General features: G+C 41.5%; 1 protein-coding gene across 8 annotated transcripts; it reads left to right on the plus strand.

Annotated features, from left to right (window-relative positions):
- The first annotated feature begins 6835 nt into the window (after positions 1–6835).
- Positions 6836–52300, plus strand: rxylt1 (ribitol xylosyltransferase 1). Of its 8 annotated transcripts, none has more exons than XM_060839227.1 (7): positions 6960–7032; positions 18668–18791; positions 21087–21290; positions 30636–30721; positions 31935–32249; positions 37718–37888; positions 50983–52300. In XM_060839227.1, exons 2-7 carry the CDS (start codon positions 18786–18788, stop codon positions 51383–51385), a joined length of 1185 nt encoding a protein of 394 aa, XP_060695210.1. In that variant the 5' UTR covers positions 6960–7032; positions 18668–18785; the 3' UTR covers positions 51386–52300. The 8 variants fall into 8 exon arrangements, with proteins under 8 accessions (XP_060695209.1, XP_060695216.1, XP_060695212.1 ...); XM_060839228.1 differs by having other exon boundaries at positions 21107–21290; positions 30619–30721; XM_060839231.1 differs by having other exon boundaries at positions 21107–21290.
- The last annotated feature ends 19789 nt before the right edge of the window (positions 52301–72089 follow it).

Here is a 72089-nt window from a genome sequence, read left to right on the forward strand (position 1 = left end):
GCCAATACAATAACAACCAGATGGTCTGCTTTTGTGTTGTTGGTCGAGGGAGAAACTACAGCCAGACATAACTCTCTTGCTCTACTCCAAAATAATGTCATAGTGTCCTTTATCATCTGAGAAGTTAGTCCCTAGTACCCATCCTCCAAAGCTGTGTCTTAGGAGCTGGGAAAATACAATCACCCACAGTGCCAGGGCTCAGAGTTCAGGTCCAGCCTTGGGTGACTGTCTGTGTGCAGTTTTCACATTCTTCTTGGGTCTACACGGGTTTGCATTGGATGCTCTGGTTTGCTCTCAGAGCCCTCAGCTTAGGTGGATCAGCCATGGGAATTGCAGGGTTACAGGGACAGGATGGGAGTGCCGAGTCTGGGAGGGACGCTCTTTGGAGGGTCAATGCAGGTTTGGTGGGCCGAATGGTCTCTTTCTGCCCTGCAGGGATTCTATAATTGAGCCTCGAACCTACAATTTTCTGACACAAAGAAGATACTGCTCCCCACTGAAGTATTGGTGCCACCTGATATAGCCATCATTTACCCACCACAAAGGAAATCCACAGGTGATAACAGACACTTGATGCACCGCTTGATGAATTTTTGTAAATTCCCCAACCTATTAGCAATTTGTTTTTCCTCTTTTTGTGCACAAAGTAAATGACTTCTTTCACATCTGTCAATAGTTTTGTTTTCTAATTAATTTGTTTCAGCTACTTTCTCCATCTAGTAAGCATGTAACTGTACATTGCCTTTTCTTTATAATAGGCTTCTTCGAAGCAATTCCATTTTGAACTGATATTAGACCACACTTCTTGGGAGATTGCCTCATCACTTTCAATCAAATATTATGGTCCATATGTACCATGACACCCTCAGTTTTCTCGGCTCTCTGTTTATACAAACTAATTTCTCCATTCTGCCACAATCTCTTAGTCTTAAGTGTTATAATTCCTCTCAGACTCTATTTCAAGATATTTGCAATGGTTTGCTATAATAAACACCTTCTCTTCAAATGGTATGATAATCATTTTTTCATCTTCATTTAGTCACCAAACCTACATTGCCAATTTCGGTACAAGGGGAATTACGTTATGAAATAGTAAACAATTTGACGTTCTACAACTTCTTAAGTAGAATGCTGGCACTTAATATGACTTTTATAAAGTATGGCATTCTTAGCTAACTGGGATGATAGGCACAGAGGAGCAGGAGTAGGCCGTTCAGCCCTTTGAGCCTACAGATCTGTGTCAGGTCTCGCGGTGGGAGAACACTTTGGTGACAGTGATCATTACTGCCTCACATTTAGCATAGCCTTGGAGAGTGAAAGGAGCAGTTACTGAGGGAAGATATTTAATTGGGGAAAAGGAAATTATGAAACTATCAGACAGAAGTTGGGAAGTACAGACTGGGTGCAATTGTTCCAGAGAAAGGACACAGCAGACATGTGGAGACTATTTAAGGAGCAGTTGTTGCAAGTGATGCATGAATTTGTTCCCTCTGAGACAGTTAAGAAGGGGTCAGATTAAGGAACCTTGGATGACAAGGTTCTCGTCAAAAGGAAGAGGACAGCTTATATAAGGTGAAGGAAGCAAGGATCTAGCACAGCTTTAGAGGATTACAGGCTTGCTAGAAAGGAGCTCAGAAATGGACTGAGGAGAGCCAGGAGGGGGCACGAAAAAGGCTTGGCAAGAAGGAATAGGGAGAACCCAAAGGTGTTTTACTCATACGTGAGGAATAAGGGAATGATCAGGGAGAAGGTAGGGCCAAACAGTGAAAGTGGAGGGAACTTGTGTGTGGAGTCTGAGCAGATAGGGGAAGCCCTGACTGAGTTTTTTGCTTTGGTTTTCATCAAGGAAAGGGACCTGGTTACAAATGAAAACTTAGAGGAGCTGGAATACAGTCTTGACCAGATCAAGATTGATGAAGTTGATGTGCTAGAAATTTTGGAAAACATTAAGATTGATAAGTCCCCAGGAACAGACCAGATTTATCCCAGACTGCTCCGGGAAGCGAGAAAGGAGGTTGCTAAGCCGATGGCGAGGATATTCGCCTCCTCACTCTCCACAGGAGTCGTACCGGAGAATTGGAAGGAGGCAAATGCTGTTTCTCTTTCCAAAAAGGATAATAGAGAAATCCCTGGCAATTACAGACTAGTCAGTCTTATGTCTGTGGTCAGCAAAGTTTTGGAAAGAATTCTGAAGGATGGGATTTATTACTATTTGGCAAAGCATAGTATGTTTAAAGGCAGTCAGCATGGCTTTGTGAGGGGAGGTCATGCCTCACAAATCTTATTGAGTTCTTTGAGGAGGTGACAAGACAGGTTGATGAAGGTTGAGCAGTGGATGTGGTGAATATGGACTTCAGCAAGGCATTTCATAGGGTTCCCCATGGTAGGCTCATTCATAAAGTCAGGAAGTATGGGATACAGGGAGATTTGGCTCTCCGGATTCAGCATTAGTTGACTGACAGAAGGCTGACAGAGAGTGGTTGTAGATGGAAAGTATTCTGCCTGGAGGTCAGTGTTGAGTGGTGTCCCACAGGGCTCTGTACTTGGGCTTCCTTATCTGCATTTTTTTTCAATGTAATATCTCCTCAACTTCCTTGGTTAGCCACTGATGATTTATCCCTCTATTAGAATCTTTCCTCCTTACTGGGATGTATTTTTGCTGAGGGTCATGAATGACCTCATTAAATGTTTACCACTGTTTTCATACTGTCATTCCTGCTAATCCATCCACCTGTTACATTTTAGCTAATTCTATTCTCATTTTATTGTGATTCTCTTCATTTAAGTTAAACACAGGTGTTTCTGACCCAAGTTTCTCAGTCTCAAACGGTGTGTTAAATTCTATTATGTTACAATCACTAAGTTCTATGGTATCTTTTACACTGAGGTCATTAATTAAACTTGCCTCATTACCTCATAAAAGATTCAAGATAGCCTGCTCCCTGGTTGGGTTCATGACACATTGCTCAAGGAAACTATCTCTGAAGCTCTATGAGTTTGATGTCATAGTTATCCTTCCCAACTTGATTAATCCAGTCAACATGAAGATTAACATCACACAAAATTATTGCCCTATTCTTTATGCATGACCTTATTTTTTGCTGATGTATAGCCTTTTCACAGAGTGGCATACAGAGAAGAACACAAGGACCATGATGATACATATGAGTGTTTGTTCATGAGTAAGTCTTCGTTGAGGTATCCTCCCACATGAGTTTCTCCTCAACTTATGTCATTTATTTTATTCATTCATGGGATGTGGGCACCACTGGCTAGACCAGCCTTTTATTGTCCATCCTTAATTGCCCAGAAGTCAGTTAAGAGTCAACTGCATTGCAGTGGGTCTGGAATCACAAGTAGGTCAGACCAGGTAAGGACAACAGTTTCCTTCCCTAAAGGACATTAATGAACCAGATGGGTTTTTCTGACAAAGTTTTATGGCTATCATTAGACTGCTGGGGTAGCATGGTGGCTCAGTTGTTAACGCTGCTGTCTCATAGCACTGGGGAACCGGGTTCAATTCCACCCACTGTCTGTGTGGAGTTTGCAAGTTCTCCTGTGTTTGCATGAGTTTCTTCCAGTTTCCTCCCAAAGAAGTGGAGATTAGGTGGATTGCCCATTGTAAATTGCCCTTCGTGTCCAGGGATGAGCAGCTAGGTGGGTTAACCATGGGAAAAATGCGATGGCGAAGGATAGGGCAGGATGCCCTTCAGAGGGTCAGTGCAGACTCAGTGGGCTGAATGTCCTCTTTCTGCACTGTAGGACTCCTATGAATTCAAAATTATGAGAACTGTGAAGATTGTTGAAAATCTCTGCTTATATTTGATGAGGCAAGATGGGTTCATCTTGGATTGCACCTGGAGGAACTGCTGTAAAAGGAACAAGAGGACTGGAATAGTTGAACATGTTTTTGCAGTTGTGTACATATTGGCAAATTATATTGCGAGAGAAAATAAAAGGCTTGGTTTGTCACAAAATAAGAAGTCTCTTGGCTTGATAGAACTCTGGTAAGTTTGACCTATTCCTTACAACCAGATGAAGCCACTCTGAAAGCAGTGGATTGGGAAGCATTCATATTTTTCTGAAGTGATATATGATGAACTCATTCAGTTAAGGGTGAACAAGTAAGATGATGTATTTTGGATGATCTGAGAAAAGCATGATACTTCAGCTCCTCCACTGACTCTACATCAGATCTTTTACATGTTGATCAACAAACTGTTACTGTAAAATAACGTCTCACCCAATAATGGTTTTTCCATTGAACTCTTTCTAATTTTTCTTGAATAAAGAAAGCATAGTGGTGAAAGTACGACTGACATAGCTCTCGATTATCTAGGCAATGACAGTAAAGTTGACTTCAGTAAGTGAAGAGGAGAATCAACTAACATGACGAGAAGATACAATGGATTCTGATTCCACAATACCAAAACATCTCTTTGACACCATGTGGGAAGCATGTGCATAGGTCACTTCAAGCATTGCTGAGAGTTATGATTATTGAGAGTTATTGATGCTCTTATTCATCTCTGTCCTGATGGTAGCAACAAAGGGGATACAGGGAGAGAAACTAGGATTGTGCAGGAGCAAATGCAGGAATGTGGAGTATCTGTTCACATTAGAACTTTGAAATTGTTTGTTAGATCTGCTCCACAAATCCAGCAAGATCCCATAGGATTTACTGGTAGCACTTAGTACACATGCTAAGCTTTACCAGAGCCACCCCTACTACTAGATAAGAAACCTAAGAACATTTTGATGTAATTGAACTCAAAGCAAGAGTAAATCTAATCGATTTAGAATACAATTGTGTGAATGAAAGGAAAAGAATGAAAAAGAAGTCAGTAAGGGTGATGCTCTATATGATGATGAAACACTTTCATCAAGAAAAAGTTTCAAGTGAAATATGTCATTCACATAATGGATGCACTTGAAATCTTCTTCAAAATAGAACAACCTTATATGAAAGTGTTACGAAATTTTGTTTGTGATGCTTTAAGTACCTCAGTTATTAAAATGCAGAGCCAAAAGTGATATTATTGCTAGACAGAGACTCAGCTAATGTTCTGGCAGCCTGGGTTCATTGTTCCTCCATGGCAGATGGTAGAGTTTGAATTCAACAAAAATGTGGAATTGGGACTCCAGTGATGACCATGAAACTACTGTCAATTGTCGAGAAAAACCCATCTGGTTCACTAATGTCTTTTAGGGAAAGAAATTACCATCCTTACCTCAGTTTAACCTACTGAGATGCCACACCCTCAGCAATGTGGCTGACTGTTAACTGCTTTCTGGGGCAATTAGGCATGGGCAATAAATGCTGTCCTAGCCAGTGACACCCATACCCCATGAATGGTTCAAAGAAAAATATTGCAACCTTCCATGTCAGGAGTCAGGAGGTAAGTTACTCGCTGAAGGATTCCTAGCTTCTGACCTGCTCTTGTAGCCTTTGTATTTACATGGCTAGTCCAGTTCAGTTTCTGATTAGTGGTAATCCCCAGGATGTTGATAGTGGTGGAGTCAATGATGGTAACACTTGTGAATGTCTAGGGACAATGGCTAGATTTTCTCTAGTTGGAGGTGGTCATTGCCTAGCACTTGTGTGGCAGGAATGATACTTCCCATTTTACAGCCCTTGCCCATGCATTTGGTGTGTGCGTGTGTGCGCACGTGCGCTTGATGTTGCCTTTTATTATTTTTCTCTACGTTAGTAAATAATCAGCCATAAAATGAAGGAGCAGATGGAGGCCATTTAGCCCATCAAGCCCCACGTTATTCAATGAGAAATCCCTGTTTCTTTCACGTAAATTAAACCTTGCGACTGGCTCCTTAATTTTGAACTCACGAACTACATTTTAATTAAAGTATGATATAGCTGAATGCTAAAATGAATTAAAATCTTTGTTTTGGTCAACTGATGGGCGAAAAAGAGGGGAGTCAGTTCATCTTTCCTCGCCCAGTCACGAGTAATAATCACGCAGTTTGCTTATGAGTTGGTCTTGTGTTTTAATAAAGAGGGCAGAGATGAAGATACTTTTGGAGATTTAAGGATCTAGGAGATGGGGCTTTGCTGGTGTGAGTTGCACTTGGAAAACTGAGCTCAATGCACCAACTTCTAAAGGTTCCTGGAAAGTTTAGGTGTGATATGATTGGGGTGAGAGTGCCTTAGGAGCACTGGGAGTAACTTTGGACATGTTCTTCTGATGTACAAAACATATTGTAAGATGTAATTTCATTGCATTTGTCAATGTATCTCTTCCTCAGTGACTTGCCGACTACCTGTTACGTTGATTCTAATTTGCACAATGCAGCAAAAATCTTAAAAGCTGAATATTGCCCACTGGTTTATTTCCGTCAGGCAGTAATTTCAGGCGATGCCGGCAGGAGGCGGTGCTGGTGGAGGACCAGTCTGTAGGGGAAGTAGCGAACTGGTGCCAGCAGGAGGCGGTGATGGTGGAGGAACAGTCCGGCGAGACGGCAGGCAGTGGGCAGTACCGAGTTGATGTCGGTAGGTGGCGGTGCTGGTGGAAGACCTGTCGGTGGGACTGCGGGTGGGGGACAGTAGCGAAATGGTGCCGGTAAGAGGCGGTGCTGGTGGAGGACCAGTCGGAAGGACTGCAGGTGCGGGTAGTAGCGAGCTAATACCGGTAGGAGGCGGTGCTGGCGGAGGTCCGGTCGGCTGGACTGCGGGCGATGGGGGGGTGCAGTAGATAGAAAGTGCCGGCAGGAGGCAGTGCTGGCGGAGGACCGGTCGGCGGGACTGCGGGTGACAGGGCGATGCAGTAGATAGTAGGTGCCGGCAGGAGGCAGTGCTGGCGGAGTACTGTCTGGCCGGGATAAGCAGGGCTGAAGGCTCCCGGCGGTGATGGCCGTCAGAGGCCGGCGCTATGAGGTTTCAGTGGAAGCGGCTGCTGTGCTTGCTGATGTTTATTTACTGTCTCTTTTCTATTTACGCAGCTTACATCGTCTTTTACCAAGGGCGGCGGGGATCCGGTGCCCACCGGGTGACCGCCCCCAGAGAGCGGAGTAAAGGTAGGCGCAGGCCCCGTCCGCAACACAACCCCCTCCCCCCCAGATCACCATCACCCCCTCCCCCCCAGATCACCCCCTCCCCCCAGATCACCATCACCCCCTCCCCCCCAGATCACCCCCTCCCCCCAGATCACCATCACCCCCTCCCCCCAGATCACCATCACCCCCTCCCCCCCAGATCACCCCCTCCCCCCAGATCATCAACCCCCCCAGATCACCATCACCCCCTCCCCCCCAGATCACCCCCTCCCCCCAGATCACCATCACCCCCTCCCCCCCAGATCACCATCACCCCTCCCCCCGATCACCATCACCCCCTCCCCCCAGATCATCACCCCCTCCCCCCAGATCACCATCACCCCCTCCCCCCAGATCACCATCACCCCCTCCCCCCAGATCATCACCCCCTCACCCCCAGATCACCATCACCCCCTCCCCCCCAGATCACCATCACCCCCTCCCCCAGATCATCACCCCCTCCCCCCAGATCACCATCACCCCCTCCCCCCAGATCATCACCCCCCTCCCCCCAGATCACCATCACCCCATCCCCCCAGATCATCACCCCCTCCCCCCAGATCACCATCACCCCCTCCCCCCAGATCATCACCCCCTCCCCACAAATCACCATCACCCCCTCCCCCCCCAGATCAACCCCCTCCCCCCAGATCACCCCCTCCCCCCAGATCACCATCACCCCTTCCCACCCAGATCAACCCCCTTCCCCCAGATCATCACCCCCTCCCCCCCAGATCAACCCCCTCCCCCCAGATCACCCCCTCCCCCCAGATCACCATCACCCCTCCCCCCGATCACCATCACCCCCTCCCCCCAGATCATCACCCCCTCCCCACAGATCACCATCACCCCCTCCCCCCCAGATCATATCACCCTGCAGATCACCATCACCCCCTCCCCCCAGATCACCATCACTCCCTCCCCCCCAGATCACCATCACCCCCTCCCCCAAGATCACCATCACCCCCTCCCCCCAGATCATCACCCCCTCCCCCCAGATCACTATCACCCCCTCCCCCCAGATCATCATCACCCCCTCCCCTCCAGATCACCAACACCCCCTCCCCCCAGAACATCACCCCCTCCCCCCCAGATCACCATCACCCCCTCCCCCCAGATCCACATCACCCCCCAGATCACCATCACCCCTCCCCCCAGATCACCATCACCCCCTCCCCCCCAGATCACCATCACCCCTCCCCCCAGATCACCATCACCCCCTTGCCCCCCCAGATCACCATCACCCCCTCCCCCCCAGATCATCATCACCCCCTCCCCCCCAGATCATCTCCTCCACCCCCAGATCATCACCCCCTCCCGCCCAGATCACCCCCTCCTCCAGATCACCACCCCCCTCCCCCCCAGATCACCACCCCCCTTGCCCCAGATCACCACCCCCCAGGTAACCATCACTCCCTCCCCCCAGATCACCCCCCCCCCAGATCACCCCTTCCCCTGATCATCACCCTCTCCACACCCAGATCATCACCCCCTCCCCCCCCAGATCACCCCCTCCCCCCAGATCACCACCCCCCTCCCCACAGATCACCATCACCCCCTCCCCCCAGATCATCCTCTCCCCCCAGATCACCACCCAAACCCCCAGATCACCTCCTTCCTCCCCAGATAACCATCACTCCCTCCCCCTAGATAACCATCATTCCCTCCCGCCAGATCACCATCATCCCCTCCCCCCCTAGATCACCCCCTCCCCCCCAATCACCATCACCCTTCCCCCCAGATCACCATCACCCTTCCCCCCAGATCACCATCACCCTCTCCCCAGATCACCATCATCAACATCACCCCAAATGACCATCACCCCTCCCCCAGATCACCATCACCACTCCCCCAGATCACCATCACCCCTCTCCCAGATCACCATCACCCCTCCCCCAGATCACCATCACCCCTCCCCCCAGATCATCACCCCCTCCCCCCAGATCACCATCACTCCCCCAGGTCACCAACATCACCAAACCCCACCTGATTACAACGCCTCCCCCAGATCTCCAACATACTCCTCAGATCACCAGCCTCCCCCTCAGATCACCAGCATCTTTCCCTCAGAGCACCAACACCAGCCTATATTACCATCTAACCCCTCCCATCCCCAACATCCCCCAAATCACTAACGCTCCCTCGATCACCAAGACCACTAGATCACCAAAACTGGCCTATATTACCAATATCCCCCCTCCAGATCACCAAAATCCCCTAGTTGACCAGCACCTCACTCTCAAATCACTAATGCGACCCCCGATCACCAACACACACCCCAAATCCCCAAACACTCCCCAGATCTGCAACACTACCAGATCACCAATCCCGCCCAATCACCAACACACTCCCCAATCCCCATCACACACCCTGATCCCCAACCCACCCCCCGATCACCAAAACTCCCCTCAGATCCCAACCATCCCCAGATCTCCAACACCCCCTTGATCCGCAACCCCCAGCTTCCCCACGGATCCCCAGTACCCACCCCCAGATCCCTAACATCCCCCTCCCCAATTCAACCCACCCGATTCTCTTCTCCCCTCCCCCCAAGGTCTGTAATACCTATTTCCCAGTCCGATCCCCAACATCCCCTTTCTAATCAACCCCCAGAGCCCATTGACAAATTGTCCCCAATACCCCAGCGATCCTCCATCACACCCCTCCGGTCAACGTCCCTTCTCAACTCCCCGCATTCCCCCATCTCATTTTCCCCACGACCCCAAATTGCTAGATGTCTAGACCTAGATCCTGTACCAAAATTGCTGTGGAATAGACTTATACTCTCTGGTGTTTGGAAGAATTAGAAATTATCTTGTTGAGGTGTGTAAATGTCTTGTAGAATATGTTATGACAGATGTGGAGATACTTTTATTCCTTGTTTGTAACTCTTGAACTGGATCCTGGTTTTTGAATAAGGGGATCAACCATAAGTAACAAGAGCAAGAGTAGGCTGCTTGGCATTTTGAGCCACCCCTCTTATTCAGTGTGACAATGATTGGCCTATTTGTGTTTCAAATTTACAGTCACATCTGCTCCAAATAATCTTTGATTCTCACTCCAGTACGAATCTAGCTGTCTGTGTCTTTAAAATACTCTGTGATCTCACCTCCAGCTTTTCTGAAGCAGCGTTCCAAACTTGCACAACAGTCTGAGGAGAAAATAAATTCCCAACACTGTCATAAAAGGGGGAATCCTCTGTTCTGGACTCCCCTTAAATAGAAAGCATTATTTCCACACCCACCTTGTCAAGATGATTTCCGAACTTGTGTGCTAACATGTGTTCACTTTTACAGAGTCCAGTGGAAATAAGCCCAGTCATAAGACAACTACTCACTCATCATGGTCTCTCCATGCCAACTAATGTCATCCTGATACCCTAAAAATTCCTGTTCCAACTCACCGCCATGTCATTCTTATAAAGTTTGACAGGGTAGGTGCAGGAAGGCTGTTTCCCAGACTGGGGTGTCTAGAACCAAGGGATACAGTCTCAGAATAAGAGTTGGGTTGTTCAAAACAGAGGTGATCTTTTTTATGCAAAATGTGATGAATTTTTGGGATTCTCTATTCCATAGAGCTGTGAATGTTCAGTCGTTGAGTATATTCAAGACAGAAATCAATAGATTTCTTGATGTTAAAGATACCAAAGGATATTGAGATAGTACGGCAAAACAGCTTTTTGGCAGAAATTCAGCCATAATTGGTAGTGCAGGTGTGACGGCCTACTACTTCTAATTCCTATGTTCAATTAATCTTCACACAAATCCTGCTTGTTTGGTGAATAGTCTTACAGTCAAGGGACAGGGCATACTACAGTATTCCTAATTGTTAAGGGTGTGTGGTGACGCAAGAGGAAGATAGAATCTCACCTTTAACAGCTAAAAGTAAATCTCAAAAGTATTTTCATTGCATATTTTAATAAGTGGAAGAGAGAGAGAGAGTGAGAGAACATTTTAACATAACGTGTGCATTAACATAATGCTGCAAGTTTGTTTTGGTAGGTGAGAATTATTAAATTGTGGAGGGTTCAGAAACTATTTACCAGGAGGTTGCTGGAACAGGAGAATTTGGTCAGCATGAATAGTAGGCCTGAAGGATCTGTTTCTGTGCTGGATGTCTATGACTCTGCAGCTCTGACGATAGCCCATTAATTCCAGTCTCGTATTTCCATTCTGAACCACCTCCAGCACATTTGCATTCTTCCTTAAATAAAGAGACGGAACTGCACACAACATTCAAGAATTGCTCTCGCCAATGCCCTTTTCTGTTCAATGCCTTTCTAAAATTAGGAATAACATTCTATTACCCGTCTCAATCCCTTGCTGCAACTGCTAACATTTTGTGATTTGTACATGCAAACACATTGATCCCTTTGCACCTCGGAATTCTTCACTTGGGTTCCACTTAAGTAATACTTTGCTCCTGGTGATAATTTAGCTCAGTTTGTTAGGCACAGTGATGCCAACAGCATGGGTTCAGTTCTTGCACTGTTTGAGGTTCCTGTGAAGGTCCTGACTTCTCAACCTCCTCAACTAAGTCATGGCAACCCTCAGATTAAACTGAGAGTCATGTTACCATCACTTATGTCTCGTTAATGAGCGAGCAGCCCTATGGTCCTCTGAGACTATAATGACATTACTTTGCTTAATTATTCCTGCCAAAATGAACAACTTTACATTTCCCCACATTATACTCCATCTGCCCAGTCACTCAACCTATCTGTAATCAATCTGCCAACTCCTAATGTCCTCTTCACAACATATTTTCCAACTTATCTTTGTGTTGTCTGTAAATACCATGCCTTCACATCCCCTATATAAATCATTAATATAAATTATCAAACCTCTGTGCAGTCCCGTTAATCACGTCATGTCAGAAAGAGACCCATTTATACATGCTGTTTTCTGACAGGAACATAATCTTCTATCTGCACTCGTGTGTTATCCCCACACCAGGAGCATGTGGGGCTACCAAGCTACATACATGAATTAAGTCAGAAGGCAAAGGTTACAAATAGAGCATAATGTGGGAAAAGACATTATTATCCATTATGATCCATTTCGGCAAGAAGTATAAACAGAAGCATTTTACCTAAATAGTGAGAGAATGCAATTCTTTGAGATGCAGAAATAAGTCCATAAGAAATAGGAGCAGGAGGGGGCCATTTGGCCCCTCAAGTGTGCTCCACCATTCAATAGGATCATAGCTGATCCAGAATTCCTCACATCCAATTTCCTGGCCTTTCCCCAAAAACATTGATTCTCCTACTGAACAAGGATATATTTTATCTCAACCTTAAAATATACACAAGGACTCTGCCCCCACAGCTGTCTTTAGGAAGGAGTTCCAAAGGCACTCAACCCTTTGAGAGAAGAAATTCCTTCTCACCTCAGATTTAAATTCTAGGACTATGCCCTCAGGTCCTAGACTCTCCCATGATGAAAAACATCTTCTCAGCGTTTACCCTGTCAAACCCCTTAAGGTTCACTATGTCTCAATGAGATCATCTGAAACTCTTCTAAATTCCAGTGAGTAGAGACCTGATGTGTTTAACCTTTGCTCATCAGATAATCCCTTCATACCAGGATCATCCCAATGAACCTTCCTTGATCTGCCTCCATTGAAATGATATCTTGCCTAAATAAGGGGATTAAAATTGTTCATAGTAGTACAGATATGAGCTCACCCACGCCTTGTATAGTTGGAGTAAGATTTCCCTCCTATGAAACTTCAATTCCCTTGAAATAAGGGCAAACATTTCATTTCTAGTAGCACTCAAACTTCTCATATTTTCTAATCAAGCTGTTCAAAGATGTTTTTTGCACATCTCTGGAACAGGTGGGACTTGAACCTAGACCTACAAGCCCAACAGTATGGACAGTACTATTGCACTACAAGTGATCCTGGCCAACGTTCCATTAGTCTTCCCAAGCACCTGCTGCATCTGTCTGCTAGCTGTTGTTGTGCATTGTTTTGTATAGCAAAGCTGGGCTTGCATCCAGTGAAGATTGAGTTAAGTTATTGATACAGATAAGACCCTGAGCAGATGTAAAACAAAGAATTGTGGATACTGAAAGTCGAAACAAAGACAGAAATTGCTGCAGAAACTCAGCAGGTCTGGCAACAATACGGAGACAAAGCAGGGTTAACATTTGGAGTCCAGTGACAGATCCTGAGAAGTCTTGACAAGATGGATATGTAAAGTTTGTTTCCTCTTGTAGGGGAACAAGGGGATATTATTTAAAAATAAGAAGTTACCCATTCAAGACATAGATGTGAAGAAATGGTTTCTCAGAAGGTTAGGAGACATTGGAGCGAGTGAGTTTTGAGAAGGTTTGTAGCTCAGGTTGAGGCTCTGGATGTAAGTTCACTCGCTGAGTTGGAAGGTTTGTTTTCAGACCTTTCATCACCATACCAACTAACATCATCAATGAACCTCCAGTGAAGCACTGGTCGTAAGGCCAACCTTTCATTTATGTGTTTAGGTTTCTTTGGGTTGGTGATATCATTTCCTGTTCTTCTCAGGGGGTGGTAAATGGGATCCAAGTCAATGTGTTTGTTGATAGAATTCCAGTTGGAATGCCATGTTTCTAGGAATTCTCATGTGTGTCTCTGTTTGGCTTGTCCTAGGATGGATGTGTTGTCCCAGTCAAATTGGTGTCCTTCCTCATCTGTTGTAAAGATACTAGTGAGAGTGGGTCATGTCTTTTTGTGGCTAACTGATGTTCATGTATCCTGGTGGCTAGTTTTCTGCCTGTTTGACCAATGTAGTGTTACTGTTCTTAGAAGGTATTTTGAAAATGACATTAGTTTTGATTGTTGTCTGTATAGGGTCTTTCAAGTTCATTAGCTGCCGATTTAGTGTGTTGGTGGGTTTGTGGGCTACCATGATGCCAAGCGTTCTGAGTAGTCTGGCAGTCATTTATGAGATGTCTTTGATGTAGGGGAGAGTGGCTCGAGTTTCTGAATGTGTTTTGTCTGCTTGTTTGGGTTTGTTGCTGAGAAATCGACAGCGGACTGTGTTCATTGGGTGCCCTTTTTTTTAAGTACACTGTATTCTGATTTTTCTCAGCTGCTCAGAGTTCCTCTGTGCTGCAGTGTGTGTTGGCTCATTGAAATAATGTTCTGATACAGCTTCGTTTGTGGGTGTTGGGATGATTGCTTCTGTAGTTCAATATTTGGTCTGTATGTGTTGTTTTCCTGTAGATGCTGGTTTGAAGTTCCCCATTGGCCGTTCGCTCTACTGCAACATATGGAATAGCAGTTTGATGTTGTTGTCCTCCTCTTTAGTGTATTTTATGCCAGTAAGGGTATTGTTGATGGTCTTGATGGTTTCCTCTAATTTCTTTCATTTAGTGATGACAAAGGTGTCATCCACATAATGAAACCAAAATTTGGGTTGGATGGTTGGCAGAGCTATTTGTTCGAGTCTCTGCATTACTGCCTCTGTTAAGAACCCTGATGTCGGAGATGCCATGGGTGTTCTGTTGGTTTGTCTCTAGGTTTTGTTATTGAAGGTAAAGTGGGTGGTAAGGCATAGGTCCACTAGCTTGATGATACTGTCCTTGCTGATGAAGTTGGTGGTGTTTGGTGTATGTGTCTTTGGTTCTTATACTGGTGTAGTCAGTGTTTCATTGGCCAGGTTGATGTGAATAGGGCTGTTACATCAAATGACACCATTATTTTATCTTTTCCTATCTTAGTGTCTTTGGTATTCAGGACTTGTTGGGTGGTGTGGATGGAGTGGCGTGAGTCTTCTACTCAATGTTTTAGTCTTTGGTGTAGCTCCTTGGCCACTGTGTAAGTTGGTGTTCCAGGTAGAAAGACTATGGGTCTGAGGGGGGCTCCTGGTTTGTGAATTTTGGGTAATCCATAGAAGTGTGGTGTGTAGGATCTGTCTGGTTTCATTTTTTGGAAGTCAGTCTTATTTATTTCTCCAGATTTCTGAAGTTTGTTGCGTAGGGCTGTGATTCAGTTCTCTAATTGTGGGGTCGGGTCTATCGCCACTTGTTGGTGAGTGTTGGTGTCTGCAAGCAGTGTGCTCTCTTTCTCAATGTAGTCTCTTCGATTTAGAATGACTGTCAAGCATTCTTTGTCCACAAATAGGATGACAATTTTTTTTAGTCCTTCTAGGGCTTTACTTTCTTGTGTATTGAGTGTGTTTTCTTCCTTTTTCCTGCTTAATGTTGGTGCAACTGTCTGTCTGATGGTTTGCTGGGTTTCTTCTGTGAGTTTGTCTTTCAGTATTGGTTCTAATGCTGCTAAGACACCTTTCTTGTCCACATCCTGGAAGTTGTAATTTAATCCTCTTACTAAGACTGCTTTTTCAGTTTCTGTTAAGGGTAGGTCAGACAAGTTCTTTTTTAATCCATGCTTCTGTGTTGTCTGCATTGTTAGTTTGTGTAAGTTTGTCTTTTTTTTCTGCAGGCCTAGCTTTTTCATTTTCTGTGTTTGTCGCTATCTAATGTCAATAGCTTGTTGTCCTGTGTCTGTCCATTCATGGTCTGTTCCAATCAGAACTCTATCAATACACGTGGATCCCATTTACCACCCCCTTGGAAAAAAACAGGAAATGATATCACCACTGGAAATGCCATCACCAACTCAAGGAAACCTAAACACACAATACAAAGCAGGCCAAACCACCAGTGCTTCACTGGAGGCTCACTGATGATGTTATCTAGTTTGGTGACGAAACATCTGAAAATAAACCTTCCACTCAGCAAGCAAACCTACATCCAGACATTGGAGCACTTTCTCAAAAGGGGTGAAAGCAGATCATTTGAATACTTTAAAGATTAAGCCAGATAGAATCTTGATAAAGGGCTGAAAAATTATAGGGACAGCATAAGGACATAATGAACTGATCAGCCATAATCTGAGTAGTAAAGTGGGTGTAGAGATTGAGTGGTCTACTTCTGTTTCTGTCTTGTATGTAAACTCACATCTTTGTATTCTCCTCACAACTTGCTCTCCGACCTATTTTGTGTCACCAATATATATTTGGCTGTAGGACACTTGGTCCTTTATCCAAGTCATTACCATTACTAAACAAACAAGAGAATACTGAATAAATTCAGCAGGTCTGGCAGAGTGCGTGAAGAGAGAAACAGTTAATGTTTCAAATCTGTTGTGGTTCTGTTCGCCGAGCTGGGAATTTGTGTTGCAGACGTTTCGTCCCCTGTCCAGGTGACATCCTCAGTGCTTGGGAGCCTCCTGTGAAGCGCTTCTGTGATGTTTCCTCTGCCATTTGTAGTGGTTTGAATCTGCCGCTTCCGGTTGTCAGTTCCAGCTGTCCACTGCAGTGGCCGGTATATTGGGTCCAGGTCGGTGTGCTTATTGATTGAATCTGTGGGTGAGTGCCATGCCTCTAGGAATTCCCTGGCTGTTCTCTGTTTGGCCTGTCCTATAATAGTAGTGTTGTCCCAGTCGAACTCATGTTGCTTGTCATCTGCATGTGTGGCTACTAAGGATAGCTGGTCGTGTCGTTTTGTGGCTAGTTGGTGTTCATGGATGCGGATCGTTAGCTGTTTTCCTGTTTGTCCTATGTAGTGTTTTGTGCAGTTTCAAATCTGTTGTGACTCTTCTTCAGTTTGGTCTGGTTCTCTCTTCATAGAAGCTACCAGACCTGATCTGTTTTGCAGCATTCTCTGTGATCGTTTCAGATTTCCTGCATCCACAGTTTTCTGAGTAGTTGAGGCCCCACCACTGAATCCTGTGGGCTTCACTAGTTTTTATTTAACAATCTATAAGTAACTATTGATGTTGCTCTGCTGTTATTTAGCCAGTCCGGTATCCATGCTAATACATCGACCCTTCTACCAATCACGAGTTCTTATTCTGTGGTAGCTTATGAAATGCAAAGATAATGTATGCATTGGTGCCTCTTTATTCGCCCTGTTTATGGCAGTCTGAAAGTACTCTGATCATTTTTTCAGACATTTCAGGCTGAGATGAGAGATTTCTTCACTCAGAGAGTTGTGGATCTTTTCAGTTCTCAGCGCCAGAGGACTGTGGGTGCTAAGTAATTGACTATATTCAATGCTGTGATTGATATTTTTTTCCCACTAAGGGTATCAAGAGATTTAGAGTCATAGAGCTATTGACTCATACAACACGGAAGCAGACCTTTCAGTCCAACTTGTCCATGCTGATCAAATTTCTTAAACTAAATTAGTCCCACTTGCCTGCATTTGACCCGTATGCCTCAAAACCTTTCCTATTCATGCACTTGTTCAAATGTCTTTTAAATGACGTAATTGTAATTGCAATTGCATCTACCACTTCCTCTGGCAGTTCATTCCACATAAGAACTATCCTCTGTGTGAAAAAGTTGCCCCTCGTGTCCCTTTTGCATCTTTTCCCTCTCACTTTAAAAATATGCCTACTAGTTTTGAACTGATTTGGAGATGCCGGTGTTGGACTGGAGTGTACAAAGTTAAAAATCACACAACACCAGGTTATAGTCCAACAGGTTTAATTGGAAGCACTAGCTTTTGGAGCGCTGCTCCATTACAGCCACCTGATAAAGGAGTAGCGCTCCGAAAGTTAGTGCTTCCAGTTAAATCTGTTGGACTATAACCTGGTGTTGTGTGATTTTTAACCTAGTTTTGAACTCGCCTACCCAAGGGGAAAGACCTTTACTATTCACCTTATCTCTACCCCTCATGATTCTATAAACCTCTATAAGGTCAGCCCTCAATCACTTACGCTCCAGTGAAAAATGTCCCAGCCTGTCCAGCCTCTTATTATAACTCAAGCCCTCCAGTCCCAAATATTTTCTGAACCCCCTCCAATGTAGTAGTACCCTTCCTGGGATGAAAAAATAGTAGGGACTGTATGTCTTTAAGCAGTTTCTATTTCTTCTGCCAACTAACTAAATCACTGGAACTGTGGTCACAACGTCCTCAACTTTAGTTTGAATAATCTTTTTCCTTTATTGATTGTTGCTACATATTGAATGAATGTGCTTATTTGAAGGACTCTGTTATAAAATCAACACAAACCTATTCTGAGAAACTAATGCTTACCTTCCATGAATATTAGTCGAAACAAATCAACAATGAACATAAATTTGTTGATTGTAAAATCTGCTAAGAATATTTCAGTTTCATTGTTAGCTCTTAATCAATGTTCATGAAATGCGTGCCATGTTTTGCACTTGAGATTAAATTTTGAGTACAGTTATTCAATTCACTTAGATGTTTTGCTCTAGTTATTTTGAGACTTCAAGGTTATCTTTAATCACAGTGTTCTACCTACCTGCACCTCACCAAGTTTAATATAACAAAGAAATTAAAATAATTTGAGTTTCAGAAGCCAAGTCTTTGATTAGTGGTTCTCACATTATTTCATCAGGAAACCACTTGGGGGTGACCAAAATCTGATCCCACTCACTTTTGCTTTTACAAAGGAAATCTATTGTGTTAATGGAAACTATGAATATTTTGCTGCTTTTATGTGCCTTAATGTAATAAAATATCATAAATGAATTATTAATTCATGCCAAAAACAGAAGTACAGTATAGATTCTAAACATCAGTACAAGAAAATATTACAGGAGGATGAAGATATGCTGGTCAGATGAACTAATAAGTGCGAAATTGAATTCAATCAGGATAAGTACAAGCTGATACATTTGGACAGACCAAACCAAGGGAATTCATGATGGACAGCAGAACATTGGGGATCAGAGGGACCTTGGTGTGTATGTCCACCAGTCCCTTAAAGTGGTAATGCAGGTAAATAAAATGATGAGGCATATGAGATTCTTGCCATTATTAGCAGAAGTATAGAATTCAAGAGCAGGGAGGTTATGCTGGAACTGTATAAAGTATTAGTTAAGTCACAGCTAAAGTATTGTGTGCAGTTCTTAAATTATGGAATACGTTATAGGTGGAATGTAATTGCACTGGAAAGGATGCAGAGGAGATTTACCAAAATGTTGCCTGGACTGGAGAGTTTTGGTTATGAAGAGAGATTAGATAGACTGGGTTCTTTTCCTTAGAAACAGGTGGTTGAGAGAGGACATGATTGAGATATATAACCTTGTGAGGGACATTGCTGGGTAGACAGGAAGGAACTTTTCCTAATGATGGAGGATCAATGACTGAGGGCATAGGTTTAAGGTAAGGGAGGTTTAGAGGGAGGAAACAGGGTAGTAGGAATATGAAAGTCACTGTCTGTAAGGATGGTAGAGGCAGAAACCCCCATAACATTTAAATGTGTGATTGTGATACTAAGGCATACAAGTTTTTTGGCAAAGTACTGAGAAATGGAATTAGAAGAGTTAGGTGGTTGTTTTTGACTGGTGCAGACTCAATGGACTGAAGGGCCTTTTTCTGTGTTGTGGACCCTTAAGAATTTATAACAAAAAAACAGAAATTGCTGGAGATACCAAGCAGGTCTGACAACGTCTGTAGAGAGAGACAGAGAGAGAGAAACAGTTAATGTTGCAAAACTAACATGACTCTTCTTCCAAAGACCACTGTTTCTAGCACTTTCTGTTTTTATTTTGGATCTCTGGCATCCACAGCAGTTTTTACAAGAGAACATATTGATTTGAAAATGTTACAAAATCAACACAATAAACTCCATCTGAGAAGCTAGTGCTCATTTTACATCTATATTAATCAAATCAGCAGTTATAAGTTCATAAAAGTCTATACATATGCTTGTAAAAGTACATTCTTGTCTGTGCTATGCTATCTTATTCCTGACACTTTGGAGTCAGTCTGATTGGATAATGCCATGAAAATGGTAGGAATGAGGGTCAAGCCTTTTTTAATTGAATGACTTCTCTATTTCATCTGTACTTTCTGCTTTGATTTAATATTTCAAAGCTATTTAGTCTTTACATTGTAATATCACTTTCTTCCACTGACCTACCAAATTTTTGAGAGCAGACCTTTTCTTATTGGGTCAAGCTGGTCCGTCAAAAACTTGGTTCAGTGTCTCTTTTTTTAGCTAAAGGATTTAATCTTTCAATTTGTGTTCAGAGTGGAAGAATATTTGAGTCATTTCTGATTTAGATATATCGGCAAAAGGAGCAATTTGACTTAATGCATCTGGAATTCGGATCCACAAAATAATCCTGAGCCACATTTTTCTCCGCTTGTGCCTTTTGCAAATTTACCCTTAGACTTATCAATTTATTGAAAATCTGTCAACTTCTGATTTGCCGCCCCACCACTTTTTTTCTGATTTCATGTCAAATTCTGTTCTCCTGTCTCTTCCAAAATTCCTTCAGCATACTTGCCTCCTTCTCCAATCTTAATGAACTGTCCTCAATATTGGGAAGGGCTTTTCTTTGCCACCCCCACCCCAACGCGCACATACACACAGATTTTGTCAGACATTTGCTGAAGACTTTTATACTTCCGGAAATACCCCAGGCTTTGACTGATGAGAGATTAGTTAAATTACCTCTAATCTTGCATTAGACATCTGTCACCTGTCTTCTATGAAGACAATGTTTGCTTTTGCAGCATATGGTTGCATATTGATACTGAGTGAATTCTGAAAACCCACTCTTTGCTCAGTTGGTGGCAGCAGCTGGAGACCACACTTGTCCTCAGCATTTCTGAACTGTGGAGTAGTTATAATTAGCTCATTGAGCCAGAGCTGTTTTCTTTGGAAAAGAGAATGTTGAGGGGGGATTTGATAGAGGCACTCAAAATCATGAGTAGAGAGTGAGAAACTGTCTCTATTGGCGTCGTCAAAATGCCCACTAAAATAGCCAATGTGTGAATAACAGCCAGTTGGCCAACACACTGGAAGGCAGCCTGCAACAGTGGAGGCTAGTCCCAGCTAGGCAAGCAGAGAAGAAAAAATTGCAAGAAAAGCCTTAAACAGGGAAAGCGTATTGATAATAAATGATGTTTTTTTTCTGTAAAAGTTTCTATTGTTTTGGGAGCGAATATTGTGTTATTAGTACTCTGTAAACACATCTGAGTTTTTCTGCAAGAATCCTTTTGCTCCTAAGATGTTGAGATGGAGACTTTTTTTCATATACTCTGTTAAATATGGATTTGCAGACAGTACCCGTCCATTGCAGATTGTTGAAGAGCAAGATGATTTTCAACACCCAGAACAGGATAATGAGTGGAATCCATGGGAAGAGGATGAAAAGATGGAGAATGCTTTCCAGCATAAAGTTCAGCTACAGGGATTTCAGAAACAAATTTTACAACACCGACCCAGACAGAAGAAGGTGCAGATCTGGGGCAAAGCTGCAATCGGTAAATCCATTTTGGAAATATTTGTTTGTACGCATCATTACATCAATGCTGCATTTTTTTTAACAGAGTGTACAAAAAATATTCCAACTAATTTCAAATATTGTGAGAATATATTTTGCAGCAATAGTTGTTCAATTTAGATGAATGCGTTTGGGTGCTGTGCTGAGACCTCCTTTCTGAATAAATTGTCTGAACATCTCTCATAACTTTCAGGAAGGATGTTGATGTTGTCTTCCATGATAATGGGATTTCAAATCTATGAACTATGTAATTTTGCAGTTCTGGGCCGAGACTGTTCTTTATTTTTGCTTAATTTTCTTTGATTGAGCATGTAAACAGGTAGCCCTGCTTTCATGACTCTATAGATGTGGTTAAATCTTACCCAATGTTCTCCATCCACATCTTCCTGACTCCACTCACATTTCTCTCTCTGCTGTTTCTTGTTTTCTTTCCCCATTAGTGAGCATGCTATAAAAGATGCATCAAAGAGGCCTGAGATGAGTCATGTAACTTCTTTATGTCACTTCTTTATTGCTGGAGATAAGTGTTGAACTTAATTGCAGCCTCCAGCTGCTGCTGAGCAAAGAGCAGGTCTCCAGAATTAACTTTGCATCAATAAGTAACCCTATGCTACAAAGCAAACATTGTCTTTGCAAAATACAGGTGACAGATGGTTCCTGCACAAAGGCAATGCTTGAGGCAGGTTAAATAATCTCATTCAAGATGTTCACAGTCTCAATCTGTACACGTCAGAACATGGAGTATTTTGAAATGTACGTGCAATACTGCACTCTTCTGTTCATCCTGTGACATATTCTGAGTTATGAGCCATTTCTGATCCTATTGCCTATCATTCTAAATTTAGTGATGTCAACAATTTAGGCACATTTGCATGTATTTCTGAGCCCAAGCCTTTATGTGGCCACTTGTCCATAAGTAAGTACCAGAATAATCTGGTTTAGCTTGGTGTTGACTTTCTACCTGCTGCTTACAGTTTTAATCTGTCCCATGTTACGACACGGGGTAAACCCTTCTGCTAATTTGAACCAGACCCACAGAAAAGCTCACCTCGCCTTATAATCTGTTAAAGTATGAGTGACAAAGAACTACAAAAATCCCTCTATGCAAAGAAATAAATTTAACAATTTATTCTTTAACTCCAGGAATACAAGAACATTAAACAACGACTGTCTACATGGTAATCGTCCTTTGTCTGATCAATTTATCTACCTTCCACTCGACAACAATATATTGATCCAATAAAACACCCCGATAAACTTTACAAAAAAAAACATCAAATTTCAAAACCAGCCAATTGTTGCTGTTCCCTTGGTATCTTTGTCTGTACTTCCCAGGGTCTTTTCTTTGGTTTTCTGCTTCATAAATTTTATATGAAAAGATACCTTTCAGAGACAAGCTCTGCAGGCCTTATCTTTGTTGATGCTCTTTGCTGCTTTAGCTAACTGTTCAACATACCCAATTTTATATACCACAAAGCATTGGACAGTCTCAGTGGTTTGATGTCATCAAAACATTGAAATTCAAGTTCAGTTTGATTTTAGTATCTTGGGGCATAATTTAAATTGATTGGCCAAATTCAAATTTGTTATATACCATAGCAACACAGCTCCAGGTATTTGTTTCGTAACAAAATGTTACATGTTTTTACATTTTTCAGCACACTCTGTGTCTCTCTAGGTCCGTGTCAGCTTCCACTCTCTCTTAAAGGTACAGTACACACCTACACCTTCATAACATCTTCCCCTTCCCCCCCCTTAAGGAAAGAAATGAACTATCATAATGAAAATATGGCTTTTTTTTCCTCTATTCCTTAAGCACATTACCATGACATACATATGACTTTACTCTTAAGTTCATATTAACTTCCTCCCATGTATATGTATATAAAACTTTGAAAAGTTGCTAATCTCATCTATACTTGATCAGTTAAATCCACAATAACGCATCTGCTAATACATTCTTACAATCCACAACATGTATGATTTGTAACTTAAAAGTGTGTAACATAAGACTCCAAGGAAATAGTCTCATATTCTTGTCTTTAAAACATTCCAAGAATGTAAAAGGATTGTGATATGGGTACACAACCATCTCCAACACATTGTTTGTGACATAACCATGAAAATGTTGTAAGGCCAGTACCAAACGCAATTATCTTTTTTTTCCTCTGGTGGGTGTTGAATTTCTTTGAAAAATAACCAACTGGCAGTTCAATTCCATCATCATTTTCCTGTGGCAGTACAGCTCCAACTCCTATGTCACTAGCATCAATGGCAATTTTGAAAGGTTTCGGAACATTTGATTAAGCTAAAACTGGTGCAGTGGTTAATATTGTTTTTCAATTGTCACATGCCTTCTGGCATTGTTCTGTCCGTTGAAATTTTGTGTTCTTCTTCAGCAGATCTGTTAATGGTGCCATTACGCTGCTGATATTTGGAACAAACTACAAACTTCTGACAGAATCCATTTAGTCCCAAAACTCGAAGTACTTCTTCCTTCGAGGTTGGTTGTGCAAATTCCTCAATGCCCTTCATCTTTGCATTCCTTGGGGTTAACCTTCCATGACCCATGTTATGTCCCAAGAATGTCACCTCTATTTTTGCGAATTCAATTTTATTTAGCTTCATTAGCAGTTTTGCTTCTCTTAATCAGTCAAAAGAGCTCTACTAACTGTACCATGTGATCTTCACAGGACTCACTAAAGCTCACTACATCGTCCAAATAGACTGCACAGTTTGCTAATCCCACCACAAGTCTGTTCATGAGCTGTTGGAAAGTGGTGGGTGCATTCTTCATTCCAAAGAGCATCACTTTGAATTGATGCAGCCTATTTGGGGTCACAAATGCAGAAGTTTCTTTTGCCTTCTCCGATAAAGGTACCTACCAATAACCACACAGTAAGTCCAACTTTGTGATGTAACAGGCTTGTCCAACTTTATCAATACAGTCCTCCAATCTCGGTATTGGGTATGAGTCTGATTTCGTTACAAAGTTGACCTTCCGATAATCCACGCAAAATTGTTGAGTCCCAATAAGTTTGGGAACTAAGACAATCAGCGAACTCCACTCACTCGGACTCGGTTCAATGATATGTTCATTGAGCATGGCCTCCACTTCATTCTGGACCTGTCTGGTTTTGAAAGGATTAAGTCAATAGGGGTGTTGTTTTATCAGAACAGTATTCCCTATGTCTACCTCATGCATAATAACAGTCCTCCCTATCTTATTCCTACATATGCCTCCATACTGCTGTAAAACCTTTCCACTGTGTTCTTTGCTCCTGAGACAGATAGTTTACTAACCTGTTCTACCCCTCAAGGACGTCCTCATTGTTTAACATATTTTGAGGCATATCAAATTCCACAACATCTGAATTTGATTTCTCACTCCATGGGGCAGTAACGAACATCTGTTTCTCCAGTGCTTTCAGATAATAATCCTCAGGAATATCCTCTGCCTCTTTTTTCGGAATAAGCAACAACGCGTATATCTTTTATTGTCTCTGCTTTCTATTGCAAGTCCATTAACCTTTCAGGACTGAATACTTCTGCCTGACCCTCTGCCTGTTCAGGTTTTTCCTGCATCATTACGTCAAACAGGGTGTTCGCTAACTGAACCTCAACTGCTTCATCTTTCTCTTTAGTTTTTGCTTCATGCTGTGACTTATCATAGTGGGATCTTGTTGCTACACAGTCTGGGGAAATACCAGGATACTTTTCTTTTTAACTTCTCAGTTTTGGGGTCTTCCTTGGGCCTTTCCACAACACAAGGTGTCACTCCCACCTTGGACCCTGCTAAATTATTCCCAAGAACAAACAGGATTCCTGGAACTGATACTCTGTCAATCACTCCCACTGTTACTTCCCAGTCCTGAGTTGGCACTCCAACCTGATCTTACATCGGGGAATGCTAAATTTCTGTCAATTTATCCCACAAATTAACAATCTCTCAGGTAACAGGTTAGAAAGAGTGAAAATTTGTTCATCTTTTACTATTAGAGACTGGTTGGATACTTTATCTCTCAAAATTATAACTTTTTGTCCTTCTCTCCCTGTTCTTTCTGAGTAAATTTTACCCACTGAGGTGAATTCTTTTTAGAGATCAGGCACTAACTCCATACCCAGCCCCTGCCGAAGCTGTGCACTCTTCTGCAACTCCTTGACATTTCTTGGGGTTTCCTTTCACTAATGCCACTGGCTTAGCTTCTTTTACCATCTCTTTTCCACAGTGCCTTTCTTTAACGACCAGCACTGTGACTTTATGTGTGACTTTACCAAATTGGAAACCCGTGAGGGCTTTCACCTCCTTTCCACCCAATCGGGCTTCTTTTTTAACCTGTGATAAACACTCATCAGTTTTCTCGACTCTTTGTTTCATAGTGTAGGATCTCCCCTTGTCCCATCTTCTATCCCTCACAGGATGAAATTTTTGCCAGAAGCTTGTCTTATGCACCAACGTGTATTCATCTGCTAACTCTGCTGCTCTTCTCACTTCCTGAACTTTCTGTTGATCCACATGAATTCTTAATCATCTCTGGAAGTAAGTTTTTAAACTCCTCTAGCAGATTAATCTCTTTTAGAGTCTCATAGGTCTTATCTATTTTTAAGGCCCTCACCCATCTATCAAAATTACTATGTTTAATTCTTTCAAACTCAACACAGGTCTGACCTGGTCCCTTCTTTATGTTTTTTAACTGCTATCTGTATGCTTCTGGTACCCATTCATAAGCACTTAAAATAGTCTGTTTGACCTCTTCATAATCTCCTGAACCCCCATCTGACAGCTCTGCAAATACCTCACTAGCTCTGCCTACTAGTTTAGTCTGAACTAGCATTACCCACAAGTCCTCTGACCACTCCACCTGCCGAGTCAATCTTTCAAATGAAATAAAGAAGGTTTTGACATCTCTCTTCAAAATGTGGCAGAGTTTTGATATATTTGTAAAGATCACTACCTTCTCTTTTAATCTCCATCCTGTTAACTTGACTTTGTTGATTAAGTCGCAACTTCTCAAGTTCAAATTCGCTCTCTTTTTCTCTCTACCTTTCTTCTCTCTCTTTGCTCAGTTGAGAACGGTCTTGTTCTTTTTCCTCTCTCTTTTCTGTGTCTTTGCTTAGCTAAGAACCTTTTCTCTTTTTCTTTTTCCTCTCTCTCTCCTCTCTCTCTTTCCCTTTGTCTATCCCTCTGTCTTTCCTCTCTCTCTCTCTTTATTTATCTTCTAACTCCATTTTCCTCAATTGTAATGTAAATTTTTCTAACTCTACTGAACTTGTCTAGTTCTCTGACACACCTAAGTGTTTGAGTAATTCCCTTACAATTTAAGCTTTACTTTTGTCCTTGGTTAAACCCAATTCTAACCTCTTTGCTAATTCTAAGAGTATGGTCTTTTCTTTCTAAACTTTCTTGGCAATTTTGGGAATCATCTTCAAACCCCAGAACCTCTTTAGTAATTTTAAGAGCCATTTCTCTGACTTTTAATTTAACCAACCACAAGTAACCAAAATTAAAGATCTAGGACACTAACCGGCAAGTGTTTAAATCTGCTGGACGTTATTTTCACACCCCAAATCTATCCAAATCTCAGACTGGATCCGTCTAAACCTGTTCAAATCACAGACGTGAGCCCCTAAACTGTTACAACACTGGGTAAACCCTTCTGCTAATTTGAACCAGACCCACAGAAAAGCTCACTTCGCCTTATAATCTGGTAAAATATGAGTGACAAAGAACTACAAAAATCCCTCTATGCAAAGAAAATAATTTAACAACTTATTCTTTAACTCCGAGAAACACAATAACATTAAACAGCAACTATCTACACGGTAATCCTCCTTCGTATGATCAATTTATCTACCTCCCACTCCACAACAATATATTGATCTGATAAACCCCCCCTCCCCCGAGAAACTTTATAAATAGCAATCAAATTTCAAAACCAGCCAGTTGTCGCTGTTCCCTTGATATCTTCGTCTGTACTTCCCTGGGATCTTCATCTGTAATTCCCTGGTCTTTTCTTCGGTGTTCTGCTTCACAAATTTTATATGAAAAGAGATCTTTCAGAGAGAGGCTCTGCAGGCCATATCTTTGTTGGTGCTCTTTGCCACTTTAGCTAACTGTTCACAATACCTAATTTTATATAGCCCAAAACATTGGACAGTCTCATTGGTTTGATATCATCAAAACATTGAAATTCAAATTCGATTGGGTTTTGGTATCTTGGGGCATCATTTAAATTGATTGGCCAAATTTGAATTTGTTATGTATCATAGCAACACAGCTCCAGCTATTTGTTTCACAACCAAATTTACCATTTAAAATTTTTCAGCACACTCTGTGCCTCTCTAGGTTCGTGCCAGCTTCCACTCTCTCTTAAAGGTACAGTACACGCCTACATCTGCAAATATATTGCAAGAATGGCAATGGAAAGCCCTTTTTTATTCTAAATGTTCTATATTTCATCTTAAATCCTGCCTTTATTTATATGTCAACATACCATTGATCGGAAACTTAACTGGACTAAAAAAAAGAACTGCGGATGCTGGAAGTCAGAAACAAAGCCAGAAATTGCTGGAAAAACTGAGCAGGTTAGGGCGGCACGGTGGCACAGTGGTTAGCACTGCTGCCTCACAGCGCCAGGGACCTGGGTTCAATTCCCGCCTCAGGCGACTGACTGTGTGGAGTTTGCACGTTCTCCCCGTGTCTGCATGGGTTTCCTCCGGGTGCTCCGGTTTCCTCCCACAGTCCAAAGATGTGCGGGTCAGGTGAATTGGCCATGCTAAAAATTGCCCGTAGTGTTAGGTAAGGGGTATATGTAGGGGTATGGGTTGGTTGTGCTTCGGCGGGTCGGTGTGGACTTGTTGGGCCGAAGGGCCTGTTTCCACACTGTAAGTAATCTAATCTAAAAACGTCTGTGGAGAGAAAGCAGAGCACTGGGGTCCAGTGATCTTTCAGAACTGGACAAGCCATCTAAGTGCTGTGGCTGTCAGAGGCTGTGAATTATGCAATAGATTATTCACCCACAGCCACCACAGCCTGTCTATCATCTACAAGCTAAAAGTCAGGAACGTGATGAAACACTCTCCACTTGGTTAGATGGGCATGGCTCATAGAAACTTAATACCATTTAGGGAAAACAGCCTGTTTGTATCCCATCCATCACCTTCAACATTCACTTCCTCCATTACAGTGGCAGTACTGTGTACTACCTTTGAAATGAACTGCATCAACTCACCAAGACTTTCAAACTCTTCAACCCTTTTAATCCATACCCTTTTGCCACCTACTACCTGGAAGTACAAGGGCAGTAGATGTATAGAAGCACTGCTAAAGTTCCTCTCAAGCCGATGCTGTTCTGACTTGGAACTATATCTCCATCTCTTCACTGTTGCTGAATCAGAATCCTGGAATTCCTTTCCTAACAGTGTACGAGGGACAGGATGTTTGGTGGGGAAATTGAATTTGCACTCCAGGTTGTCTCACCTCTCCTTCCTCTGATTCAAGCCTTTGCTGATTATGTGACACAAAGCAGAGATATGGGAAGCCTCCAACCTCATTCAGTATATTACCAGCCTGTGGGACTGTTTAGAATTATAAATATTCTGCCCTCCTCTGTCTGTTTGAAAATACATCTCATGCTCCCCAATGGCCGCTACAAGCTCATCTTGTGAGTTGCTGAGGTGTGCTTACCAAAAAGTCCTTAGTCAAATTCTTAATCCATGTTATGTTAACTAATATGACCAGGAGTAGGCCATTCAGCCCCTTAAGCCTATTCCATCACTCAGTAAGATTATTGCTGATCTGTGGCCTAACTTCATATACCTGACTTTGGCATATGTCCCCTAATGTCTTTGCTTTACAAAAGTCTATCTCAACTTTAAAATTAACATCTGATCTAGCATCAACTGCTGTTTGTAGAAGAGAGTTTCAAATTTCTGCCTCCTTTTTTGTGTAAAAGTGTTTCTTAACATCTCTCCTGAATGGCCATAATTTTTAGACTATGCCCCCAAGTTCTAGATTCTCCAACCAGTGATCATAATTTGTCTTTACCTACCGTCTTTTCCTGTTAATATCTTGAAGACTTCAATCAGTTTGCCACTTAACATTCTAAATTCTAGAGAAATCAGACCTAATTTTCAAAGCCTCTTCTCATAACATGAACCCTGAAGAATAAATATCATTCTTTTAAACTTAAATTGTACTTTTCCAAGACCAGCATATCCTGCCTGAGGTTCTCACAGCATTTCAAGTGGGGTCTAACCAGGAGTGCACCTCAGTTGGAATGGTATTGGGGATACTACTAAAAAAAATTAAAATGGACGGCACTGTGGCTCAGTGGTTAGCACAGCTGCCTCACAGTGTCAGGGACCTGGGTTCGATTCCAGCCTCGGACAACTGTCTGTGTGGAGTTTGCACATTCTCCTCGTGTCTGCCTGGGTTTCCTCTGGGTGTTCCAGTTTCCTCCTACAGTCCAAAGATGTGCAGGTTAGGTGAATGCCTATGCAAAAATTGCTCATGGTGTTCAATTGCTCAGGGATGTATAGGTTTGGTGGATTAGGCAGGTGAAATGTAGAGTAATAAGGTAGGGGTTTGGGTTACTGTTCGGAAGGTCACTGTGGACTTGTTGGGCCAAATGGCTTGTATCCACACTGCAAGGATTCTAGTTCAGCCCTGGCTTAGTGAGATAAAAATGAGTCAAACTCTTGAGCACTCACAACAAACCTAACTGCAAGTACAGGCAGAGGAATGTCAAATGAAGGTACAGTTGGATTATGATGATGACGCTGTTCAATGCTACTGAAATCTTCACAAAGCTGACAAAAGATTGCCTTGGCAAGGAATCTGGAACTATCCAGTATCGACAGGATAAACCCAAGCAGTACAGTGCACCTCTGAATACAAAAGAATTGCCAAGAAAACAAATCATATTTTGAAGGATTCTGAGTTACACGGTACATTTAAATGACACATGTATGGTTACCTGGGTTCTGATTAAAATGCTTGTTTTTGGCGAGAAGGGATTAATCTGATGCCATCACTATTCAAAATTATCAACATACTGACTTAAAGAATAGTTACCTGTTGAAGTTTCTTCTTATACTTAAGAGTTTGCACCATAGAGGATTGGAATAAGGTTCAGTCCTATTTTAAGAATTTGCCAATATTTATACATCACTTTTGTATCTGTAGAAAAATAATGTCATTTAAGAACGTCTTTCTGAAGTCAATGGTTTATATGCCTGGTGCTGACACTGTTGCATAATACCTGGCTTTCAGTTCTACGGCTCTAAACTCTTCCTCATTAAAATAGGGCTTTATCTCTGGCAGCATATACTTGGGGGCCAGCTTACACCAAATGATGTGACAGCTCACTGGAGAGAAGGGCAACTGAAGGCTGGAAATTTACATTTTAGGTAAACTTTACTATCACATGAACTGGATCTTATTCTGCATAATGGAGTGAGTTTTACCCAAAGCAAATTTGAAGCTATAGTTAGGAACTAACTTTCTATATTGTCTTTCCTAATGCCTTAATCTATGCCATACCAAAAGTTATTAATTTTACATCACATTTGTGCTTTGTAGTGATGACTTATTCAATAACACGCAATGGTTTTAGTTTATGGGTAGTGAATAGAAGGCAGGAAGGAGATAGGCAGTGGACCTGTATTCAGATATTAAAAATCTGTAATAAAATGTAATACTGCCAGGGAACTTTGAACAATAAATCTAATTCCTGTTGTCAAAAAGAGATTTAGAGCTAATTCAGGGAATTATAAGTTATCTTGCTGTCAGTAGCAGGAAAGATACTTACATTTTTGGTCAAAAATCTAGATTGTATTGTTTGAAAGTGTGTTATGTTAAACTACTTCTCTCTTTCCACCTTGCTTAATGTTCTTTAAATTCCTAACTATCTTTCACTCCATCCATGTAACTGAGAATTATTTTAAGCATTGTTAACACTGTGGTGAAATGCTAAATGGGTTTGGAGTTACAGGATGACGTTTCAGAATTTAGCATATTCTTGGGGAAGTAGATATATATTTTTGTACCTAACATACTTTATAATAATAAAAATAATTTAGTTCTTGTCACAAGTTAGTTAAATTATTACTTGAATCCTCCTTGGGGAAGGGAATGATATGGGGGGATATGGTAGTGGTGTTCAAGATTATGTGGTGTTTTGCAGAGAACGTTTTTCCTGTAATAGTAGGGCTGGTAATAGAGGATATGGATTAAAATCGGCCACAAAAGAACCCAAGAGGAGATGAAGAGTTTTTTTATTAGCCCAGGGAGTTATGATTTAAGAGGTAACAGAAATAAATCCAATAGCAACTTTTAAAAGGGAATTACTACCCAGGAATAGGCAAGTTACAACAGGGTTATGAGATAGAGCAGGGAAGGATTATTTAGCGAACTCTTTAATCGATTTTTCCTCAGTGCTTAATGATTCCATAATTTGTTGAACAGTACATTGCCCCAGATTGATAATGAAATGTGAATACTTTTCCTAATTGTTAAATTGATCTCTTGCTGTAAGCATTTTTCAACAGTACAATAGGAAGGTATATGCTGTTTTGCCTATTTAATTTTATTTTTGTTTCTTTTTACTTTATTTTTCTTCAGTTTCTACACTGGTCCTTCAGCAGTCCCTGGAAATATCCCACTAGATACTGAGAATGTGGTGCTTGTGCTAAATGGGAGGGAAGAAGGAAAGATCAAGTTTGCCACCCAGTGGCTGCATTATGTACAGACACTCCTCCAGACACACAAACTTCAACATGTCGCTGTAGTTCTCCTTGGCAATGAGCAGTGTGAAAATGGCTGGATTGAACCCTACCTCAAAAAACACGGAGGATTTATTGATTTGATTTTTCTGGTGTATGACAGCCCTTGGGTAAATGAGGAGGATGTTTATCAGTGGCCACTGGGAGTGGCAACGTAAGTACATTTTTAGCTTATGATATGTTGCTCAGTTCCTGAGTGGGCCTGCTTTATATTTCTTTATCATTTTGTAAGCTTTGTTTTACTTATGTGCTAGAGTTAGCGACACAATTTGGAAAAAGATTGCTTCAGATTTCACATATACTTTGACTCAGTGCTACCTCTCAAATTGTTCACTGTTGCTCATTTCATCCAGTTAAATATTAGGAAGATTAAAGCTATCAGCTTTGGTTGTCATCACAAACTCCATTCTCTAGCCAATGAGTCCATCCCTGAACCAGACTGTTTCACCTTTGGTGTCTTATCTGACTTCGCTATAGCTTCTAATCATGTTCATAACCATCACCAAAACTATCTGCTTCCACCTCCATGATGTTGCCCAAGTCAGCCAGCCTAGGCTTATCTGAAACCCTCATATGTGTTTTTGTAACCTCTTGATTTGACTATTTCAGTACACTGGCCTCCATAACCTTGAACTCATCCAGAGCTCTGCTGCTTATATCAGGTGTTGTGTCGCAGCCATGCTTATATTTGTTGATATCTATTGATTCCTGGTCTAGAAACTCCTCAATCTAAAATACTCATCCTTGTTTTCAAATTCCACTAAATCTCTTTTACTTGTTCCATTCCTGTAACAGAGATCTCTCCACTTCATCAGATCTGGCCTTTTCAGCATCCCTGCTTATAATTGCTTCTGCATTGATGACTGCACCATCATCAGCTTTGAAGCTATGAAATTCTGTCCTGAAATCTGTGTGTGTCACTTTCTCTTTCTTTCTCTCTCTCTCTCCTCTCACCTTAAATCTTTCATTGTCTTCCAAGAATTTGAGTTGGAGGAGACGGTGCTTCTTATTACAAAGATCAATATTATACGTTTGTCATATCTGCCAGCATGAGTTTGTTTCATGCTTCAAATTTATTCTGTGTTGCCCCCTCCTTGCCCAATAGAAGATCGACCTTCCTCAACAATTCAAGTTTTCTTATTTGCTACTTTTTGAGGCCCCCACTACTTGTTTCTGTTTTCAAAAACATGCTTATCACCAGCCATCAGCTTTGTGCCATCACCTGCTCCCGATCATCCTGATCCTGCTCAGTGTCCACTCTTCTTTTTGTAAAGTACTCAGGTATTTGCATGAATACTTTTTAGAAATGTCTTATTTCTGTGGTGATTCTACAGAATACAAAAAAAACCAGGCCAAAGTTACGTTATTTTTGAAGGAGACCAACTGTCAATCTTCCCCCTTTACTCTCTTAGATACAATTTGACCAGATGCAGATTCTCTGAAGCTGCTCTTTCCAAATATTTAAATGCTGAAGTTGTACTAAGCTGCAAAACTGCATTTATTTTCATCAATTTTACAGAAAGAGAGCCACTTAATTAACTTTACCACTTGTTGTTTCAGTTTTTGATGATACAATAATGAATGTGTGAAACAGGGTAACTGACTTCCTGTCAAACTTGCCACATTAATGAACCATTTCAGTTTCAGCCTGCACAGTGACTGAAAAAGAACGAAATAAGCACACCGATTAACAGTGCATTTCTGATGTCCTTTCAGTCATGATCATTGGTGCAGTATCCTATAGTTAACCTTGAACTGATGGAATACTCACAGCTGATGACCATGATTTTGCTCATTACATCGCATGTCCGCAGAGGAGCTTTGAAGATGTAGTAAATTGTTAAATATATAGGACTCCTTCCGAAGTGTCTTCTCAGAATGCTGTGCGTTCCATATACTTGTGAACTTCATTTTCATGTCAGTTCTAGTTAAGTTGTTCTTCATCAAGCTTTAAAAAAAACCCCAAATGATGGGCACATTGAATCATGTACATATAAAATGCTTTACCTCTCACATTCCACTCTACTTGATAGTTGACCTTTAGAAGAAATCCCATTGCTTAGAAAAAAACAGCCACAAATGGTACTTAAGAAAATATAGCTAGTTTTTCAAATGGTTTTCAACTTTGCATTACAAAGTATTCCAGCACAGAACCAAACCATTTGGTCCAACTGATCCTTTGTGGTAGTGATACTATTTACCTAAATTGTTCTTCTGATAATGGATTCCACATTCTCGCCACTCTCTGGATGAAAAAGTTTTTGTTGAACTCTCTATTGTACTTATTTGTGACTACTTTATATTTATGGCCTGATATAATCCCAGTTTATATCAGTACTGATCAAGTAAAAATCCCAGATAGAAATATAACATGATTTTGTTTCAATTTAATGTGGTGGGCATTCACTGAAACATTGGCACACAAGGCCGCAGATAATTTTTAACAGTAAAATAGATGTTCATTACATAAGGGGAGAAGATAAAATAAAACAAACCAAGCAATACAAATAAAGCACACAGTTTGAAAGATCTTAAAACACACAGCAAAAAGAAATTCATCCCAAAGAGATGGTGAGAAAAGAGATAAGTCTGAGGTTGATACAGTTGGGAAGAGGATCACATCAAATAGTCCATAAGACATAGGAGTGGAAGTAAGGCCATCGAGTCCACTCCGCCATTTAATCAGGGTTGATAGGCATTTCAACTCCACTTACCCGCACTCTCCCTGTAGCCCTTAATTCCTTGCGAGATCAAGAATTTATCAAGGCGGGCAAGAGCAAAGCAGAGAACGATGTCAGACTGATGATTTAAACTGCATTTATTTCAGTGCAAGAGGCCTGACAGGTAAGGCAGATGAACTCAAGGCGTGGTTGGGAACATGGGATTGGGATATCATAGCTATTACAGAAACGTGGCTCAGGGAAGGGCAGGACTGGCAGCATAATGTTCCAGGGTATAGATGCTACTGGAAGGATAGAAACAGGGTCAAGAGAGGAGGAGGAAGTGGCACTCTTGGTTCGGGATAACATCACGGCTGTAATTAAGGAGGATATTCCTGGGAGCATATCCAGTGAAGTTATTTGGGTGGAACTGAGAAATAAGAAAGAGGTGATCACCTTATTGGGATTGTCCTGTGGACCCCCCACCCACCCAGTTGAGAAGCAAATTTCTAAGAAAATCTCAACTATTTGAAAGAATGATAGGGTTGTAATGGCAGGCAATTTTAATTTTCCAAACATGGACTTGGACTGCCATAGTGTTAAGGTTGGATGGAGAGGGATTTGTTAAGTGTTGAGTTTACACAGATTATTAAGGAGGTGTATGGTAAACTTGCCTTTGTTGGTCAGTGCATTGAGTTTAGCAGTTGGGATATCATATTCCAGTTGTACAGGACATTGGTCAGGTCACTTTTGGAATACTACATTCAATTCTGGACTCCCTGCTACAGGAAAAATGTTGTCAAATTTGAACGAGTGCAGAAAAGATTTACAAGGATGTAGCCAACACTGGAAGACTTGAGCTATAGGGAGATGCTGAATCATCTGAGACTATTTTCCCTGGAGTGTCAGAGGCTGAGGGATGACTTTTATGCAGTTTATAAAATCATGAGGGGCATGGATAGGGTGAATAGCCAAGGTATTTTCCCTTGAGTGGGAGAGTCCAGAACTAGAGGGCATAGGTTTAGGGTGAGAGGGGAAAAATATAAAAGGGACCTAAGGGGCAACTTTTTCATATAGAGGGGAGTGCATGTATAGGATGAGCTGCCAGAGGAAGTGGTGAAGGCTGGTACAATTGCAATATTTAAAAAAGTATCTGGATGGGTATATGAATTGTTAGGGATATGGGCCAAGTGCTGTCAAACAGAACTAGATTAACTTAGGATATCTGGTCAGCATGGATGAATTGGACTGAGGGTCTGTTTGCATGCTGGACAACACTATGACTCTATTCCCCAACACCATCACTTTATAGCATATCAAATCCAAAGAAATTATCCAAAGAAATCTTTAAGTTTGATTTAACTGCTTCTCTGCAGCTCTGTCCTCTGAACTATGATTGGCACAGTGGCTAGCACTGCTGCCTCACAATTCCTGTCTCAGGCGACTCTCTGTGTTTGCACATTCTCTCCATGTCTGCATGGGTTTCCTCTGGGTGCTCCGGTTTCCTCCCACAATCCAAAAATGTGCAGGTTAGGTGAATTGGCCAGGCTAAATTACCTGTAGGTAAAGGGTTAAATGTAGGGGAATGGGTCTGGGTGGGTTGCGCTTCAGGGGTCAGTGTGGACTTGTTGGGCCAAAGGGCCTGTTTCCACACTGTAAGTAATCTAATCTAATCTAAATACTCATGAAACTGAAAGCTTATGCTGTCTCAGTCTTTTAATAATCTGTTCATTTCTAATCAAATAGTCCTAGTCTGGAAGTTCCACAAGCTCGCCTTTGTACCAAGGTAACTGAGCTCTCTTTCATTTGTTCCATACTGCCTAGAGAAACTATTTTTGCTTCTGACTCCAGTTAGATATCCTACTGATAACTGCCCTAATAGATTTAAATCTCTGAGTTTTTCTAAACTAAAATCAATCCTTGATTATTCAAACCCAAAGCAAGCTAATGCCTTTTAATGTTTGGTCCTCTGTCATAAGCCCAACGTTATTAACAATCTTCGATTGGAATCCTGGATGTAGGATTCGCTGAGCGGAAGATTCATTTTCAGACTTTTCGTTACTATTCTAGGTAACATCTTCAGTGAGCCTCCAGACAAAACTTCATCCAGAGGCTCACTGAAGATGTTACTTAATATGGTGACGAAATGTTTGAAAATGAACCTTCCAATTCAGCGAGCAAACCTACATCCAGAACCTCAACCTGAGCTACAAATCTTCTTGAAACTCACTAATTGGAATCCTCTCCAGGGATTTGCAGTGACCTGCTCTCCGCCTCATGCTTGGTTAGGTCACTGTTACTAGAAAGGACTCTTTGACCTTTTTCTTTTACAAACACTTTACAAAACTAACCATTACCCATACACCACTAGTTTGAAATCCATACTCTCAAAATTATATGATTATGTGTCTAGTTTATCCTGTCGAACCTTTTTATAATCTTGAGCCCGCTGTCCAATCACCTACTCAAACTTCTTTATTCTTAGTTTTGATCATTCAAGGTGTGTTCTATTAACTGCAGTGCTCATATGTGTGCACAACTCATCACTTATCAAATAATCAAAAGAGCACTCAAAATAGTACTGCAGCCCTCTCAGCTGGAGCACATCTGGCTGCCATGAGTCCCTGACCTCCAGCAGTGTTCTACTGTTTTCCATTTGGGACCTGTCTTGGGTTTCCACTGTAGCTTCTCACTGCTGCTACTGTCTAATCACCAGTAACAAAAGGTTAAAACGCACCTCATGGGGAAGGAAGAAAGTTGTTTGAATGTTAATTGAGACTGAAGTTTGACCTTTAAAGGCTGTTGAACACCCCAGCACTCAATAAAGCAGACTGCTAGATAGCAAATTAAAGATGTTGCATAAATGTTATCATTTGACATTTACAGCAAACAGGAACTTTGCGAATCAGAATCCATCTGTTCGAAGGAAGTTCTAATAATTACACTGTACTTCTTATTTCAGCTACAGGAACTTCCCTATTGTGGATCTCAACAACTTAATGTTGCATTCTTCAAGGCCGTACTTGTGCAACTTCCTTGGAACTGTCTACAAAGGCTCCTCCAGGGAAATCTTGTTGAATGTGTTGAAACGGGAAAGACTCAATACAATGTGTCTTATCTCAGTTCGAGAACAGTAGGTATTTTTCTTTGTGTACTCATCCTGCTTTTAAATGGCAACTACATAGCTATTAAGCTGTAAGTAACTATTTTTTCTGGACTGTTCAGTAATATTGAGAAAACAGTCCTTTTTGCCAGCAGAACTTCTGGAGAGGTGATTGACAGACATTGAAACAAGCCTCCTGACTCAGCAAGTCAACGTTAATTTTGATGTTCCTCAAGTGCTAGCCCCCACTCTACTTCATTTAACCCTGTCTTGGTGTCCACCTATTTCGTTCCCTTTCATCTACTTGGTTCTGTTCCCCTTATGATGCTTTTTGCATTAAGCACTCCATGTGGTAGCAAATTTCACATTCACACCACTAAGCAGTTAAATATCTCCGGGTATTCTTATTAGATCTGGTTAATAACCATCTCACATTTATGGCTCCTAACTTGGGATTCTTCCATAAGTGAAACATCTTTACATCTGTCCTATCTTTCAAACTTTTATTGGTTGAAAGACCCCTTTTCAGATGGATTAGGAATCATGGATTCCTGCATCTAAATCGTCATACTATTTAGTACTCAAAATGCGAAAGTGCTGCCCATAAAGAGCGTTTTAATAATGCTTTTAAGGAAATGGATAATTATTTACAGCAGCAATTTGAGGGCCATTTCCCTGATGTAGACAGTAATGAGATGGACTAGACAAATTACTATTAAAAAGGAGCGTAACTCCACTAACACTTAAATGGCTGCCAACTAAATTGCTTTAAATGTAATTAAGAATCACCTGTCCGTGCATTACATACGCAATTAGTAAACAGATCATGTAGCCAATACAAAGAGATATGTATTATTGGCAGTATCACCCTACTTCTCCATGTAACTGGCTCACAGCTGGTTTTATTTCAATTTCTTAAAAATTCCCAAAAATGTGCAGATTTCCTTCCCTCTTGTTCTAACAGTGAATACTCACTCAAACATGACATCCGCAGGAATATTTTACAGACCTATGCAAACCCAGTCTTGTTTGTCTGACATTTAGTCATGAAATTAAGTTACAATATTGCAACTTATTAGCTGAACCAGCATATGCAGTACACACAGATTACACAGATCAACTAGGTAAGCTGAATCTGGAGAATAAGTTACAATGATTCAAATTACAGGGAGAGATTAATATTCAGAAATTTGTTTCAGGAGTAGTTAAGATTTAAGGAAGTCAAGCTGACAGCTTTTCCAAATAGTAAGAACCAAACCAAATAAAGGATTAAGATAATCAGAATATGCTGGAAATACTCAGCAGGTCAGGTTATAATGGCACTTGTTTACTCCATGAATTCAAATAGAGTGCACTGCAGTGTCTGAACCAGCCATCTACCTCAACATTTCTCCTGCCCAAAGTAAAGGTGAAACTTAACATTGAAAGCCAAAGCAGCCATGGTGCTAATTGTTGCAAGTAAGTCTTTAGAGGTCAGTATTTTGTCTGCTACCATTACCTTTTACAAAAGGCCTGTCTTTTTTTCTTCCCCCTCAGGCACACTTTCATATTTATTGCTCTCTCTTGCTGTCTGAAAAAATTGCTTTAAGAGCCCTTGAAAAAATCTGTACAAACCTAAATTTGAAAGTTGTTGATGTAAAGGAAAGCATTCTGGATTATAGAGAGAACAGTGGATTGTATGTTTATCCAGTCATATATTACAGGGGGAGCATGGGTAGGGTAGATCAATCAACAGCTTGAATTGGGCAAGCAACAGAAGAATGGCCGCGGTTAACACACAACCTTCACTTCACATGCCTTCACATTGAGGCTGTCCATGGAGGAATGATTAAAGGTGTGCATTTATTTGACAAGGTTCATGACCTCAGGATGTTCCAGATCACTTTATTGCTGATGCAGTACTTTTCTGGTCACTTGTAACGCAGGAAAGGCAGCAGCTAATTTGCATATCCTAAGTACAATCAGCAATGTGACAATGAGCGTTTAATTATGATGTTGGTTGAGTGATCAATGCTGTCCAAGAGAACAGAGACATCTCTCCAGATCTTTCAAAATAGTACTGTGGGAATTTTCACTTATACCTTGGAAAGGGTGGACGCTAGGAAATTGTTTCCATGAGGCGAGGAGACTAGGACCCGTGGACACAGCCTTAGAATTAGAGGAGGTCAATTCAGAACAGAAATGCAGAGACATTTCTTCAGCCAGAGAGTGGTGGGCCTGTAGAATTCATTGCCACAGAGTGCAGTGGAGGCTGGGACGCTAAATGTCTTCAAGGCAGAGATTGATAGATTCTTGTTGTCTCGAGGAATTAAGGGCTACGGGGAGAACGCTGGTAAGTGGAGTTGAAATGCCCATCAGCCATGATTGAATGGCGGAGTGGACTCGATGGGCCGAATGGTCTTACTTCCACTCCCATGTCTTATTGTCTTACCTGAGATGGGCCTCTGCTTAATATGTCTTTGAAAAGAAAGTACCTCTGATGTTATAGCATTCCGTTACATTGTGTTGTAGTATAAACCTAGATTTATTTTCTGCAATTTTTCTGACACATTTATTGAAGTGCAGAAAACATGTAACAGTGAAATCTGTCATCCATCCAAAAGAGACTTTTATTGGTATTTAGATTCATATTTATGGAGTGGAACTTGACCCCACAACTTTGTAATTCTGAGATGATGTAGGATAGGAAAGGGAGCACAGAGGCTGGTTTCAAAAACCAATCACGAATTGATGATCAGTAAAGCTGGTGTCTAATGGTTATCAAGAGCAGTTGGGAATTAGCAAAAGCAATAGACACATTTGTTCCTAAAAAGTACTTGACATGCATTCATATACTTTACAATAGGGAGGTTTAAGCAGTCTACAAAATATATTAAAATCCCCACAATAAATGCACGTGTGTTCTCACTGTATTTTCTGTCCTCACCGCTGCTTCCTTGAGCTGCCTCCTATATCTTTACAGATAACATGCAGCTCAATTCAATCTTTTCCTGATATTCCCAGGCAATCTACCTTTTTTGTGCGCATGTGCTTATTTGCTGACTTCTCACCACTGGAGAAGAGTCATTTCTTCCACTTCCAACAGTGCCTTCACTACTCCTCTTTCCCCTGACCTCCTAATATTCCCCTTGCCACTCTGACATTAAACAGAAACACTACCATGGTTGCTTCATATGTATCTGAATGGAGCAGGTAACACTGCTCAATGTTCTGAGTTAACTCCTGCTGTGAATTAATGAAACATTTCTTTATATCTTAACAAGGATTTTTCGATGTAACAAAAAGGTTCTTGATGGTAAATTTCATTCATTTTTCCTTAATAGCGCTCACTTCAAACAGTCATGATTTTGTTAGATCAGAGGGAAGGAGAAATTACAAAATTATTAATTGTAATAACTAAGACAATGTAAAGATTGTAGTAGGTAAAGGGAAATTGTTTGATGTGGGACCTCAGAAGAAACTACAGAATCTTAAAATGAGAGCCAGACTATATTGGAGTGAAATCAGGAAGTCCTTCTTTACCTGCATAGCCTAAGTGTCAGGGAAAGATTCAGTCTGAGCTGCAGGTCACCTGTTAAGTATAAATCTTGGTGCTGTCCTAAAATCAGTTGATACTGTCCACCCTCATGGAACTGATATGGCAGAGATTGATATAAGTTTATAACAGCTTTGTATACCAAGGGGCATCGAACAAAGGCAAGATAAAAGTGCAGATCAGTAATGTTCACATAGAACAGGCTTGACAGATTAATTAACAGAGCAGGAAGGGCTTTCCTGGTGAAGAGCTTTTGCCCGAAACATCGATTTTCCTGCACCTCGGATGCTGCCTGGCCTGCTGTGCTTTTCCAGCACTACTCTAATCTTGACTGTAATCTTCAGCAGCTGAAGAATGTGTTGCTGGAATTCCTGAAGAAGGGCTTATGCCCAAAATGTCAATTCTCCTGCTCCTTTGTTGCTGCCTGACCTGCTGTGCTTTTCCAGCAACACATTTTTCAGCTCTGATCTCCAGCATCTGCAGTCCTCACTTTCTTCCCTCTAATCTCCAGCATCTGCAGTACCCACTTTCGCCTAGGTTGATTAACACTCTCCTGTTTTTCAGTTCCTAGATCCAGAGTCTGAAGTTACTGTCTGTGTTTATTATAAAAGAAATTTCATTTTTGTGATTCTTGTAGAAGAGGGACTGTCTCAATTTTTGGTACAATTTTATCATTGTTTCCTTGCCCATTTGCATTGGCTGAGTCTCTTCACCTCTCCCACTGTATTGTTCTACAATACTGGGAACAACTCAGACCAATTGGAAATGGCTATGCCTGACCCAGTCACAATCACACACACAGAATTCAATGTTTATTATGCATACAGATTCAAAGCAAGCCCCAAAATTTAGGATTTGGGTACAGTGAAATAGTAACTAAATAATTCCTTCTGGAGGAGAATACTTTTAAGTGAATCATATATTAGAGTTACAGTAAAAGTAAAGTGGTAGTGTGCAAATAACATAAGGGTAAAAAATGAGGTCTGCAGATGCTGGAGATCACAGTTGAAAATGTGTTGCTGGTTAAAGCACAGCAGGTTAGGCAGCATCCAAGGAATAGGAAATTCGACGTTTCGGGCATAAGCCCTTCATCAGCCCTTCCTGATGAAGGGCTTATGCCCGAAACGTCGAATTTCCTATTCCTTGGATGCTGCCTAACCTGCTGTGCTTTAACCAGCAACACATTTTCAACTGCAAATAACATAAGTCAATATATGCAGGGAGGCGGTAGCCTAGTGGTATTTGACTGTTAGCATAGAGACTCAGGTAATGTTCTGGGGGCCATGGTATGAATCCCACCATAGCTGATGGTAAAACTTGAACCCAATAAAAATATAGAATTAAGAGTCTAATACTGACCATGAAATCATTGTCAAATGTCAACACATTTGGATAACTGCCATCCTTACCTGAGCTGGCCTAAATGTGACTCCAGACCGACACTGATTATTTACTGTGAGCAACTAGGGATGGGAAATAATGCTGGCCTAGCCCACCTCCCATGAATGAAATTTAAACTGATAAGTTTAAATGCTCTGAGTATAGAAAACATTACAGTACAACCTCGATTAACCAAACATCAATTATCCGAATTTCAGATTATCCGAATTGCTGGAAAACCAAGAAGTGCTCACTAAGTGGCACTCCATTGCTCCTTGTTCACAGTAGATCAGTTATTGGTTATACAGCATTATGGCGTGCATTGCCAGATAACTAAGCAATGTTCAGATAGCTGGCACTCATAAATTATCACTTATTTACAATCAGATCGATTATCTGAACGATCAGTTATCTGAACAAAATACTCCCTCCCGTTTCGTTTGGATAATCGAGGTTCTACTGTACTTGTGGATTACAGGTGATAGGAAATGAAATTAGTTCATTATTTTTGTAAATTTTGTGAACTCAGAAGTGATTTTGGGGTTCAAGCAATAGCTGATGTAACCTGACTTTTTTTTAAATCAAAAGATTTAAATGATCCCGTGAGATCTGTTATAGATTGTTTACAGAGATTTGGGGAAGGCATGCCATGTTTAACTAACTAGACTGAAATGCAGTTGATATTGTGAACACAATAGGCAGTACAGTCTCGGCTATATACTGAAAGAGTGATTGTCTTGATGCGATTGTCTACATATCTCTATCATTGCTTACTTTGGAGATGCTGGTGTTGGACTTGGATGTACAAAGTTAAAAATCACACAATACCCCAGGTTGCTCCGAAAGCTAGTGTGCTTCCAATTAAACCAGTTGGACTATAACCTGGTGTTGTGTGATTTTTAACATTGCTTACTTTGTTATTGTTCCGACAATAAGATAACAACACACAGGAACTAGAAACTCTTACTGAGCAAGCATCACAATTGTTTTTGGATAAGTGCCACAGCTTTTGTCACAACTTAACTTTCAATTTAGTATTTCTAGTTATGCCCCACTGTTCCACAAGTCATCGCTAAATGTATAAAAATCCCAATGAGATTACCAAAGCGTGACTGACTGCTACTTAGAGCAGGTTTATACAGTAATAGTAAAAATACCTATTTACTGTAACAAACTTAACTTTAACAAGAGCAATAAAAGTAAGAAATTCTTATTTATGCAACCTAAAGTATGTCTTTCCAAACCCCAAATACACACACATTCAATCATGATGCAGACAGACAAAAGATAGTTTATCACATATAATACAGGTGGAAAATCAGATAGACAGTGTAAACAAAATTTTCAAGCATATAAATCTATTCCACAAGGTGAAAAGTCTTTTATCTTTCAGTCCTTTTGAGTTTTGTAATGATAGGATGCTGTTGCCTGGGTCTGTGGTGATTGTTGTCTTTTAATTCAGTGCTTGAGCAGGTGAACTTGGGTTTTTTTTATTTTTGAATTCTTTTCATTTAACTTTTCCAGGGTTATCTGCCTTTTCCCCACAAACAAGATAGGAAGTGAGCCAACTGGTTGCAGGCTGGATCTTTTCATGTTCTCCTACCCTTGGCATTTACAGCTTTTTCACACTCAGCATCTCAACCTATCAGAGAACTGTTACCCTCATGCAGAATTTCCTTGACTTGAAAGATTTTTGGTACTTTTCAGTCTTGACTACATCCCTTTTTCCTAACATCAGCATTGTATGATACAGCTCAACACAATGTCACACCTGTTTTTCAAATTGCAAAATTTCCTGTTTTTCAATTTGAGCAGTTCAACTTCTATGTTTGTGTGTAGTCCAACAAAAATTAACAATGTGTGGTTTCTTACACTACCTAATAGAATAAGATGGCATTACATGAATTGCTATTGTTCCCTAAGTATCTTAAACCCTTGGTCATCAAACTGTAGCTCAGTCACTAAATATTTTACAATGTATCCTGTTGAAAAGTTTTATCCCTGCAGTTTGGAAGTAAATGAGCTCAATGTACCAGAGATATATCCACTGTAATTTCTGGAACAGTTGCAAAATACTGTGTAAGTGGTGAAAACATTGTATTCTCTCAGAAAGTTTGGTACAAGAAAGCCTATAGATTAAATCCATTACTCTGTGAATTCTGGAGACAGTGGGTTTTAAAAATAGTTGACCGAGGAGACTATCAAATACCTATAGGACTATTGTGTCCAGTTGTCTTGGTGTATCTTGCTTTCCCTACCAATTGTCAGTTTTTGTCAAAGAAAGATTACGTTAATGCAAGCACATATCCTGAGTATTTGCTTCACTGAAGTCCATTGCATTAAAGTGCAGTTGCTATTACAGGTCATTCTGCTATAACACGATAGTTATGTTCCTCTGCAACCTTGCGCTATAAAAAAACACACTATGGAATACTGCTACAGAAAATCACCTTGTAGAAGATCGATAATAGAACATCGCTATAGCATTCAGTAGAAAGTTTGTGTTATTCAAACAATATCCACAATTTATCAATCGTGTTATAGCCAATTCGTGCTGACAAAACACACAGAACAACCTGTACATGTAAAATTTTTGTCAAAGTCTCTATGTCTTTCTGTCACTGCTCAGACTGACTATTGGGCTTTTCCCCGAAACGTCAATTTTCCTGCTCCTCGGGTGCTGCCTGACCAGCTGTGTTTTTCCAGCATCACTCTAATCTATTACAGTATCTGGCCTGTTATGTCATCTAGTTGTGTTCTCCTTTACTTAATTTGGGATCTATGCCAACTGTTCTGTAGAGTAATAGCTTCAGCAGAAATTTGAGATTTCTGAATCATAAGCTGAAACCATTTTCTTCTTACTGTAATCTACCATACTAATTAGTCAAAGACCTTGCCTGTTAAATAATTTTCAATCTACTCTGACTCAGCATAGTTCAGATGTCTCCAGTCATCTTTGTTAGAAGTGAGAGTCCAGCATACGCTATCAACTATACATAACACTTGTTATATGTTTGTTTTATCTATTCAAGCATCTTTTATAAAAGGCTAGAGTCAGTGGTGAAGCCATGGCGCTGACCAAAAAGAAAGCTGTCCGCAAAGGTCCAGCAGTTTCGAAGGAATGCACCTCCACGCCTTAATATCAGTTTCTTTCTGGTGCAAAGACAACAAACTCTCCAGGCAACCAAAAGTAGTGATGGCATTATAGAGTCATAGAGATGTACAGTGTGGAAACAGTCCAACTCATCCATGCCAACCAGATATCCCAACCTAATCTAGTCCCACCTGCCAGCACTCGGCCCATATCCCTCCAAACCCTTCCTATTCATATATCCATCCAGATGCCTTTTAAATGTTGCAATTGTACCAGCCTCCATCACTTCCTCTGGCAGCTTACTCCATACACGCACCACTCTCTGCATGAAAGTGTTGCCCCTTAGGTCCTTTTTATATCTTTCCTCTCTCACCCTAAACCTATGCCCTCTGGTTCTGGACTCCCCCATCCCAGGGAAAGTACTTTGTCTATTTATCCTATCCATGCCCCTCATGATGTTATAAACCTCAATGAAGTTACCCCTCAGCCTTTGATGCTCCTTGGAAAACAGCCCAAGTCTATTTGGGGCTGTATTATGGGGTGGCACAGTGGCTCAGTGGTTAGCACTGCTGCCTCACAGCGCCAGGGACCCGGGTTCGAGTCCCACCTTGGGCGACTGACTGTGTGGAGTTTGCACATTCTCCCCGTGTCTGCATGGGTTTCCTCTGGGTGTTCCGGTTTCCTCCCACAATCACAAAAGATGTGCAGGTTGGGTGAATTGAACATGCTAAATTGCCCATAATGTTAGGTGCATTAGTCAGGGGTAAATATAGGGTTGGGTGGGTTACTCTTCTGTGTGAGTTGTGGTCCAAAGGACCTGTTTCCATACTGTAGGGAATCTAATCAATTCTGCCTCTCCCTCTCATTCAAAAGCATCAACCCTGGCAACGTTCTTGTAATTCTTTCCTGAACCCTTTCAAGTTTCACAACTTCCTTCCAAAAGGAATGAGACCAGAATTGCACGCAGTATTCCAAATGTGGCCTAACTAATGTCCTGTACAGCCACAACATGACCTCCCAACTCCTGGAATTAATACTGTGACCAATAAAAGAAAACATACCAAATGCCTTCTTCACTATCTTATCTATCTGCGATTCCACTTTCAAGGAGTTATGAACCTGCACTCCAAGGTCTCTTTGTTCAAAAACACTCCCTAGGACTTTACCATTAAATGTATAACTCATGCTAAGATTTGCTTTCCCAAAATGCAGCACCTCGCATTTATCTAAATTAAACTCTATCTGCCACTCTTCAGCCCGTTGGCCCATCTGATCAAGATCCCATTGTAATCTGAGGTAACCTTCTTCGCTGTCCACTACACTTCCAATTTTGGTGTCACCTCCAAACTTACTAACTATACCCTCTATGTTCAGATCCAAGTCAGTTATATAAATGATGAAAAGTAGTGGACCCAGCACCAATCCTTGTAGCACTCCACTGGTCACAGGCCTCCAGTCTGAAAAACAACCCTCCACCACCACCCTCTGTCTTCTATCTTTGAGTCAGTTCTGTATCCAAATCGCTAGTTCTCCCTGTATTCCATGAGATCTAACATTGCTAACCAGTCTCCCATGGGAAACCTTGTCGAATGCCTTAATGCAGTCCATATAGATCACGTCTGCTGCTTTGCCCTCACCAATCCTCTTTGTTACTTTTTCAAAAAACTCAATCAAGTTCGTGAGACATGATCTCCCACGCACACAGCCATGTTGACGATCCCTAATCAGTCCTTGCCTTTCCAAATACATGTACATCCTGTCCCACAGGATTTCCTCCAACAATGTGCCCACCACCAATGTCAGGCTCACTGGTGTATAGTTCCCTGGCTTGTCCTTAGCACCTTTCTGAAATAGTGGCACCACGTTTGCCAACCTCCAGTCTTCTGGCACCTCAAGCTGGGTAAGTAGCCAGCTGCAGTGGGGTATGGCCATAGACAGCAAACCTTGAAGTAAAAATCACTGATTATCTTCACCTTTTTAAATTTTTACCAATTTTGAAACAAATGATTATTACATACTCATGGGATTAAGGTAGGAAATAAAGTCAACTTTCAAATATTTACAGCATTCTGAAAATATTAGACTTCCCTTTAATGGAAAAAAAATGACATTCAACAAAAATTATTTTAGTGCCGGGGGTATTTCTCCTTAATTATGAACAGTATATGCTGTTAAGAATAAATTGACTATCATTCAAAAGATTTTAACTTTTTCAAAGTTTTATAATGAGTCGCAGAATTACTGTTCCTACTGGTTCCCTAAATAATGCAGGCGAAATTGGTTACAGCAGATGCTGGAGATTAGAGTCAAGTTTACAGTGATTCTGGAAAAGCACAGCAGATCGGGCAGCATTCCAAGGAGCAGGAATATCGATGTTTCGGGCAAAAGCCCTTCATCAGGAATGGTTTCATCATTCCTGATGAAGGGCTTTTGCCCGAAACGTCAATTTTCCTGCTCCTCAGATGCTGCCTGACCTGCTGTGTTTTTCCAGCACCACTCTAATCTTGACAGTAAATAGTGCACCCTATGGAAAAGCTCAGCGAGACTTGCAGCAGCTTCTGGGTTTCCATGTACTAAAATCTGCACATGCAGCTTACAGATATGCTGTCAGCTTCAGAGGAGCAATATTGATAAATGCTGATGGTTTGCTACCATAAATTCCAGAACAATGTCTCTTGTTTTTGTAATTAATATCATGCCATCACTGTACCTTAGGTTGTTTATGTAGAGATTAAGTTCACAGATGATTCATCTAGCCTCTTGTATTGAAATAAAGTAGAAATTATTGAAAAGACTGGATTGCACAGCACAATCTTACCATATCCCTAATGTTTGTGCATTTGATAACTCATTATCAACTCTTCCTTGCCAGTAGCAATTCCTTATCAGGCTCATATCTTTCCCATCAATTTTGCATTAGTAGCATATTACAGAACATGCATCTGGTCTTCATTCAGAAACATTACCTCCTCATACTTTCCTTCTGGTTATTTCATTGGGTCTGTGATTTCTTTTCTTTAACTACAGTAGTGCCGTTCCTTACCCAAGTTTAACCTGCGTCTGGTCTGTTTCCCTTCCCCAACAAATCTGAATCATCTCTAGTTCAGTATTGTTTCGCTCCTTTGCTGCATTGTTTATATTTGTCAACAGATTCAGCTGCTTTATCAATTTTTTTCATGTTAACGGATGCCTGTAAACATTCAGGCAAAAGCTGAATAATTTTTTTTGCACCTTGTGAACTACTGATGGTACCTCATTATGAAAGCAGCACAAAAGATAATGTGGCCTGTATTTTTCCACACATTGCAGGAATTCTTGACCTAGACTCTTGGTCCTGCCGTGCTTGACAGAAAGGCTGTATCGATTATATATACGAATATCGCTTGGAGGGAGTTGTGCTGCTGTTGCCCCAGAGTTTCACGTCAATATCTGACAGATACTAGGATGGTGGAGGAAATTAGAGAAGACTAGATTTGAGTGGAAGAGTGTGGTGCTGGAAAAGCTCAGCCAGTCAGACAGCATCTGAGGAGCAGGTGAATCAACGTTGGCTTGTAGCCCAAGGAGGCTGAGAGATAAATGGGCGGGGGGGGGGGTGCTGGGGGAAAGGTAGCTGGGAATGCAAGAGGTAGATGACCTAGGGGGTGCAGTGAGAAACAGAGATTCACTGAGATCCTTGTCGAGGGAGGAGGAGCACTCCTTCAAGGTAGGCATCCTTGGAAGAGGCTTTGCAGTAAGATTATAATCAACTAGGAAAAAAATGAAGATTGCAGATGCTGGAAATCTGAGTCAAAGAGTGTGGTGCTGGAAAAGCACAGCCGGTGAGGCAGCATCTGAGGAGCAGGAGAATCGTTATTTCAAGCATAAGCCCTTCATCAGGAATGAGGTTTGTGGCCCAAGGAGACTGAGAGGTAAATGAGAGGGAGCGATGGGTATTGAATAGATGAAGACTGTTTGCCATGCAATTAAGCAAATTGGAGAAATTGAATTGAGATATAGATTAGCCTTAAACTAAGAGAATAGGCTTGTAGAGAATCTCAGAACCATATAGTACAGAAGAGGCCTGCCAACAATATATTACTATCCTACACTTTCTGAGAGGTTGAATGGTGTACTCCTAGACTCATTGACCTAGACCCAATATACCAACCACTACAATGAACTGGAAGCAGCAGAAACGGAACCAAATAAATTCTGGAAGCGACAGTACAGCAGCTCTACAGCACAGAAGGCTCCAAAGCATTGAAGTTGTCACCTAGATAGAGGACGAAATGTCTGCAGACCAACTTCCCAGTTTGGTGAACATACCCACAACCACAACAGCCTACTTCTGTTTCTGTTCATTACAGATTCAGTCATTGCAGAGAAACTTCATTTTCCAAATTACTCTGTTTTTCATGTGGAAAGTAATAGTTTTATTATGGATTCTCAGAAATGTGTTTTTAGAGTGTTCTGTCTCAGTCCCATCATTTTGCAAAGGAAACTAAGCCGAATGTTTATATTTGTGTATATCTTAGTAATTAGCAATGAACTACAGTTGAAAATGTGTTGCTGGTTAAAGCACAGCAGGTTAGGCAGCATCCAAGGAATAGGCAATTCGACGTTTCGGGCATAAGCCCTTCATCAGGAATGAGGAGAGGGTGCCAGGCAGGTTAAGATAAAAGGTAGGGGGGAGGGGCGATGGAGATGTGATAGGTGGAAGGAGGTCAAGGTGAGGGTGATAGGCCGGAGTGGGGTGAGGGCGGAGAGGTTAGGAAGAAGATTGCAGGTTAGGAGGGCGGTGCTGAGTTGATGGAACCGACTGAGACAAGGTGGGGGGAGGGGAAATGAGGAAACTGGAGAAATCTGAGTTCATCCCTTGTGGTTGGAGGGTTCCCAGGCGGAAGATGAGGCGTTCTTCCTCCAACCGTCATGTTGTTATGTTCTGCCGGTGGAGGAGTCCAAGGACCTACAGTTTTATTTTAACATTGTCTGGTGTGCCTTAACTAAATGTAATTTGGTGCAGAAATACCAGGATGCTCGGTTTTATTTAAGGTATTTGCAGTTTATGATAGACACAAGGAAGCACAAACTACAGATGAATATGTTACTGAATACATGTTACTGTTCCCCATGTAGGTGGTTACCTCAAGAAACAAGTGAAAACTTAAAGAAGTATCAAGATGCTTTGCTGCAAAGTGACCTCACGCTGTGCCCTGTGGGAATAAATACTGAATGCTACAGAATTTACGAAGCTTGCTCTTATGGTTCTGTTCCAGTTGTTGAAGATGTCATGACCCCAGGACAATGTGGCAACTCGTCAGTGTTCCAGAATGCCCCATTGCGTCTCCTGAAGTTAATGGGAGCACCATTTATTTTTGTAAAAGACTGGAAAGAGTTGCCTGCTATTTTAGAAAAAGAGAAAGCGATGAGTCTGCAGGAAAAAAATCACAGACGGAGATTGGTCATCGAGTGGTTTAAGCAATTCAGAACACAAGTGAGACAAAAGTTTGTTGATATCCTTGAAAGCCATTTTTTTTAAACATTTGGATCTCCTTCCCGAGATGACTTCTAACATCTGTTTACTATAGTAAACTACATTTACTTTCGCTGAGTATGCCAATACATTTTGGCATAAAGGTATTATGTAAAGGAACCATCCCTTACATTGTGATATAGGTTCTGTTCTCCGTGAGGAACATTTGATGTTATTTTCCACCAGAGAAAGAAAATTTGGAACATCTGACTCCAATTCTGTAATCTATACCTGTAAGAAAGTTGGATTTTGATTTTAAAATAATTCGCTTGACAGTTCATGTCCCATGCTTTTCTGAAGAATGAATAATTTTATCATTTCCAGTTTAATCAGAGAATTAAGTCCAGACTGTCACATGATTCACCTGAACACAAAGGATAACAAGTCAAAATTCTCAGTACTTCACAAAACTGTGTACTGCTTAGATCCTGCCCACTGCCATTTAGGCTCGGCTTATCCCTCAAGGGTAAGCCTGAAACACAACTAGCATTATGAATTTAAATGAAGTGCGAGGCTCTATTTTAAGTTATCACAGAAGAATTAATATGATTTCAGGCTCGTAAAGGTATTTAAAGCCACTGCTTTGTAAGTGCTAATTTATTGCGCCTGTGAGAGAAAGCTGGCTGAATTTCTTCAGGATAATTGGTACATTAGAATTTGCAATATCTTATAATAATTCTGTTTCTGCAATCTTACAAAGCCCAGCTTTGAGAGTCATCTTGAGCATTCTTAGTGGTGGGAGGAACAGCAATTAGGTGAGATATTCACTAGGTTTTCTCAGGAAATTTGAAGAGTGCTGCTCGAAGGTATTCTTACACAATAAAAAAATTATCTGATCATTATGTGACTGTTTTATAGGAGTTTATGTGCTTATATTACAACTATTACTACATTTCAATAAATACATCATTGGCTGTGAAATGTTTCAGATGTCCTGAGATTGTGAAGAGAGTGTCAGAAGTAGAAAGTCTGCCTGTTTTTCTTACTCAGCCCTATGGGCCTATAGTTCTTCAGCTAATTGAGGAGTCATGTAGCAGTTCTCCATTGAGATGGCCCCCCAATGTGCAGTCCACTCATCGATGGTCCAGCATTTCCAATTGTGATCAGAGTGACTATAGCACTTAACCATTTGACCTCAGCTTGCAACGAGGAACTACTGGACCTAGGTGTGTGTCAAGCATTTGCAGGAGAATACGATCATCATATCCTAAGATTGAGTTGGCTGTAATCCAGGAGTAGGAACAATCCTGTTTAAAAATAATTAATTTGTGAAGTTCAGCCTCAATGGAGTGTAAACAAATCATGCTCTAGTTAATTGGAGTCAAAGAGTGGAGGAGGAAACTTAACAAGAAATGGAATGCTTTAAAAGCCAAGGTGGTTTGGGTACATATGAGGTTATATTGCCATATTAGCAAACGAATCCTGAGCTCCATGGACAATGAAAGTGACATAGAAACATAGAAAGTAGGAATGGGAGTAGGCTATTCAGCCCTTTGAACTTGCTCTACCCTACAGTATGATCATGGCTGATCATCCAACTCAGTATCCTGCTCCCACTTTCTCTCCTCACCCTTTAGGCTAAAGGATTATGTATAACACCTTGAGAACATTCAATGCTTTGGATTCAACCACTCGCTGACAGAGAATTCCACAGGCTCACCATTTTCTGCTCCTCTCAAACCCAAATGATCCTTAGATCGTGATCCCTGGTTATTGGATACATCCTGGATTTACCCTGCATAGTCAGAGTTTTATAGGTTTTCTTTTAAACTCCAGTGAGTGTAGTCCAATCCAGTCTTGCTTCATAGGTCAGTTTTGTCATCTCAAGAATCAGTTTGGTATTCATTGCATTCCCTCCATTGCCAGAATATCCTTAAGGAAACCAAAACATTGCACAATACTGCAGGTATGGTGTCACCAAAGCACCAATTTTAGCAAGAAGTCCCTGCTTCTGTATTTGAATCCTTTTGCTATGAAGGCCAACATACCATTTGCTTTCTTCAACAGGTGCAGTAGCTGCATGCTTGCTGACTGACTACAATAAAGTAGAATGGGTACAAATGGCAGATCTGAGGTGGAACAAGGCAGACTACTGAAAGTTCAATGGAAAACATGAAAAAATAATTGAGAAGCGAAGAGATTGTATGAGAGGAGACTTACAGCTAATATTAAAGTGAATACAAAACTCTCCTATAGGTACATAAATAGCAACAGGAGGTTGACTGATTAGGAACCATTATGACTAATTTGAGAAAGTGTGCTGATTTTTGAACCCCACTTAAGGGTGTTATGTCTAAAAGGTATGCAAAGTTCCTAATTTTCCTGTCAATTGGGATCAGGTTAACTGAAAACACTGACCAGGTTCCTGTACTTAACTACGATTTATTACAGATGGATCATTTCTAGTCAGAGATGAACAGTTCTATGAATTATCAGGATATAATTCTATTAGTTGAAACCCTAATCTTTTAAACCCCTGTGTGCACCCACACAGAAATGGTGTTATAGGTGGGGAAATGCAGTTCACGGGCAGCAGTCCATAAGATTCAACGAGATGTTCCTTTTGCTGCTCAAGACCACCTGTTCTTCAATCTGCTCCAAGTTGTTTCACTTCACAGAGGGCACAGCAGTTGATACAATAAAGTTTCTTAGTGACTAGTTAAAAGCAACAGCTTACAGCAACTGGTGGGAGAAAATAACTGGCTTGCTTTTGGTACTTTTACTGCAGTGAAGTAGAGACACCGAATGTGCTCTTTCAGTAATTTGGAAGCTTCTTCCTCTCTGTTGTAAATGATCAGGCTGTTCACCTGCCCAAGAGAAAATCAGAGAGCTGCTATGAGACTGACGACTTCTGGCATTCACAACTGGCCACATTTGCACGAAGCATTCAGCAATATGTTACAGGTCAAATTTCACTCTGCACAGACACCTCCATCTGTGCCATCTTAGCTCTCTCACTGCTTGAAAAAATCACAATGAGTTCCAATCACTTGTTTTTGAATCTGGAGCAATTCCTTCCACAGTCCTTGGTTTTAAGACAGTTCTTTTTCAATTTTAAGTGGGAGTTATATCATCACCTCGAGAGAAAATGTGCGATAAGGGGAAAAAGTGATTACGTGGGACCACATGGGTTGCATTTGCAGAGCTAGCAAGGACACAAAGGGCTGAATGGCTTCCTTCTGTGTTGTAATGGTACGATGATCCTATAACAGCAGCCACACAATTCATCCTGCAGTCTGCAAGCAGGGACAAGAATTTGTTTCCATTATCTTCCCTGTGGATGCCAGCAGTTGGTGGGAAAGGGCTTTTCTGCCATTGCAGTCTCCCCACAAGCAAAGCCTGTCATCAATTACATGCATATGTAAGCATTAAGGCATTTCACCAGTCAGCAGACAGGCTTTGTCAGTCGGGAAGGCTCTGACTCCGTTTGTGTGCACAGATGGTGAGTGACCACTGCCACTGAATCAGGCAGGTCTGTGTTCAAATGTCTGCCAACTATTGCAATACATTTATGCTGTGTAAGTTCATTAACTTCACCACCTCTCAATTTCTATTTAAACCAGCACAGCACTTGGAGCTTGGCTGCAATGGAACAAGATTATCTTTTGTACACATGGCAGTTAAGAATTCTACATTTGCTTGTAGAATGGAGATTAGCTCATGAGATGCTAGAACCAGCATGAAGCACATATTCAGTTTCCTCAAGTAACACCTTTGCTGCCTGGTCCTGGACTGGTCTCTAAGCCCTCTCCACTCGATTCCACAGCGAGGATTTGACATTGCGCTTGTGTGTTGCATTCTGTGAGGATAGCAAAAATAAGACAGGAGCACATATTTCAGTTGATCATCTTGTCTTTACCTATCCACCTTGCGTGAACAAATTTCAGTAGCACTTGGGACCAGCTGTTCCCCCTGCCATAACACTAAGTTTCAAACAAAGATACATCAACAGCTGAGTTGTCCCATGGCTGGCTCAAGAACCATAACATTAATTGTTGTAGACATGTTAGCCCATAGTAATTTATTCAAGTTATTTAGCACTCCCGACAAAATGGTCCTCAAGTGGCTATGATATGGATGTTGGAAGACTGCTCCAACAAAGATTTTTGAAATGTCCATAGCCAGCAAACTTTAACAATACAAGCTCCGGGGGATCCAAGATGGCGGCGACCCAGCAAGACTGGGTCCACAGTGCTCTACCCAAAACTTGGGAAAAGTGGGCTATCCACCCCCACCACACTCACTAAACCATTTATAATAGTTGTTAACCTTAAATAGTTACCTATTAGTACATTTAAATAGTCTAATACTAGCTGGAAAATGAGTAAAGGGAAGGGAACAGGCGGCTCTAAGAAAGCAGGGACCCCTCCCCCACCCTCTCCCTCTTCAGCTGCAACAAAGGTGTCTTCAGCTACTTCAGGAGATTTACCAATGAAGATGAGCTTTGAGGAGATGTTTGCCAGGTGGGAGGCGAAGACTGATGCTTTTATCGATGAGTCTCGGCAGAGCAGAGAAGCACTATCAGCCGAGCTGCAGAAGCAGGGCAGAGACATTCAAGAATTGGAGTGCCGAGTCAGAGAGGTGGAGTCGAAGGCCGCAGCCTCAGAGACTGCGATAAAATCAACAGCCGACCACATCCGTTTTCTCGAGAATCGAGTCCAGAACCTAGAAAACCACATTGATGACCTCGAAAATCGATGTCGTAGAAAAAATATTCGGTTGTTGGGCCTTCCCGAGCAGGAAGAGGGAGGCCAGCTGACAGCATTCTTAGAGCATTGGCTGCCACAACTTTTAAATCTGCATAATGGATCAGGCCAGGTAAGGGTAGAATGGGCCTACCGGGTCACAGTACGTGGGCCCGGCTCAACCCAGCGCCCACGCCCGGTCCTGTTCCAGCTGCAGAGCTATAGGGAGAGGCAGATGCTCCTGGAAGCCTCAAGAAATCTGGGAAAAGATCCCCAAGCTATGACCCACAAAGGATCCAGGATCATGCTGTTCCAGGACTTCTCCCCAGCTTTGGTCCGAAAGAGGAAGGCATTCGATGAGGCGAAGAAGCGTTTAAGGGACTTAAATATCCAGTACTCCTTACGATATCCAGCGACGCTACGCCTTAGCCACGAAGGATCCATATATAACTTTGGATCACTGGAGAAGGCTAAGGAATTCTTGGACTCTCTTAAATAAGCTGTAAGAGATTGTGGACGCTGGTCTGCCTTTCCCATTATTTTGGTTTACATCCCTTCATCTTTTCTTATCTTTCCCCCTATGTGTGTATGTGTATATATATATATGTTGGGGCGTTTGGTTAATGTTGATGGGGGGAGGTGGTTACCTTATTCTATTTTACTTCTGTTTTTAGGAGCGGGGTTGTTTTTCTTTCCCCTGTTATTTTGTGGTATTATATTTAAGTATTACGTGTTGAGATTGTAATCTTATAGTTATATATGGTATTAATATTCCCAAACATATTTAGGTGTGGGTGGGGGTGAGGTGTTCACTGTTAACTCTAGCTTTATATTATATTTGAATTCTCCTCATTTTATTGAGGAACACCTGGTCAAGGGTGGGACACTGGTTGGAAGAGGGTAAGATGGACTGTGGGAGAGGAAGTGACGCTCCCTGGGAACAAGGGAGAAAATCTCCAATTCGGAATGTTTTATATTTTTTATACTTAGAAAGAGTTTTTTGTTATATTGTTTTGAGTGTATCAGAGAATCTTTACTTTTGTAAATCTTGTATGCTCCATGCTCGGGATGTTCTAGATAGGGTTTCCCCTCCCGAGGGGTCTCGGATCTGTCCAGATGATTATGGCTGAACAGTCGGCTAAGTGGTGCACCTGGAATGTCAGGGGGAGTAATTCGCCAGTTAAAAGGAAGAAAATATTATCAAATCTTAAGAAGGAGAGAGTTGATATAGCTCTCCTACAGGAGACACACCTGTCGGATAAAGAACACTTAAAATTACGACAGGGCGGATTTGATCAGGCCTTTTTTTCCTTTTTTAATTCAAAAAGCAGGGGAGTCGTTATCCTTGTCCGGAAGAACTTCCCTTTGAAAATTCTAAATCAGATAAAAGACGAATCTGGACGATATATTTTGATTAAAGCCCTCATAAATGGAGAGGAATATGGGATCTTAAATGTATACTGCCTCCCGGCACACCCCTTTAAATTCATAACGGAAGCTTTTTCAAAACTGATGGCCTTTGGTGCCCGTCATACAATTATAGGGGGAGACTTTAATTGTATTATGGATCCGGAAATAGACAGGATTCCCAAGAGTGCCGCTGGAGTATCTCCCAGATCTAGACAACTGGCGGACCTGAATAAAGAATTAGGATTGGTAGATGTATGGAGATGTCTCCATCCACAGGGTAGAGATTTTTCTTTCTACTCTAATCCACATAAATGTCACACAAGAATTGACATGTTTTTTGCCCCATCGATTTTTCTAAACTCTATAGCAACCTGTAAAATAGGTACTATAGCAATCTCTGACCATGCCGCTGTATACATGGAAACTAAGGTAAAGAACAATGGGACATCTGCTCGGCATTGGCGTATGGACCCCTTCCTGATAAAAGATAGCAAATTTTTAAAGTACTTCTCCCAAGAACTTAAAACTTTTTTTAGAAATTAATACTGGTACGGCTAGCAATCCGTCAATGATGTGGGAGACCATCAAAGCTTATGCACGAGGTTTGATCATCTCCTATTCAGCGACCCAGAGGAAAATGAAGGGAGAGCAACAGCGTCTGCTCGAAGCTCGCCTAAAAGCAGCCGAAACAGCATACGCTGATAGACCTTCTATCACAAAATTGCAGAGGATTACAGCTCTTAGGACAGCTTTAAACACCGCGCTTACTCAAACGGCTAAAAGGGAAATATTATTTGCGAAACAAAGATTATATGAATATGGCGACAAACCGGGTAGATACTTAGCATTTCTTGCAAAGAAAAAGAAAGCCCCTCAAACTATTCCGACCATCAAGGAAAGTACAGGTACCCTGACTCATGATCATAAAAAGATCAATGCGACCTTTAAAGAATTTTATTCTGAACTATATAGATCGCAGGATTGTGAAGATAGGATTAGGAGGATGCAGTCATTTTTTAAAAATTTGACCTTCCCGGGCCTGACTCCGGAACAGGTGTCGGCCCTAAATACCCCTTTAACAGTCCAAGAAATACTTGAGGCAATTAGGCAACTTCAGAGCGGAAAAGCACCGGGCCCGGATGGTTTTCAAGCTGAATTCTATAAAGAATTTACAGGAATATTGGTTGACCCACTTATGGATATGTATAATTTTGCGCATAGTCAGGTCTGTCTCCCGCCCACGCTGAAAGAAGCAAATATTTCTCTTATCCTCAAAAAAGGAAAAGACCCAGAAGATTGTGCATCTTACAGACCAATATCCTTACTAAATGTAGACTTTAAAATTCTCTCAAAAATGTTAGCACTAAGACTAGAAAGGGTACTGCCATATATTATAAAGGAGGACCAGACGGGATTTATTAAGGGCCGCAGATCATCCAATAATATCAGAAGGGTCTTGAATATGATCCAAGCCTGTCATCAGGGAAAGATACCAGGAGTAGTAATTTCATTGGATGCGGAAAAGGCATTTGATAGGGTTGAATGGTCATATTTATTTTACACATTGGAAAGGTTTGGCGTTGGACAGGTGTTTACCAAATGGGTTTCAACATTGTATAATGACCCCAAAGCAGCTGTTATTACTAATGGGTTAAGATCGGATGGCTTCAGTGTGGGTAGGGGCTGCCGTCAAGGATGTCCTCTCTCACCATTGTTGTTTACACTGATAATCGAACCATTAGCAGAAGCCATCCGGACTGATCCTAATATAATGGCCCCGAGGATTGGTACAAGTAAACACAAAATTACCCTCTATGCAGATGACGTTCTCTTATTCCTCAGTAATCCTTTAATGTCAGTGCCTCGTCTAATTCAAGTTATTAATACATTTAGTGCATTCTCAGGCTATAAAATTAATTTTTCAAAATCGGAAGCCATGCCAATGGGTGGTCTGGCTATGATACCCCACTTAATGGACGGATCCCCCTTTCCCTTCCGTTGGTCCCTGGAGGGCTTCTTATATTTAGGTATTTTTATCACGCCAGTATTTGATCAGCTGTATAGGGCTAATTTTGTACAATTAATGGAAAGGATAAGGCAGGACCTCCAGCGATGGAGAGACCTTCCGATTTCCTGGCTAGGGAGAATAGCATTAATTAAAATGAATGTTCTGCCCCGTCTCTTATATCCTATGAGAATGCTCCCGCTGATGCTGCCAAGGCTAGCCCTACGTAAATTATATGGCTGGTTGGGCTCCTTTATTTGGAACCATAGACGGCCCCTTATTAAGCTGAAGAAGCTACAGCTTCCACAGGCAAGGGGAGGACTGGACTTCCCAGACTTTAGGAAATATCAGTTAAGCTCCCTACTAAGTTACATAGCTGATTGGGTTTCATCTGATCCACAATCAATTTGGCTGGATATCGAAGCCTCCCAAGTAAAATACCCACTTATTAACCTTTTATTTTCAGATAAGAGGAAAATCATTACAGACCACTGTACAAATCCCATAATATTAAACACAATTAAGGCCTGGAATATAATGCGGCAAAATGAGGGTAACTCACATAAAACATCCCCCCATGCACCAATAGTAGGCGCATGGGGATTCCAACCGGGGATTACAGATGCCACCTTTAAACTCTGGAGATCCAGGGGCATCTCATGCTTAGGGGACCTATTTAAAGATGGGATCCTGATGTCCTTTGAGCAGCTGCGTCTGAAATTCGGAATACCTAATGGGGATCTCTTTCGATACTTCCAAGTTCGAGATTATATACAGAGGAAGACTACATTAATAGATAGTCTTTATAAATCAGACAGAGAACGTAATGTCTTACGACCAGCGGGGGCATCCTCCGTTAGTACTATATACCATTTGCTACATGATGGAGTCTCAGGAGACATGGATGACCTGCTTAAAACATGGGAGCAGGACTTGGGGCTAGAAATCTCTGAGGATATGTGGAATGACATTTGGGAAAATGCTAGAAGAATTGCTATCTGTAACAGAACTCAGGCTATCCAACTAAAGATACTTCATAGGGCCCATATAGCTCCGGCTCGACTGGCAAAATTTAAGGCAGGAGCATCTCCAATGTGTCCCAAATGCAAAATAGAGGTGGGTACTCTTGTACATTGTCTGTGGACTTGTCAGAAAATCCGCAGATACTGGACTAAAGTGGCAAATACCCTGACAGAAATTTTAGGAACGGAAATTAGGGTGGACCCTGTATCTCTCCTTTTGGGCTTTTCGAACCTCTCATCTCTGGATATGCACGGGAAGAGACTATTTTCTATTCTCTCTTTCTGTGCAAGGAAAAATATTTTGGTGAACTGGGTGGCTGAGGGCCCCCCTGGACTTTCAAATTGGCACAGATTAATTATGGAATATATCCCCCTTGACTTCCTCACAAATATGGTGCACCGAAAGACTGAATTATTTTATAAAATATGGCAGCCCTTTTTGAATTATATAAATGCAGATATTTCGGCTATCCTAACAAGGGCTTTTATTTAGTGAAGATTTCAGACCGGGCTGCTCCGGGGCCTCTTGGGAGAGGAATCCTGCGCGAATATGGGTTTTATTATATTTGATGTTTATACATTCCGAGCATGTAAGAGATTTAGGTATACACTCTGGTTAGTTATAGGTTAGATTAGTAGAAAGTTGAGGTTTTTTTTCTTTCTTTTTTCGTTTCTTTTTTTTCTTTTTTTGTTTTCTTTCTTTCTCTTTTCTTTGTTAAATTATGACTATTGTATATATGATTTAATTGTACATCAATGTTTGTATTTGAGAGTTTTGTTTATTTTTGTAAATTTGCAAAAATGTTAAATTTCAATAAAAATATCTACAAAAAAAAACAATACAAGCTCCACAGTGCTAGGTGTAGGAGCCTGTCTTTAACAGAGGTTCACTGGCTTAGCTGGCTTTCTCATTATGGAGGGAGAGCATAAACAGATGTTGCTATGATGAGAGCCAGCAAGTACCTATTAACTGGGGGTTTGTGATTTCAGGAGACCACATATCCAATCTCCAGAACATGGGTGCAGGGCTTCCTCATGGTAGATATTTTCTAATAAAGCTGTTCAGAGGTTGGAGCAGATGTGACTTGAACCTCCTGGCTCAGAGGTAGGAATCCTACCACAGCACTACAAGAGTCCCCAGTTACTCAGGGTAATGTCCAACCATCATCAGTTGTTTCAAGAATGATCTTCCTTCCAGGATAATAAGGGGTTGTCAAGGACAGTGTTTAATTCCAGTTGCAACTCCTCATATGGAAGGCAGTTCATGCCATCATACCACATTACCAATACAACAGCATTGGAAAAGTAATATTGTTACCACACACTTGTTGAAACCTGTACAAATAATATGAGGTTGTGAGGGAGATGACCAGAAACTTATCTGGATCAATTATATAAATGTTGTGGCTACAAGAGCACGTGAAGCTGGGTATTCTGTGCTAAGTATTTCAAATGACTGCCCAAAGCTTTGCAATTACCCACAAAGAATGAACTAAATGCAAATGCAATGCCCTGCAATTGCATTGACCATTGCAGCTGCAGTAACACTGAGGAATTGAATAACAGTTTGGAACAAGGTTGCCCACTTGATTGCCACCTAATCCACGTTTTAAACTTTCACTTCTATCTCCAAGATGCACTGCAGTAACATGCCTAAGGTTGTTGCTTCAGGACCTCCCAGAGTTAAGCTTCCTTATGATAGAGTTTATAAGGGCAGCAGTTGCATGGGTAGACCATCACTTGCAATTTCTCCAAGTGGCATACCATTCCGACTTGGAAATATATTTTCTAATCGTTGCCAAGTTAAAATCCTGGAACTTCCCATTAACCATACTCTGCAAGTACCAGCACCACACAAAATGTATTGATTCAAGAGCATGGCTCACTATCACGTTCTTGAGGATAGTTAGATAACAATTATTGATGGCTTTGTCAGCAATCCTCACATCTTCTAAATGAATAATGAAAGGGAATTGAATAGATAGAAGAAAGCCACAACTGAAAAATTAGTCTCATCTCACTGTTCAATTCACAACGGTACTTTGTCATATTTTAGATGATAATTTGTAAATACCAAATTGGAACTTAGACATTCTGGAACTAATTTGTCGGCTGCTGTACTCCACTGTTAATACAGGAACTTGGGGAAATACAGGAACAGCTTTCATTAATGATATCACAAACTCTCTTTTGTATGCTACCATTATTTCTGCTACCATCACTTCTACAGAAATGCAGTTTAGATTGTAACATTTCCCCATGTTAAAAGAAAAAGTTTCCTTGTGTCATCTCTGGTTCTTTTACCAATCATTTTAAATCTGTGTTCTTTTATTTTTTGACATTTCTGTGACTGGAAACTGGTCTCTATTTCCTATATGAAAGCTATTTCTAATTTTAGAGTCATAGAGTTGTACAGCACAGAAGCAGACCGTCCAGTACAACTTATCCATTTCAACCAGATATAGAATATAGACCATTACAGCGCAGTACAGGCCCTTCAGCCCTCAATGTTACACCGACCTGTCATACCAATCCGAAGACCATCTAACCTACACTAGTCCATGTACATCCATATGCTTGTCCAATGACGACTTAAATGCACTTAAAGTTGGCAAATCTACTACCGTTGCAGGCAAAGCATTCCATACCCTTACTACTCTGAGTAAAGAAACTACCTTTAACATCTGTCCTATATCTATCACCCCTCACTTTAAAGTTGTGTCCCCTCGTGTTTGCCGTCACCATACTTGGAAAAAGGTTCTCCCTGTCCACCCTATCTAACCCTCTGGTTATCTTATATGTCTCTATTAGGTCACCTCTCAACCTTCTTCTCTCCAACAAAAACAGCCTTAAGTCCCTCAGCCTTTCCTCCTAAGACCTTCCCTCCATACCAGGCAACGTCCTAGTAAATCTCCTCTACACCCTTTCCAAAACTTCCTTCTTATCCTTCTTATAATGCAGTGACCAGAACTGAACTCAATACACCAAGTGCAGCCGCACCAGAGTTTTGTACACTGTAGCATAACCTCATGGTTCCAGAACTCGGTCCCTCTATTAATAAAAGCTAAAACATTGTATGCCTTCATAACAACCCTGCCAACCTGGATGGCAACTTTCAAGGATCTGTGTACCTGGACACGGATGTGGGCAGCACGGTGGCACGGTGGTTAGCATTGCTGCCTCACAGCGCCAGAGACCCAGGTTCAATTTCCTCCTCAGGCGACTGACTGTGTGGAGTTTGCACACTCTCCCCGTGTCTGCGTGGGTTTCCTCCAGGTGCTCCAGTTTCCTCCCACAGTCCAAAAATGTACAGGTTAGGTGAATTGGCCATGCTAAATTGCCCGTAGTGTTAGGTGAAGGGGTAAATGTACGGAAATGGGTCTGGGTGGGTTGCGCTTCAGCGGGTTGGTGTGGACTTGTTGGCCCAAAGGGCCTGTTTCCACACTGTAAGTAATCTAATCTCTGCTCATCTACACTACCAAGAATCTTACCATTAGCCCAGTACTTTGCATTCCGGTTACTCCGACCAAAGTGAATCACCTCACACTTGTCCGTATTAAACTCCATTTGCCACCTCTCAGCCCAGCTCTGCAGCTTATCTGTGTCTCTCTGTAACCTACAACATCCTTTGTCACTATCCACAACTCCACCGACCTTAGTGTCATCTGCAAATTTACTAACCCACCCTTCTACGCCCTCATCCAGGTCGTTTATAAAAATGATGAACGGCAGTGGACCCAACACTGACCGTTGTGGTTCACCACTAGTAACTGGACTCCAGGATGAATATTTCCCATCAACCACCACCCTCTGTCTTCTTTCAGCAAGCCAATTACTGATCCAAACTACTATATCTCCCACAATCCCATTCCTCTGCATTTTGTACAATAGCCTACTGTGGGAAACTTTACCGAACGCCTTGCTGAAATCCATATACACCACATCAACCGGTTTACTCTCGTCTACCTATTTGGTCACATTCTCAAAGAACTCAGTAAGGTTTGTGAGGCACGACCTACCCTTCACAAAACCGTGCTGACTATCCCTAATCAAATTATTCTTTTCTAGATGATTATAAATCCTATCTCTTATAACATTTTCCAACACTTTAGCAACAACTGAAGTAAGGTTCACTGGTCTATAATTACCAGGGTTGTCTCTGCTCCCCTTCTTGAACAGGGGAACCATATTTGCTATCCTCCAGTCTTCTGGCACTATTCCTGTAGACAATGACAATTTAAAGATCAATGTCAAAGGCTTGGCAATCTCCTTCCTGGCTTCCCAGAGGATCCTAGGATAAATCCCATCCAGCCCAGGGGACTTATCTATTTTCACACTCCTAATTTTGAGTATCTCTTATCAAAGATATTACTTTCTGTGCTCTTAGGAACCAAACACTGACTTCTCCAGTCTCTTAACATGAATAACATCCATCATCCATAGTTCTATTTTAATAAATTTCTTCTGTACCCTGTGCAAAGCCTTGACAACCTCGTAGAATGTTGTGTCCCTGACTGAACACCATACTCCATTTGAGCTCTAAACAGTTTTAGTTAGTGTTTAGTATTACTTCCTAGCTTTTGTACTCTCTGACTTTATTACTAAAACTGAAGATCCAATACATACATTTTAATCGCCTTGTCAGCTCAGTGTGTGTACCTAAATGCGTATGTCTCAGTGTTCCTGAATTCCTTGAAATTTGAATTGCTTTGTTCATATTGCATCTCTTATGTTTTTGTACCAAAACATATCACTTCTAACTTCTCTGCATTAAATGTCATCTGCCATCTGTCTGCCCAATTCCTACTTAGCCTGTGTCCTCCTGCAGTTTATTATCGATTTCATTGTTAAGTGCTTATTTTGTGTCATTTGCCAGCTTTGAAATTAAACCCTTTTAACCTATCTCTAGATCTTTACTTTAATTAATCTTATGGTGTCAAAGTGTCTTTGCATTTTAAACCAAACATGGGGTTTACTACCTGTCCCTCTTGAATAAATGCAGTTTGTGTAATGCAGGTACGCACAGAGTGTCGCCAGGTAGGGCGTTACAGGATTTTAACTAAAGAAAGGCCACAGGATTCAAAATGTTAGCTCTGTTTTCTCTCTATAGGCATTGCCAGACCTAGTGAGCTTCTCCAGCAATTTCTGTTTTGGTTCCAAGATTTTAATGATTGCTTAATACCTGATTCCCACTTACAAAAGCGAATCAACACAATATTTGTGTTGTGTCCATTGATTGTATGTTTTATGATCAGCATTTCATGCAAGCTGTAGATCTTTCCCTACAAATGAGAAAGTATTGATTAGATCCAAGATGCAGCTCAAAATGATTTTCTTTTTCTAAAATAGGTTTTAAAAACACATTGATTTGACTACAAGAAGGTAGTAGTAATGACGGCTATTGTGGTCCTCAGTGATACAGAGTGGATTGAATTGAATAGTTAGAACTGGAGATATTGCTGAATTGTCCAAATGTACAAGTGAAGCAAACTTTGCTAAACCATACTTCCTTTAGATCTAATATTAATCCTCCCTTATAGTGAGTAACAGATTTGCTTAACTGTAATTTTTGTGCATTCTTCCATTAAATATTCATAAAATAGCTGGAAACCATTTTAATATATTGGATGTGTTCTTTAAGATTGTGCAAAGGATATAAAATGAGCGTAAAAAGCATTGAGGAACAGAAGTAGAGAATTCAACTCCTCAAATCTGTTCCACTGTTTAATGAGATGGTAGCGAATTTGTAAACTAATTCTGTTTATCTGCTGTGGCTCCATATCCCTTGACACTCTTGGCCAGAAAGATTACCTGCCAATCTCAGAATCAAAATTAATATTCATTATTCATCTACTGCTTATGTGGGAAAATGGTTCACATTTATGGCACAATGTTTGTACACTGTATTTTCTAAATATTATTGTAGAGTGCCCTTTTATTACTAATCATTTTTGAATACCATACAGTGGCTTCCCATTTTAATGACATTTTTATATTAATTTTGCATTATGTATATTGCAAAGGCTATTTCTCTTCTCATGGACTGAAATGGGAACTGTTTTAAGAACCAAGAATTGTTGAGGGATAAATGCTGTTTTCAAAGTAATCTGATACTCATTGTAAGTGCTATTTACAGCACTTATTAAAGCAGCAGTTGCAGAAGATTTATAGATGTGCAGAACCTGAGAGATTGCTCAAATGGAGATTCAGCCTACCTCATGGAGCTGATTGGTCTATGAACTAGTGCCCAGTTATCACTGACAAAGTTCTTCTCTCTGACAACTGTGTTGGTTCTTTGCTAGCTGAACTGCTTAGGGCTATGAACAGGAAAGGGAGAAGCCGTCAGATCTTTGCAAGCTGTCAAACTATCTTTGTTCCATGTAGTAGAAATTACTTTAAGCTTGAAGAAATTGAGCTTATTTTTCTTTCAGCAGTTGCTTTAAGCTGTGACTTTCAGTTAATAAGCTAGAGACTTTTATATGTGAACCCTGCGCCTCCTGCAAACAAGTGAAAACCTCTGAGAAGGAAGATTGAGAAACACAAGAATCATTTCAGCAAACCCTGTAGACAAGATCCACAAAACTGCTTTCCCAATCTTTCCCTCTGCCTGGAACACCTATGATTTCTTTTTTCTGTCTGTCTCTTTCTATGTGTGTGTGTGTAGATGGAGAGTTTATAAGGGGGTTAAAGTTTTAATGAATAGAGATATATGTTGTCAGTTCATGATGGTTTACCTGCAGTTAATGTTTATTTATTTGTAATAGTCATTCTTGTTAAGTACGGAAACCTGGTCCATACTTTCTTCATCCTGTGTTTGAAAATCATTTGAATTGGGGAATTCCATGTACTTTTAAAAGCCTTCTGTGATTATTCTCAATGAGGTGTGACAATACCAAGTGACAGCCTCTTCTGGAAGCTTATTATTATATCAGCAATAGGTATGGCAGCATTTTCGAACATTATATTCTAACCTTGCTTTTTATGATAACTTACAGGAGGAGCAACATTTCCTTACGAAGTTTCTTACACTTCAAATCGACCTGTGCTAGGTGATATGACATCACTTTGAATCTAGTTTGTTGAAGTGATCCTGAGACAATTTGATGACTTCACCTTGTTCACTAATCTTTTGCCGTCAATTAAAGTTACAATAAGAAGCCTGAGAGAGCTCTACTTTCTGCAGTGTAGTTGGAAAATGCTACTTAAGTGAATGTTGAAAATGATATAAGGGATAGAATCTGATTGCCACCACCAACGGAATTCATTGTAGAAATGTTGGAAGTGATTGGGTTGTGAAGCATGCATTGTACATAATCAAGTAACAGATTGAGAAACACTGACTATCAATGTAAACAAATGAAGTTAATCTGTCAATCCACTGAAGAATCAAAAACAAACATAAAAAACCTACAGAGCATCTCCACCGCATCTCCTCCACTTCCCACTCCTCTGCCCTTGAGCCCCGCCCCTCCAATCGCCATCAGGACAGAACCCCATTGGTCCTCACCTACCACCCCACCAACCTCCATACACATCGTATCATCCGTCGGCATTTCCGCCACCTCCAAACAGACTCCACCACCAAAGATATATTTCCCTCCCCACCCCTATCAGCGCTCCCGAGAGACCACACCCTCCGTGACTCCCTCATCACCCACCACCACCCAACCTCCACTCCCAGCACCTTCCCCTGCAACCGCAAGAAATGCAAAACTTGCGCCCACACCTCCCCCCTTACTTCCCTCCAAGTCCCCAAGGGATCCTTCCATATCTGCCACAAATTCACCTGCACCCCCACACACACATCATCCGCTGCACCCGATGTGGCCTCCTCTATATTAGGGAGACAGGCCGCCTACTTGCGGAACGTTTCAGAGAACACCTCTGGGACACCTGGACCAACCACCCCCGTGGCTCAACACTTCAACTCCCCTTTCTGGATTAGTGGTGCTGGAACAGCACAGCAGTTCAGGCAGCATCCAAGGAGCAGTGAAATCGACGTTTCGGACAAAAGCCTTTCATTAGGAATAAAGGCAGTGAGCCTGAAGCGTGGAGAGATAAGCTAGAGGAGGGTGGGGGTGGGGAGAAAGTAGCATAGAGTACAATGGGTGAGTGGGGGAGGGGATGAAGGTGGTAGGTCAGGGAGGAGAGGGTGGAGTGGATAGGTGGAAAAGGAGATAGGCAGGTAGGACAAGTCCGGACAAGTCATGGGGACAGTGCTGAGCTGGAAGTTTGGAACGAGGGTGAGGTGGGGGAAGAGGAAATGTGAAAACTGTTGAAGTCCACACTGATGCCCTGGGGTTGAAGTGTTCTGAGGGGGAAGATGAGGCGTTCTTCCTCCAGGCATCTGGTGGTGAGGGAGCGGCGGTGAAGGAGGCCCAGAACCTCCATGTCCTCGGCAGAGTGGGAGGGTGAGTTGAAATGTTGGGCCACGGGGCGGTGTGGTTGATTGGTGCGGGTGTCCCGGAGATGTTCCATAAAGCGCTCTGCTAGGAGGCGCCCAGTCTCCCCAATGTAGAGGAGACTGCATTGGGAGCAATGGATACAACAAATGATGTTAGTGGATGTGCAGGTAAAACTTTGATGGATTTGGAGGGCTCCTTTAGGACCTTGGATGGAGGTGAGGGAAGAGGTGTGGGTTCAGGTTTTACAGTTCCTGTGGTGGCAGGGGAAAGTGCCAGGATGGGAGGGTGGGTTGTAGGGGGGTGTGGATCTGACCAGGTAGTCACGGAGGGAACGGTCTTTGCGGAAGGCGGAAAGGGGTGGGGAGGGAAATATATCCCTGGTGTTGGGGTCTTTTTGGAGGTGGCGGAAATGTCGGCGGATGATTTGGTTTATGCGAAGGTTGGTAGGGTGGAAGGTGAGCACCAGGGGTGTTCTGTCCTTGTTATGGTCCCCCGTTCCACTCTACCAAGGACATGCAGGTCCTTGGACTCCTCCATCGCCAGACCATAGCAACACGATGGCTGGAGGAAGAGCGCCTCATCTTCCAACCCTCCAACCACAAGGGGTGAACTCAGATTTCTCCAGTTTTCTCATTTCCCCTCCCCCCACCTTGTCTCAGTCCCAACCCTTGAACTCAGCACCACCTTCCTAACCTCCAATCTTCTTCCTGACCTCTCCGTCCCCACCCCCACTCCGGCCTATCACCCTCACCTTAACATCCTTCCACCTATCGCATTTCCAACGCCCCTCCCCCAAGTCCCTCCTCCCTACCTTTTATCTTAGCCTGCTTGGCACACTTTCCTCATTCCTGAAGAAGGGCTCATGCCCAAAACGTTGATTCTCCTGCTCCTTGGATGCTGCCTGACCTGCAGCGCTTTTCCAGCAACACATTTTCAGATATAAATCTAGTCCCATTTGCCAGCATTTAGCCCATATTTCTCGAAACCCTTCCTATTCATATACCCGCTCCTAAATATGCTGATGACACTCTTTCATTTTTTTTCATTTGACTCTTGCATCGCCTGTCATCATAAGATATCTTTTTCAAATAACATTGCATTTTTAGTCATTTTAAAAATAATAATGAAGTATAGGAAACATGTTAATTATGAACTGGTCCTTTCTACCTGGCTCTATTGGGTATATTTCTTAACTAACCTCTAGGTGGCAGTGTGAGTCTACAGAGGAACAAGTAAGATTTCAGTTTACACACCCTGAGGATATATAATTGAGAAAAACAAACATGAAACACAGGATTTTTAGATCATTGAAGAAATAACTATTTGCTAACCTGAAAGGTTGCTTACTTATAGAGTGGTCAATCTCCTGAATCATTAAGAATACATTTCTAATTTGCCACAATCTAAGCTTTCAAAGAAACCATCATGGTAGATCTGTAAAAATCTATCAAATCTCCAACTGGAAAATCATTGTACTTTCTACTTACAGTATTTCTCCAGAACAGTATTCCAATAGTAAAAGATGTATCGATCTTTAAATTGATTTATTATAATGGATAGTTCTATTCACACTGCCTAATGAGGTCTTATTTTTAAGTGGGCATTAAATTTGAAGTGCCATTTTGTATTTGTAAAAATGCCTGTTCGCCCATTAAAATTACATGTACCACTTCGTACCTCAGTAACAAATACTACTGAGTTGATAAATAATTTAGTAACCTTTGCATTGTGAATGTGCTAGAATAAACCTGTAATGGATCCTTCGCTTTTTAAGTTCATGTCACCTGATTTGCTGAATTTGTTCCTTGCAATTTATTTTTATGTTGGGATGCCTGAGAAACAGCATGTCAACAAAATATAGTGTTTAGTTTCCAAGTACAAAATTGATAGCTATACATGTACAAAAACATCTACATTAAGAAACGCCAGCATTATCAGACAAATGGACACGGACTCTATAGGATATAACGTCATTTTCCAAAAAAACATCCCATATATTGTCTTCTGCAAACATGTGAGATGGTGAAGTGAAAGGATCTACTGGTCCATTTAGCCTAGCCATCACAACATGTTCATTGCAATTGTTCACACACATTCTACAGCTAGGAAAAGGTGAGGACTGCAGATGTTGGAGAGTCAGAGTCGAAAAGTGTGTAGCTGGAAAAGTACAGCAGGTCAGGCAGCATCCGAGGAGCAGGAGAGTCAACATTTCAGGCAGAAACCCTCCATCAGGAATGTGGAGAGGGAAGTGGGCTGAGAGATAAACACGAGGGTGGGGTGGGAGTGGGACTGGGGGGAAGGTAGCTGGGAAGGCGATAGGTAGAGGTAGGTGGAGGAGTAATTGTGATAGGTTGGTGGGGAGGGTGGAGTGGATAGTTGGGAAGGAAGATGGAGAGGTTGGACAGGTCAAGAGGGCGGTGCTGAGTTGGGGGGTTGGATCTGGGATGAGAGGTGGGGAGGGGAGATTTGGAAACTAGTGAAGTTGATGCTGTGTGGTTGAAGGGTCCCAAGGTGGAAGATGAGGCGTTTTGCCCCAAGTGGAAATTATGTGATCTTTTGATAGTGTAAAGTAGAAGTCTATATTTCCTCATGGTCTTTATTGTCTTTTAAATGAAGTGTTGCTTAAAGTTAGCTTTGTTCCCTTGTTGGGTTTTAGTTCATTGTGTCAACAGGTTGGAATGGGAATTAGATTCAGAGGCACTTTTTTTTGTGGCAATGTTGGCTTTTCAACTGGTTTCACTCACATTAATCCTGTGTCCATCCCTTTCCCTGGTCCTCTTTGTAGTGTTACTTATTAAATCCTTATCCAATTCCCTTTAAAATGCTGTTCCTGATTTTACCACCACAGTAGTTACACGGAGTATTACACTTCCCACACTAACATTGGATAAACAAAAAGATTTCCAGCTTCATTGTGGAGTTTTGATCCATCCAACATATTCAAACAATGGAAAGAATGGATCAAAAGTTCACCGACTCTCAATCCCATATTCTTCAAGTTCTATTCCTGAGTCAGGAACCTCCTGTCAGTTTCACAAGCAAAGATAATAATCTTTCACTATTTATCATTTCAATACTTTTGCTTGGAAAATGCATTTCAGCCCTTTTTGGCTCCAGTGGAAAATGGCTGATTGATATGTCTTTCTCCATTGCTATAACCTCTCATCCCCAGTGTTCTGGACC

Source organism: Hemiscyllium ocellatum, chromosome 19 (assembly GCF_020745735.1).
Source record: "Hemiscyllium ocellatum isolate sHemOce1 chromosome 19, sHemOce1.pat.X.cur, whole genome shotgun sequence".
Lineage (NCBI taxonomy): Eukaryota > Metazoa > Chordata > Chondrichthyes > Orectolobiformes > Hemiscylliidae > Hemiscyllium > Hemiscyllium ocellatum.

What these genes read in the sequence shown, in the direction of transcription:
- rxylt1 (XM_060839226.1), top strand. Translation starts at nt 6,888, where the DNA reads ATGAGGTTTCAGTGGAAGCGGCTGCTGTGCTTGCTGATGTTTATTTAC. An exon ending in CTGGGGCAAAGCTGCAATCG is followed by an intron (nt 21,291 to 30,618) that starts GTAAATCCATTT and finishes TCATTAAAATAG; the next exon opens with GGCTTTATCTCTGGCAGCAT. An exon ending in CTTATCTCAGTTCGAGAACA is followed by an intron (nt 37,889 to 50,982) that starts GTAGGTATTTTT and finishes TTCCCCATGTAG; the next exon opens with GTGGTTACCTCAAGAAACAA.